The 72,089-nt window shown below is 51.7% G+C and overlaps 1 protein-coding gene across 1 annotated transcript; it reads left to right on the top strand.

The window, feature by feature from the left end:
• Positions 1 to 389: 389 nt before the first annotated feature.
• On the top strand, positions 390 to 33,226 carry LOC144946575 (paired box protein Pax-2a-like). The gene is made up of 10 exons (XM_078875590.1): positions 390 to 396; positions 1,757 to 1,922; positions 3,793 to 3,990; positions 10,735 to 10,820; positions 13,411 to 13,527; positions 21,680 to 21,873; positions 26,882 to 26,996; positions 29,824 to 29,925; positions 32,919 to 33,005; positions 33,150 to 33,226. The coding sequence occupies exons 1-10, from the start codon at positions 390 to 392 to the stop codon at positions 33,224 to 33,226; spliced, it is 1,149 nt and encodes a 382-aa protein (XP_078731716.1).
• The last annotated feature ends 38,863 nt before the right edge of the window (positions 33,227 to 72,089 follow it).

Here is a 72,089-nt window from a genome sequence, read left to right on the forward strand (position 1 = left end):
CGAATAATTATCGTACGCGCCGGAATATAAGACGCACCGAAAAGTAAGACGCACGCAAACCTACACCTGTTTATAAGACGCATCCCGACATCGCCCTCAACTGCAGTACAGGGGCCATATACGGGTGGGGGGCAGCGAATCTTCTAATGCGGTAATGGCGGTAACGTTTTGTTATTTTATATTCAGTAACGTATTGCAAGAAGTCTGTACGTAACAATGCATTTGCTATGTAATCATGTTTCGTGGGGAGAGATGGGGGGGGGGAGGAGCGGTGGCGCAGCGGTTAGCGCACTGCAGCGGGCATCGACCGCGGGCGACAAGTCGGACTCCCGACCACGGCTAACATCAGTGAGTGACCAGCGTGGTGAAGTATGGTCAAACAACTTCCCATGACCGGTACGGCGTCGAGAGGTTTTCATCCAGCAGTGGATTGACAAAGGGCCGTTAATTAATTATTCTTATCATCACTATTTAAAAACAACTGTATTGAAATACGATTTTTTAATATTTGTCATATATTGCGGTAAGTTACGTGAAAATGTGATCTGTTTTTAACATCATAATTTTAACGTGTTTATAACTTATATTAGCATACATATGAATGAGGAGTAGCAGGTAGTGTGTAACTCTATGGGGTAACTCTATGCATCAGCCAGTCGTCTCAGTCAGTCGACCTGTGGCACCTGCTGGGTCTGCCCCGTGACCTCCTGCCAGCGGGCGTTCGACACTTCACGTGGCCTCAAGGTGCACCTAGCCTGGCACAAGCGTCGTGGTGACGTCACCGCCACTTCGTGGCGAATGGCGGTTGTTGTTTTTGTTGGGGAGCAGTAGTGTAGCGGTTAGCGCTACACTGCGTTACCAACCCAGCCACCCGAGTTCGATGCCCTGTTCACGGCCACCACCAGTGACGATTACCTGAACCGGACCTGGGCCTCCCCTAGGTCGACTCAGCCTCAAATGAGTACCTGGTGCCGTGTGTTAAACATTGGCCACCCACTCCTCGCCATTGGGGCAAGCGCTCGCAAAGAAGCACTTGCCCCAATGGCGATTGGGGAAACAAAGGCGGTCGGGCGTGGTGCTGGCCAGCCACCCCCTCGTGTGCCGTGCGTGCCGGCCTTCATAGGTGCTCGCTAGCAGAATTTGCCCCAATAACCTATGATGCCTATACGGTAGATCGGTCTTTGTCTTACTATATCGTAAATGCAGGCTCTGATTGAGACGGAAAAATCAGCGCGTTCCTCAATAACGCCGTTTGTTTACACCTTAAAAGATATACAATAGGCGACGTTTCGGGCAATGGCTCTTCTTCATAGCACAAATTGACTAAAGGGCGGGCATTGTAGCGTCGAGCTGGGACTACTATTGGTCGCTTAAGTGAACCAATCGACTGAAATAATCATCGACTACTTTATTCGTGGTCGATTACTCGGGCAGCTTCCAACGCGGCGTTAGGCCCCACATCCTCCCGAAGGCGGGAAACCCCCTACAAGCCACACCCAGCGCGACGCGGCTGATGCCGATGACGCGACCGAGCCATACTATCACCTCCCGTCCAGCGGCACACGTGGAGGGGGGGGGGAGATGTGAGACTTTTTTCTACAGCAACCTTCGTGTTATCTGATGAGTCGAGTATACTAAACGGCCAAATTCGTGAATACAGAACAACCGCTATATTACCTTTCTGTCGCCTCCGTGTCCACCCCATCCCCTACCCTGCACCTCCCCCCTCACCCCACCCCCACTGGGTGTATCGCAGGGCACGGCGGGGTCAATCAGCTGGGCGGGGTGTTCGTGAACGGGAGACCGCTGCCGGACGTGGTCCGGCAAAGGATCGTGGAGTTGGCGCACAGCGGGGTGCGACCGTGCGACATCTCGCGCCAGCTGCGCGTGTCGCACGGGTGCGTCTCCAAGATCCTCGGCAGGTCGGCGGACGGACGGACGATGGGGGTGGAGGGTGGGAGGGTGGGTGGGCAGAGTGGCAGAGGTGTGGGCAGAGTGGCACAGGTGTGGGCAGAGGCGTTGGCAGAGTGGCAGAGGTGTGAGTAGAGGTGTGGGCACAGTGGCAGAGGTGTGGGCAGAGTGGCACAGGTGTGGGCAGAGGTGTGGACAGAGTGGCAGAGGTGTGGGCAGAGGTGTGTGCCGAGTGCAGGAGAGGCGGGCGGAGAGTTGTTGGCGGAGTGGCTTACAGGTGGGCGGAGTGGTGGGCGGAGTGGTGGAAGAACGGACGTAGTTGTGCGGGGGGGGGGCAGATGAACGGTGCGTGGAGTGGGGGGATGTGAGCAGTGTGTATGTGTACGCTGGACTTCTTTCGCACCGTACGTAGCCAACCGTGAAACTCGGGGGTTAGAGTTTGGTGGAATAGCGGGGCGGGCGGGCGTGCGGACAGATGGACGGGTGGACAAACTTGGCGCGCTGATGAGCGGGCGGAAAGGAAGACGAACGGGCGGGCGGGCGGGCGGGTGGGCGGACAATTGGACGGTGCGAGTGGACAGACGGACGGTCGGACGCGTGGGGAACGCGATGCGAACTGATGGACGGGTGGAAGGAGAGGGGTCGACGAGAATGCGTGTGGGCGGACAAGAGTAAACAGGCCGGCGGGCGGGCGGGCGGACTGGCGGAGAGAGAGATAGAGAGATGGGTGGGGGCAGAAACGAATGTTGGGATGGGCGACGAGAGAATGGGAGGACGGACAAGTCGGGCGGCGGGGGTTGAGCGAGGGCGGTGGCTTGCTGATGAGGATCAGACGAGTCGAAATCGGTCTCGAGTTTGCAGATGAAGCAGGGAGGTCTGGACTTGGACTAGGGGGGGGGGGGCAGCGAGATGACATTCCAGACGCGGAAGCAGCAGCAGAGAAGGAGCGACTTCCCTTTGAGCAGAGGCTGTTTCGATGGAAATGACGACGATGATGATGATGGTGCTGATTCTGATGATGTTACTCCAACTGCTTGCTGTTGTTGCTGCTATTACTGCTGCTTTGTGTTTGTGGAAGTTCTTTCGCACCGTACATATTAACCGTGCTAACACAAAAAGCAGTTCTCCAAACAAGAGTTTCAATCTAAGCTATAGCCACTATCGCTGTTACTGATTCTGCTGCTGCTGTTACTGCTGGTATAACTTATCCTGCTGTTAATGCTACAACTACGGCTGCTGCTCAGGATACAGGTGCTGCTGCTGCAACAGATATTGCTGCTATGGCTTCTGCCACTGCATATGTTACTCCGACTGCATAACCAGTGCCTATTTCAACAAGAAAAGTCTGTAACCCTGGATTTATTTGGATTTACACACCCCATCTCTGCTTTTAATATAAACTAAGTTCAACTATGAACTATTTATAAAATTTACCAGGTCGGCCTTCTAAGCTATATAACTCTTTTTCAGAATCGACCTGGTCACAAATGATAGCTGAACGAAGTGGCTTATCACGTGGACAATTAACGACGCATTTATATGTACGCGATCTAACCCAAAACTCTCTATTATCGGAATGGCTATCAGCCAAATAAATTACACCCGTGATGTTGATTCTAAACGTGGAGGGAAAACCGGAGGACCCGGAGAAAAATTTCAGAGAGAGACACCGCAATCTCCAAATATGCAGCACCGCGTCAGGGTGGGGATCATACCGCCGACTTCCTGTACACCAGGCGAGGTAGTCAACATCTCTCCACCGTAGTAGGAAACCCCCCTGTACAGCTGAACGAGATGGAGCCAACAGCCAACAGCAGCAGCAGTCACTTCAGCTACTGCTGCCGCTACCGATGATGACGCGCCTTGCGCGTGACCCGCCAGGTACTACGAGACGGGCAGCATCAAACCGGGCGTCATTGGCGGCTCCAAGCCCAAGGTGGCGACTCCCAAGGTGGTGGAGAAGATCGCCGAGTACAAGCGGCACAACCCCACGATGTTCGCCTGGGAGATCCGGGACCGCCTGCTCGCCGAGGCGGTGTGCGACCCCGACAGCGTTCCCAGCGTTTCCTCCATCAACAGGTGCTCCGCCCAGAGTCTATCCGCTGCTGGATGGTGGCCTCCCCACAAAGACAAAGATCCCACACCACCACCCCAAGGCCCGTGTAGCATTAAGAGACCGTGGCGGGCAAGTACTGTTAGCGAGTATGTGTGTATGTACAGTATTACGGAGAACTTCTTTCACGCCGTACGTCGCCAACCGGTTCAGATAATCGTCACTGCCGGTGTTGTTGACTGTGAGCGGGAATCGAACTCGGGTATCTGGCGGGTTCGTAGCGCAGTGCCGCTAATCATTGCGCCACCGATCCCGCGTGTTGACCTGTTGATGGCTGTGAGTGACGTGGGTGAGTGGGGTCATGATTGACTCAGCCTCAAGCGAGTAGCTGGTGCGGTGTGTAAACATCGCCACTGGGGGAGACAAAGATGGCCGGGCCTGGTGTTCCATGCTGGCCTCCATTAGGTGCTCGCTAACAGCACTTGCCCCAACAGTCTGTCAAGTCTAAACGGTGGCTCTTTGTCTTTGGTTCATGGTTATAATTAGGTGGCAAGGTAGCGAGGTGGTGTAACCTCGCGTCTTCCAGCATTAAGGGGCCTGGGGTCTATTCCTGACTCGGGTGCCATTCTGCGTGGATTCATACTCTTAGATTTTTTCGGTAAAGTCACGTAGGTAAAAAATTAAAATAAATAATAATCGGAGGTGCAAATCACAAGTGATACAGTAAATTTAGCTGTGACGGTTCCCACCTGATGACGGAGACTTGTGTTGCCTCCGAAACGTCGTGATTTATTATTTTATTTCTATTATTTCTATTGTTTTTTATTATTTATTTTTACTTTTTTACCTACGTGACTTTACCGAAAAAACCTAAGCGTATGAATCCTTGCAGTCACGAAAGCTTCAAATCTAGAATTCTGCGTGGAGTCTGTGTGCTGTATCCCTGCTTTGTGTGTTCTCCTGCTGGAGTCAGCCAAGCATTCAAATTCTGAAAGTTGACCTTCAAATTAATGTATTGTGATTTGCACCTCCGATTAGCACGGTTGGCTACGTATGATGCGAAAGAAGTTCTACATACGTACACACATTCATTGCAAGGTCGCACCCTCCTTCAAAAACAAACTTGGCAATACCCTCCTGAGAATACGAGTTGTGAGACTTACTGAGGCTTTCCTGGGTTAACAAGCGAAGTAACAATAATACAACAATAATCAGCCGTGTTCTATTCACTGCTGGATGAAGGTCTTAACCCATGTCGAACCCAACCACACCGTTTTGACAGTGAGACTCCATAAGTCAGAAGAGGCATAACCTGAGATTTGCCACGGTTTGCAAGCCATGGTCTGAATGAGACGCAAGTTCTCTATTGGATGAGACTCAGATTATCTATTGGATGAGACGCAGTTTCTCTATTGGATAAGACTCAGATTCTCTATTGGATGAGACGCAAGTTCTCTATTGGATGACACGAGGCTTTTCTATTGGATGAGACCAGAGTACGTCCCACGTGACGCGCCAAGCAATTAACGCTGTCAAGTCAAACAAGTGTACACGCACACATACAACACGTGTGCGTGTACACGTGTTGTATCTGTGTACACATTACACGTGGAATACAACTACCGCCATTTGCCACTAAGTGACGGTGACGTCACGACGGCGCCTGTGCCAGTCCAGGTGCACTTTGAGGCCACGTGAAGCGTCGAAGGCTCGCTGATAGGAAGGTCACGGTACAAACCCAGGTGACATGGGTTGGCTCACTGAGATAACCGATAGATGCACCAGCTGGGTCCGTGCTGTGTTTTATCCGCCCGGTGCTCCATTCTTTGTTGTGAGCATCGCTCCTCTTCCCTCCGTTGTTGTTGGAGGAGCGCTTGCCTGCCCAGTAGCAGCGTCCTTCACGAGCCTCCACACACACACCCACACAGCTATCTCAGAATCTTTATGAATTTAAACATGATTTCGGGTAACCGCGCACAATAGACCTGCGTTATCCCGCTATCTCAACCCGAACCTGCGATACGAAAGTGGATTTCCACGTGCCTGACGTGCTCGCCAACCCGGGGCGCGCGCACAAGGCCCCGTCTTGTTCGTCGCGTTTGCCAATCGGCAGATGAGCCCCGTGGTGTCGGTAGCACCGATTTACATGTGAAAGGGTAAATACAGCGAGAGGAAGGAAGATGAACCCCGTAAGGCGAGATGAAGGAGACGGGGCTGTAGCTTAAGACGCCCCCACCCTCCCCGCTCGCCCGCCGATACCGGCCAAAAGACAAAGATCCTCTCGTATAGCCTCACAGACTGTTGGGGCAAGTGCTGTTAGCGAGTAGCACCTATGAATGTTGTGGTTTCACTCTTCAACACACCGGTGGGCTAAAGCAGTGAACTATTTGTCTTTTGTCAACGTGACACTTTTTTACTGATTGGCCGTGTCGGGTGGTGGAGGGTTACGACACATTTATAAATAACGCGAACTAAACCCAAAAACGTTGATTATGAGCACCTATGAAGCCCGGCACGCGGCATACGAGGAGGTGGGTGGTCAGCACCACGCCCGGCCGACTTTGTCTCGATCTGTGAGCATCGCCACTAGGGAGATAAAGACGGCCGGGCGTGATGCTGGTCACCCACCCCCTCGTGTGTCTTGTCGGTCGTCATAGAGTAGGTGCTCGCTAACAGCACTTGCCCCAATAATCTGTTTAGGTCCTAGATTTGAAGCTTTCGTGACTGCAAGGATTCATACTCTCAGATTTTTTTTTTCGGTGAAGTCACGTAGGTAAAAAATAAAATTAAAAGTTAATAAAAGTAATAATGGAAATAAAATTACTTTTATTAACTTTTAATTTTATTTTTTGACCTACGTGACTTTACCGGAAAAAAAACCTGACAGTATGAATCTGTTTAGGCTATACGGGTGGGCTTTGTGAGTTTGTGTTTGTGTCTGTGACCTTGTGCCTGTGTGTGTGTGTGAGTTAGCGTCTGTGTGTGTGTGAGTGAGTTAGTGTCTGTGTGTGTGTGTATGTGTGTGTTAGCGTCTGTGTGTACGTGTCTGTGTGTGTGTGTGAGTTAGCGTCTGTGTGTGTGAGTGAGTTAGTGTCTGTGTGTGTAAGTGTGTGTATGTGTGTGTTAGCGTCTGTGTGTGTGAGTTAGTGGCGGTGTATGTGAGTTTGTGTGTGTGAGTTTGTGTCTGTGTGTGTGAGTTAGTGTCTGTGTGTGTAAGTGTGTGTGTGTCTGTTAGCGTCTGTGTGTACGTGTCTGTGTGTGTGAGTTAGTGGCAGTGTATGTGAGTTTGTGTGTGTGAGTTTGTGTCTGTGTGTGTGTGTGAGTGAGTGTCTGTTTGTGTAAGTGTGTGTATGTGTGCGTTAGCGTCTGTGTGTCTGTGTGTGTGAGTTAGTGGCGGTGTATGTGAGTTTGTGTGTGTGAGTTAGTGTCTGTGTGTGTAAGTGTGTGTGTGTCTGTTAGCGTCTGTGTGTACGTGTCTGTGTATGTGAGTTTGTGTGTGTGAGTTTGTGTCTGTGTGTGTGTGTGAGAGTGAGTGTCTGTGTGTGTAAGTGTGTGTATGTGTGTGTTTGCGTCTGTGTGTGCGTGTCTGTGTTTGTGAGTTAGTGGCGGTGTATGTGAGTTTATGTGTGTGAGTTTGTGTCTGTGTGTGTAAGTGTGTGTGTGTCTTAGCATCTGTGTGTACTTGTCCGTGAGTTAGAGGCGGTGTGTGTGAGTTTGTCTATGTGTCAGTTAGTGTCTCTGTGTGTGAGTTATTGTCTGTGTGTGTACGTGTCTGTGTGTGTGAGATAGTGTGTGTGTGTGTGAATTAGTGACTGTGTGAGTTAGTGTGTGTGTGTGAGTTAGTGTCTGTGTGTGTGAGTGGGTAAGTGTCTGTGTGTGTACGTGTCTGTGTGTGTGAGTTGATGTCTGTGTGTGTGTGAGTAAGTGTGTGTGAGTGAGTAAATATCTGTGTGTGAGTGAGTTAGTGACTGTGTGAGTTAGTGTATGGGTGTGTGAGTGAGTGTATGGGTGTGTGAGTGAGTGTCTATGTGTTTCTATATAAACCAGAACTGAATTTCATTGTAAACGCGGCGTTGAGTCACAATGTGCATCCTGTGTTCGGGCGATGCCAGCGACTTTATTATTCACCAAACTTTGTTTGGTATAACTGCACTCGGACTAAAATCTCTCTTTCTCTGTCTCTCGCTCTCTGTACCTCTCCCCCCATCTCTCTGTGTCTGCGTCTCTGTCTCGGTATGTGTCTCTCTGTGTCTCTGTCTCGGTGTGTGTGTCTCTGTGTGTCTGCGGCCGGGCGTGGTGCTGGCATGCCGTGCCGGCCTTCATAGGTGCTCGCTAACAGTCTGTTAATGCTAAATGGGGGGGATCTTTGTTATCGTGGGGGAGCGCTGGTGTGGTGGTTAGCGCGCTACGCTGCAAACCCGGTGACCTGAGTGCCGATTCCTGCTCACGGCCACCACCAGTGACGAATATCTGAAACGGTGCTGGGCTTTCCCTAGGTCGACTCAGCCTCAAATTAGTACCTCAAATTAGTGTCAACATTACCACTGGGAAGACAAAGGCGGCCGGGCGTGGTACTGGCTACACACACCCTCGTGTACCGTTCTGGCCTTCGTAGGTGCTCGCTAACAGCTCTTTTTGTTTGTGTTTCTCTTACGCGTGTATTATCCGTGCGTGTCTATGTATCTCTTCTCGACGTCTTTGTCTCTCTCCTCTCTCTCTCTGTCCTCTCTCTCTCCGCAGGCAACTCTCTCCCTAGCACTCTCACCAACCCACCCCACCACCACCACCATAACTCCAGCAAATTTGCTTGTAATTTCCCGGCTTGCCGCAAACGCGCGCGCACATAAATCTTTATATCCTTGCCGTATCGATCACGGCCAACGCTTCATTTATGGCTTGCAAGATTGGGGGGGGGGGGTGGTGGTGTGGGAGGGAGGGAGGGGCTGATAGGGGTGGGGGCATGAGGGGGGGGGATCGGGGGGGGCACTGGGTGTGGGGAAGGGAGTGACAGGGCTGGTGGGGTTCGTGACAAGAAGATCCAAACAACAGCGCCTTCACGCACTCACAAACACCCTGTAGCCGAACATCGACTGTCGGAGTCAAGTGCACGTCTATGTGACACATGCTGTTTGCGAGCACCTATTAAAGCCTGCAACTTCGTGGCGCGTTCTTCAACAATAACGCTTGAAATATGCGGGGCCCCGCCGTGGCGAGATGTTAACTACCTCGTTTGGTACACAGGAGGTCGTGGGTTCGATCCCGACCCTGATGCCTGTTGTATGTTTGGAGTTTGCGTCTCTCTCTCTCCCCGTGGTCGCGTGAATTTTTCTCCGGGTCCTTCCGGCGTTCCCTCTACATTGAGAGTCAACGTGTGTTTAGAGTGTCTGGCTGCTGTACATTTCCACGAGATAAACGACTTCGTTGGGCTATCATTTGTCGGCAGTTCACTTCTGAAAAAAGAGCCATATAGCAGCTCAGTGGGCCTTACCTGGCAAAATAAATACAATTTTCATATCGTGCGTGTCCGCCAAGTTATAGAGGCCCGAGCAATGACGGAACAGACTGAGCGTGGCGCTGCGTGGTTTTACTTGTTTGTCAGGGTGGATCAAGTCCCCTCTAGAACCTGATTAGTGCGGCTAAGATGCTCGCAGTGACGGGGATTCATATTGTTCGCGGACATTGCAGGGCCCCCTTCCGCCTGCTCTATCGGGATTATATTTATAGTTTATATTTTTATAAGGAGAACTCTGCTCTATGTCTACGCATGTTTACGCATTTTAATTAAGTTAATCGGCCTATGGGTTTTCCAGACCGATGTTATCCAACAACAATTGTTGAAGAAATACAAGTCTGAACTGCCCATATACTCACACTGCTCATGGACTCAACACTGCCCATAGACTCAACGCTGTCCATAGACTCAACACTACACATAGACTCAACACTGCCTATAGACTCAACACTGCCCATAGACTCACACTGCTCATGGGCTCAACGCTGTCCATAGACTCAACACTGCCCATGGACACATCACTTCTCATAGACTCAACACCGCGCATGGACTCAACACTGCTCAAAGATGCAACACTGCCCGTACACTCAACACTGCCTATAGACTCAACACTGCCTATAGAGTCAACACTGCCCATAGACTCAACACTGCCCATAGATTCAACACTGCCCATAGACTCAACACTCCCCCCCTGTACATGAAGCAGTCCGCCTTCTTAACCTTCTGTTCCTTCCTTAAAGCCTCGCCACCTCTTCTCCGTCGCCCATTCCTTCCTCTCCCCTCCCCTCGCCCCTCCACTCGGTCCCGTCCCTCCCCTGTAGCCCTCTCGTGACCCCTCCCCCCTCCCCTCTGTTAGGGTCACTCATTCATCGGCCCATGCACTGCCCCTGCTAACTAAATCACGACATGTTTGTTACCGTTTTGTTTTGCTATGTTATCGAGCGCCTTTGAGCTGCTAAGGCGCTCTATTAATATGAAACAAGGCAATATCAGGAGTGAAATCAAACCGCATTTTCAGCGAATCTTTAGGTAGACGCAGGTTATCCGCGCGAAGAGCATCGACTCACACAAAGGGAACCCGCGTAAAGCGAGGGGGGCAACCCGCGTTTGCTTTCGCTCGTGATGTTACACACGGACGCGTGGCGAGTTTGCGGTCACCACGGCAATGACAGACGGCGTGGTACCCCCCCCCCCCCCTCCTGTCAATATTCCTTCTCGCCTCTGCCCCCCCCCCCTCCTCACCCCCCCCCACTCCCAGGATAATCCGGACCAAGGTGCAGCAGCCGTTTCATCCCAGCCCTCAAGACAGCCCAGGACAAGGACTACCCAGTGGACACACCATAGGTGTGTGTGTGTGGGTGGCGACCCGGGTTCGATTCCCGCTCACAGCCAACACCAGTGACGATTATTATCTCAGCCGGTCCTGGGCCTCCCCTAGGTCGACTCGGCCTCAAACGAATACATGGTGCAGGGTGTAAACATCGCTACGAGGGAGACAAAGGCGGCCGGGCGTGGTGCTGGCCACTAATCCCCTCGTTGTACGGTTCCGGCCGTCATAGCTCCTCTCTAACAGCACTTGCTACTAGAGTCTGTTAAAACTATACGGGGGATCTTTGTCTTTGTTTAACCAGACTGGATTATAGTGTGAGGAGCGCACAGATCATTGAAAGATCTGAGCACAGTTCCATCTGTGAGATCCCCCTGCAGGCGAAGCTGTGTTTGTCTGGGTCACGTTGCCCGCATGCCCAGCAGCTTCTGTTTGGCCACTTAGAGGGGCCTAAATGGGCACGGTACAGGCTAGAGAAGACATGGAGGTGATGCGGTAAAAGCAGGGGTGGGGAACGTCCGGCCCGCGGGCCGTACAAGGCCCGCGAAATCATTTGGTGTGGCCCTGTCAAGGCAACCGCAGGCGGGACTCGAAATTAAATACATCTAGAAGCAAACCTGGAAAAGCAGTTGCGAGTAGCAACATCATCAATAGCAGCTAACATCACACGCCTCGCCAAAGAGAAGCAGTTCCAGCCCATCACATTAGGGGCGAGTTAATTAAATGTTTGACCAAATATAACGGGCACATTTTTAAGTTGATAATTTTGTATGGCCCGCGAATGATGTTATAAATATCCAAATGGCCCTTGGCAGAAACAAAGTTCCCCACCTATGCGGTAAAGGATGTTCTGGAGCCGAGTGGACTTGCTGATGGCTTGGTACCAGCGGTGTCAAGATTGGCCTCTGTGGAGGAGGTTCGTGAAGGACGCTACTGGGATAAAACTAAACTCAATTATTGTTATTTTACCAGGTAAGGCTCACTGAGTGTTATATAGCTCTTTTTCATAAACGACCTGGCCACAAATGATAGCTCAACGAAGTGGCTTATTACGTGGAAATGTATCGCAGCCAAATACTCTAAACGCGCGTTTGTACATTTTGTGGAGGGGAAAATCGGAGGACCCGGAGAAAAATCCACGTAACCAAGGGGAGAGAGAGACACGCAAACTCCAAATATCCAGGGGCATCAGGGTCGAGATCGAACCCACAACCTCCTGTATACCAGGCGACGTAGTTAATATCTCACCACCATGGGCATTTGGATACATTCGGACACGTGGATTAGAGACCACGTGCATGATTAATGACATCATCCGAATTGAGAATAAAAACAAGGGGGCTTGGGCAGGAGCTGTCACTCAGAAGGGATGATGGACGATGGTCGAGACAGAGTGGTAGCCATGGGATCCGAGAGGACATCCGACGGGGAGATGGAGCGATATAATCAGCTCCTCGCGTGCTGGTGCGGTGTTATACATCGCGGCGGGACCCTCAGGGAGGTTACTGTGCCGATGGTGAGGCCTTCATCCAGCAGGGGATTTTCCATCACTGGCGATGGTGATGACGACGATGGCAGAAGAGATGTCGTGAAACGATAGCGAGCTTCCTGGGGCCCTACAACGACGCTTGGTTTGCGAGAGCCGAGCACCGTTCCCGTGTGGTCACCACGTGGTCTCCATGTGTCCCCCACGTTCTCTCCTTGTGGTCTTTATTTTGTCTCCATCTGGTCTCCATATGGTCCCCGTGTGGTCCGCGCGTGGGCCCCGTGTGGTCACTGTGTGATCTCCATGTGTCCCCCGTGTGGTCTCCGTGTGGTCTTCATTTTGTCTCCGTGTGGTCCCCTTTGTGTGGTCTCTGTGTGGTTCCCGTGTGGTTCCCCGCATGGACCCGGTGTGGCCTCCATGTGGCCTCCATGTGGTCCCCGTGTTGTCCCCGCATGGTCCCCGTCTGGCCTCCGTGTGGTCCCCGTGTGGTCCCCGTGTTGTCTCCACATAGTCCCCGTCTGGCCTCCATGTGGTCTCCGTGTGGTCCCCGTGTTGTCCCCGCATGGTCCCCGTCTGGCCTCCATGTGGTCTCCGTGTGGTCCCCGTGTTGTCCCCGCATGGACCCCGTCTGGCCTCCATGTGGTCTCCGTGTGGTCCCCACATGGTCCCCGTCTGGCCTCCATGTGGTCCCCGTGTTGTCCCCGCATGGTCCCCGTCTGGCCTCCATGTGGTCTCCGTGTGGTCTCCGTGTGGTCCCCGCATGGTCCCCGTCTGGCCTCCATGTGGTCTCCGTGTGGTCCCCGTGTTGTCCCCGCATGGTCCCCGTCTGGCCTCCATGTGGTCTCCGTGTTGTCCCCGCATGGTCCCCGTCTGGCCTCCATGTGGTCTCCGTGTGGTCTCCGTGTGGTCCCCGCATGGTCCCCGTCTGGCCTCCATGTGGTCTCCGTGTGGTCCCCGTGTTGTCCCCGCATGGTCCCCGTCTGGCCTCCATGTGGCCTCCGTGTGGTCCCCGTGTTGTCCCCGCATGGTCCCCGTCTGGCCTCCATGTGGTCTCCGTGTGGTCCCCGCATGGTCCCCGTCTGGCCTCCACGTGGTCTCCGTGTGGTCCCCGTGTATTGCAGTGTCCAGCGGGGCCATGACGCCCGTGGAGAGCTCCCTGGGGCCCAGCTCCTACTCCATCAGCGGGATCCTGGGCATCCCCCGGGCCAACGGGGACGCCAAGAGGAAGCGAGACGAGGGTACGAGCTCACACCTGACGCCTCCCCCCCCCAACCCCCCCCCCGACAAAAACATTCCAACATCGTTGCTCGTCACAATGTCCGATGTTCCGTGCCACGTGCTGCAGAGTGACCGCGACAAACCTACGCGGTAGGGGAATTCCAACATCGCCCCTCCCGCCCTGTTCTTACGTCTCACAACCAGGCGCCCTAACGTTCCCAACTTTTCTGTGATCGTTGTCTGTAAGTTAAAAAAAAAGAATACCATATTGAGTTCGGCAGCTCAGAATCCGATGACAATCACAATCTTTATTTAGATCAGGACGAAGCCGACGAGCTGTGAAGCTTTTTTTCACCGGTTCCATTGGCCCAGAAAGTTGGGCCCTCTCCGCTGCACCTCCTCACGCTGAGCCAGCGGCGAGGAAGCATTCCCATGGCGAGGTCTTGGGTTAGCGTGGCCCTCGCCTAAAAGTCAGCGACCCGAAGCTCCTGACATCACGCGTCTCATCGCAACCACCCTGATGCCCAGCTGTAGTCGAGCCAAGGTGACCCCCAATCAGTGGCAACCATCTCTACGCGACGCAAGGTGGAGGTAGCTATTGCTCTGCAAGTACGGGGAGACGCCGTGGTGCTTAGTGTGTGTGTTGTGTGTGTGTCGTGTGTGTGTGTGTATGTATCTACGAGTGGGGAGCGGTAGTGCGACGGTTAGCGCTACGCTGCGCTACGAACCCGGCGATCCGAGTTCGATTCCCACTCACGGCCAACATCAGTGACGATTAGCCAAACTGGTCCTGGGCCTCCCCTAGGTCGACTCAGCCGCAAAGGAGTACCTGGTGCGGTGTGTAAACATCGCCACTGGGGATACAAAGGCGGTCGGGCGTGGTGCTGGTCACCCACTGCCTCGTGTGCTGTGCCGGCCTTCATTGGTGCTCGCTAACAGCACTTGTCCCAACAGTCTGTTAAGGCTTTTTTGGGGGAATTTTTGTCTTTGTTACATATACAAGTGGTGTATGTGTATACTGTGTTATTCAGAGCCAATTGCCATTACCGCACATGAGATGAGACTAAACTGGAATCAGACGAGGACTGTGTACATTGACTTGGTGCTCAGAATTACCTGAAAGTCAACAGATTCCTGAGCGCAGAGCTGAAATGAGAAAGGCAGTGTTACCAGGTCGAAAATGTAAGTCTGTGTGTTCAACTTCTTTCACACCATTCGTAGCCAACCACGCTAATCGGAGGTGCGGGGGGAGGACAACAAATTAAACATGAAACGCAGTTCTAAAGAAATGAGCTTTCAATCTGGATGATTAAAAAGTGCATAGCTTCAGTGGCTTCCTAATATCGGAAAGGAAGAGCTTTCCAGACGGCCGCAGAAGCACATCTGGCGGTGACCGTCTTTGTGCGATGGCAGCCAAAATCCACTGCGAGGAAAAATGTCCCCCTCTAGTACCCAATTAGTGCGTCTAGCCCTGATCACGTCTGGACCACATTCCATGAGCCACGTTTTAGTCCAAACCTGCAATGGTTTAACCTTTATCCTGCCATGAAATTCCCAAATTGTTTACCAGAAGCTTCCATTGCGCACACGCGTCTCACCCATCCGCAAAACACCCCTCTACTTGATCGCATGCACCAAGACGTGTTCCAAAAGCCCTGAACCTCCTCCACACTTATTCTTGGTTCTTTCGGTAAAGTCACGTAGAAGGGAGATAATAAAGATAAAACATAATACAATAATTCTCACGACGTTTCGGCCATAACGCAAGCAGCCGTCCTCAAGTGAAGAACAAGTCTGTCATTCAGACGCTGTCTTTCCGACAGACCTGTTCTTCACCTGAGGACGGCTGCTTGCGTTGTGGCCGAAACGTCGTGAGAATTATTTTATTATGTTTTAGTTTTATTATTGTATTATTTTCCTTCTACGTGACTTTACCGAAAGAACCAAGAAGATGAATCCCTGCAGTCACGAAAGCTTTACATCGAAATTTAAACTCCTCCACGCTGTCGGGCCCTGTGCCCTGCCGTGAAATCCCGGCCACCCCCCGCAATCCACCTGCACTCGAACATCCAGAAGCGCCGTAGATTCTTCGCAACCCCCGTTTTTAATTTCCTTGGCAGTCGAGTTGAGTGCGAGGTGCCCAGGTGGGGGTAGGAGGGGGGAGGATTGGGGGTAGAGGGTGGGGGTGGGGGGCGAGGGAGTAGAGACCAGGTGAGCAAGCCCCGGGATTCATTGTCGGCCGGCTGAGAGGCAACACAGGTGCGGACTTTGAGCCACTCCAACGGACGTCAACTTTTAAAATTAAAACGATGAACAAAAAATAATGGGGTCCGCTCTGCCCAAATACCTTTCCCACCAGCGAACCCCCTCCACCACCCCCCCCCCCCCAGTCCTTCGCTTCGTGACGCCAGCCCCTCCATGAATCGGTATCGCCACCCGCAGCCGCGCGTCTCCTCCTAGCCCGGTGTCGATTACAGAGAAGGGAATTTAAAATAAGTATAACCAGTAAAAACAAAGTTTTTCACTATAAATCCTTTATATGCGTGGCGGCTAGAGTCCTCTCGTCCTCTGGCTTGAGATGGCTGCCACCTATGGGTCAGATGATTGCATTGCACCATTAAGCAATTGGTAATTAAATATAATATTTTTGTCCTAAAAAGTGTACAATTTTGGAAAAAAAATTTCACGAACATTAATTGTCACGCACAACGAGTCTGTGTGGAAAATGTCAGCTCGATTGGATCACGGGAAGTGGGTTAAAAAACGACCGAAAGATTTGCACGGTCCTAAGCAAGCAAGCGAACTTAATATAAAGGATTTAAAAAAAACATTCATCGGCTTGGCACTGAGTCCTTTGCTTCAACTTACGGGGAAGGCGCACGACGAATGTGCGAGCGTGGCGCTTCGTGGCCTGCAGTCTCGAGTGTGCTGATTACTATTTACTTTAAAATCATGGGACCTCCTTTGCCAGTACCAAAATATGAGAATAGGTTGTTCCCCTTTTTTTCTGGCAACAAAACAGGCGTTAAGTTGTTCAAACACCAAACTGAAACCTTTCACAAGGAATCATGTCTGCATTAACCGCAATACTTGTGGTCAGAATGCAAACAAAAAACATACTCTGATAATATATGCATTGTCTTTGAAACTGATTGGTCCACACCAGAGACAGCTTTCTTTTGAGCCTCGTCACAAAAAGGTGTTAGACCAGAGGACGCGTTCTGACCACAAGCATTGTGGTTAATGCAGACATGATTCCTTGTAAAAGGTTTCAGTTTGGTGTTTTAACATCTTAACGCTTGTTTTGTTGCCAGATAAAAGGGGACAACCCTATTCTCAGATTACTATTTACTTTTAATTTAATTTTACTAAGTAAGGGTCCACTGAGCAATATAGCTCTTTTTTAGAAGCAACCTGGCCACGAATAATAACCTAACGAAATGGCTCGTCACGTGTAAATGTATAGCAGCCAAATACTCTAAACGCATGTTTCTACACGTGGAGGGAAAACCCGGAGGACCCGGAGAAAAATCCACGCGACCACGGGGAGAGAGAGACTTAACTTTTAAACAACTTTTATTGCCGCCAGCAGCAATTGCACTGGAGGCGATTTCAATATGAAATACAGTCACCAGCAACCAAATGAAAATAAACGCTACAAATCGACGCGCTGTGGCGCTAAAAGCACCGCGCACAACACAAAAAAGGAGAGAGAGGGTGAGAGAGATATGAAGAGAGGAAGGGAGTAGAGATGGGGGGGGGGTGGTTTGACCGCAAACACTCTGAATAGACGATCGGAGCGCGCTCCCCCCCCCGCCCACCACCACAATTTGCGAAGTGCCCTGCACGCGAATTCACTGTGGGCCCTCTGAGCCAGAGCAGCTGCGGCAGCAACTCTCCCGCAAGGCGCCTCGCCATCACACGGACGGACGGCGCAGATTCTGGGTGTTGTTGTGGGTAGGGGGGCCGTGTGAGAAGTTACAATGCTACTTCTCTCTCTTGCTCTCAGTGAAAACAAGAAGATGCTCGGTGTATTCGGCACTTTGTTTCGTTCATCATTTCGTTAAAAACATTATTTATTTATTTATTTATTTATTTTTAAACTGGGCTCTATGGAACCCCCCCTCTAGCTCACTCTCTCGCTCGCTCGCTCTTTCTCTCGCTCACTCTCGCTCGTTCGCTCTCTCGCTCGTTCTGTCTGCGTGGGTGGGTGCGGAGAATGAATGAATCGCGATAAAGTATCGATGACCGATGCTACCACATCGATTGGTTCTCGAATTGAATCGAATTTTTGAATTGTGATGGTGGGGGGAAGGTGGGGGAAGGGGGGGGGATAACTGGATGGTTGGGGTGTGGGCACGCCGCTTGTCATTGTAATATCGCACACAAACCCATTACGCGTTGCCATGGGAAATAATATGTAGACACACAGGCAGACCTCGCTTAGCGCTCGAGACGCGTTCCTAACCGATTGAGCACTTAAAGGGGTCATTATCTGGGATGCGTTCCCGGCAGCGTTATTTCTTTCGTGTGAGCAATATGAGGGCTTCATTTAGGCATCAGTAATAGCGCTAATAATAATACAGACGGTAAACATTACTTCATATTAAAAAATATTTTTACAAATATAAAACATTTTCCTAGGAAGCATTATCGACTGCACTCAGGAGTGCATTCTACGATACCCTTGGAAGGCAGCATGAGCAAAACGCTCAATGCGTCCGTCAATAATAACACCGTGTTGCTTTAAAATGAATCAAATATATAATAGGCGACGTTTCGGACAATGACCCTTCTTCATAGCGCATGAATAGAGAGGCCATAGATACATGGTGGGCTGTAAGAGTTGGAGATTGGGCGTTACTTCGTGGGGCCTGATAAGAATTCGGTTTTTAAAACAAACTTTCTGATGGCCCGTTTTTAAATTGCCGTGTGAATAGTTACTCTCTAATTGTGTGCTATAGAAACAGGCCCATTGCCCGAAACGTCGCCTACAATATTACGTGTGTTTTTTCCTTGTAATGCCACACACGCAGTGTCGGTATTGGCGAACGCGTTGGGGAGATTTTGATATTCACAATCAACGTTTTTGGTTTAGATCGCGTTATTTATAAATGTGTCGTAACCCTCCACCACCCGACACGGCCAATCAGCAAAAAAAGTGTCACGTTGACAAAAGACAAATAGTTCACTGCTTTAGCCCACCGATTTTGATATTCGCACCACTGCCAACACAAGCGGCATCACCAATTGCTTTACACGTCTCAGCAGATCCTCTCGCATATGAACATCGGGCAGTTTTGCCAGCATTGCTTCAAGGATGTCTGACTGCTTATGAGACGCTGCATGTTGAAGCTCATGCGGCTGATTGTGTAAACAAAAATGACGTGGAGAGACTAATGTGTGCAGGAGGCGTTCTCTCTTTAGCCATTGCCATCCTACACAATGGCCCTCAACGATTAGTTCGTGACATAGGAACACAACTCTAATTCTAGATTTGAAGCTTTCGTGACTGCAAGGATTCATATTTTTGGGTTTTTTCGGTAAAGTCACGTAGGTAAAAATGTAAAATTAATCAAAGTAAAATAAAAAATAAAATAAAAATCACGACGTTTCGGAGGCAACACAAGCTTCCGTCTTCAGGTGGAACCGTCACAGCACGATTGACTTTACCGAAAAAACCTAAGAATATGAACACAACTCTATTCTGTCTAAATGTAAAGCCATGCCTTTGTCCATAGGCTGTCTCGGCCACGTATTATGACGCAGCATTTGTCGAAGCATCCGCGGTCTCATCAGCAGTCAGGCTTGTTAGTGAAGTGAACAACATCAGCTGGATTGCCAGATGATATTGGCAAGAGCACGCCCATTGCATCCATTGGACCCTTTTCAACGCACACAGCCGTGCCACGCCACGAACTCATTTTCCTTTGCCGCGGAGAATTCTGGGTACAAGCAGAGCTCAGCTCAGCGTCTCCGCGCACAGATAAACAGCTGTCTTAGTCAATCAGCCAATCGGATTAACAGACCAACATTGCCCAGCAGGCAAGGGGTTTACAAAATATATCCTGCGGCCACCTGGCACCCTTCCAACTCATAGGCAACGACGCAGGTTCACCGCCTGCGCACTCAAGACTATAGCCCAACCACTGGCGATACCATTTCTCCTCGCCCGCACTCCACCCCATCACACCGCGGGGGCGCGGCGCTACGGGTTGGATGCGTAGATTGTTACGGCCCTAAAGATGTCACGACGTTAACTATGTAGCGGCGTCACCACCCCCCACCCCACACCCCACCCCTGTGTTTTTTTCTTCCTTTTGCCGCTGGCTACGAGAGCGCGGCGGCTGACTCGAGCACGCGGGCGACGCGCGTCACAGTTAGGGCGCGTGACGCGTCACAGTAGCTGGTGACGTCATCGATCAGCTGGGGAATTCGTCGATTGGGGCGAGCGGCTTGGAGAATCGCAGTTCAGCGCTGGGAGGGAGGGGAGGCAGGGATTGAGGGAGGGGTGGGATCGCGCTCGTGGACAAGAAGGAAAAGCGGGCCTTTTTATTTTTTGATACAAACGTACCGCGTCCCACGATTAATGGGCGCCTCTTTAACGCGACGCCGTTCCTCACTCGTCGAGAGCAACTCCGGTGACTTACGCGACAGCAAAGGTGCAGGCAAAGCGAGACGATGACTTGGAGAAGCGATACAAGAAACAGACGATGCATCCCGACGTCTCGCCCACACACCTGGAGCTCACTCACACACCTGTGTCTCACTCATCTGTGTGACTCACACACACCTCACCCACACACCTCACCCACACACCTGTCCCACACACACCCGTGCCTCACCCACACACCTCACACACTCCTGTGTCTCACCCACACACCTCACCCACAAACCTCACCCACACACCTGTGGCTCACTCACCTGTGTGACTCACACACCTCACCCACACACCACACCCACACACCTCACCCACACACCTCACCCACACACCTCATCCACACACACCCGTGCCTCACCTACACACCTGTATCACTCACCTGTGTGTCACTCACCTCACCCACACACACCTGTGTCTCCCCCACACACCTCACCCACTCACCTCACCCACACACACCTCACCCACACACACCTCACCCACACACACCTCACCTACACACACCTCACCCACACACACCTCACTCACCTCACCCACACACCTCACCCACACACCTCACCCACACACCTCACCCACACACCTCACTCACTCACCTCACCCACACACCTGTCCCACACACACCTGTGTCTCCCCCACACACCTCACCCACGCTCACCTGTGTGTCACTCACTCACCTCACCCACACACCTCACCCACGCTCACCTGTGTGTCACTCACTCACCTCACCCACACACCTCACCCACACTCACCTGTGTGTCACTCACTCACCTCACCCACACACCTCACCCACACTCACCTGTGTGTCACTCACTCGCCTCACCCACACACCTCACCCACACTCACCTGTGTGTCACTCACTCACCTCACCCACACACCTCACCCACACTCACCTGTGTGTCACTCACTCGCCTCACCCACACACCTCACCCACACTCACCTGTGTGTCACTCACTCACCTCACCCACACACCTCACCCACACTCACCTGTGTGTCACTCACTCACCTCACCCACACACCTCACCCACACTCACCTGTGTGTCACTCACTCACCTCACCCACACTCACCTGTGTGTCACTCACTCACCTCACCCACACACCTCACCCACACACCCCTGTGTCTCCCCCACACACCTCACCCACACTCACCTGTGTGTCACTCACTCACCTCACCCACACACCTCACCCACACACCTCACCCACACACCTCACCCACACACCTCACCCACACACCTCACCCACACACACCCGTGCCTCACCCACACACCTCGCCCACTCACCTGTCCCACACACACCCGTGCCTCACCCACACACCTCACCCACACACCTCACCCACACACACCCGTGCCTCACCCACACACCTCACCCACACACCTCACCCACACACCTCACCCACACACCTGTCCCACACACACCTGTGTCTCCCCCACACACCTCACCCACACTCACCTGTGTGTCACTCACTCACCTCACCCACACACCTGTCCCACACACCTGTGTCTCCCCCACACCCACAGTGGACGCGGCGCTGCACGGGGGCGAGGGTCGCTGTGGGGGGGCGCCCCACGCGGGAGGGCGCAAGCAGCTGCGTGTCGACGCCTTCGCCCAGCAGCAGCTGGAGGCGCTGGAGCGCGCCTTCGAGCGCCAGCACCACTACCAGGAGCCCTTCGCCAACTCCGCAGCCTCCGGCGAGGCCGTCAAGGCCGAGCAGGTGCCAGCCGGCACAGATCCTACTATCCGCGATCCTACTATCGGCGATCCTATTATCTGCGATCCTACTATCTGCAATCCTACTCTCTGCAATCCTACTATCTGCAATCTACTATCTGCGATCCTACTATCTGCAATCCTACTATCCGCAGTCCTACTATCCGCAATCCTACTATTTGCAATCCTATTATCCGCAATCCTACTATTTGCAATCCTATTATCCGCAATCCTACTATCTACAATCCTACTATCTGCAATCCTACTATGTACAATCCTACTATCTGCAATCTACTATCTGAAATCCTACTATCCGCAATCCTACTATCTACGATCCGCAATCCTATTATCCGCGATCCTATTTTCTGCGAACCCGAGTTCGATTCCCGCTCATGGCAACCAACACCGGTGACGATTATTTGAACCATTCATGGGCCTGTCCTCTAGGTGAACTCAGCCTCAAATGAGCACCTGGTGCGACGTATAAACATCGCCACTAGGGAGACAAAGGCGGCTGGGCATGGTGATGCTGGACGCCCACACAATCTCGTGTGGCGTGCCGGCCTTCATAGGTGCTACTCGCTGACAACACAGCAGCAGCGGGAGACTCGCGTTGACCAAATGTCACCGACAATTGCCCAAGCTCTGGACTCCTGAATATATGAAGGCATATCCGGCCAATTAATTGATTGTGTGGGAGGAAACCGAGGGGGGGGCGGGGGGAAACTCTATCCCGTACAGATGTAACAGATGGAGTCCACGTTTCTTTCTTTGCTATACCACATTCTCCTGGCAGTGCTGGACTACAGGCCACGTGCCTAGGTACCACGGTTACATACCGTGTCCATTTAATAACAGGTCTCCTACAATACAATGTTACACGATACGATGCTCAAGTAGGTCCTCGTTTAACGAGGTAGATGCGTTCCTGAAAAGTGCGGCGATAAACTAAAAACGCGTTAAGCGAGAACAATTTCCCCAAAAAGAACGGAACGGTAAAGTTTGGCGAGATACGATGTCCTACTGCCACGCACACCATGCAACGCTCTTCCTCCACTTATTAAGAAACGACCGGAGCTATGCACTTCTAATCATCTCGATTGAGGACTCAATTATTTCTAACTTCTTTTCGTGTTTAGTTTGTTTGTCCTTCCCCTGCACCTCCGATTAGCGCGGTCGGCTACGTACGGTGCGAAAGAAGTTCAACAACAACAACTGCCACTAAGTGGCGGTGACGTCACCACGACGCTTGTGCCAGGCTATGTGCACCTTGAGGCCACGAGGCCTCAAGGTTCAACGTACGCACAGAAACACACACACACACACACGCATTTCGTGGTATCGCTCCTGGTTAATGGCTGTCCCCGCAATCGTAGCAGATGTCTGCTGGGGCCGTTGTATTGAAGAGAGGTCGCCACCTGAGACCAACCGGGGTTCCATGGGATGGGGGGGTGGGGTTAAGAGGGGTTGGAGGAGGGGAGGGGGGTTCCTCAAAGGGGGATAAGCGACCGTTTGGCCTCATAAACCCATTAGCGGAACGAGAGAGTATATTGATAACCAGCGGCACGGACTCTCCCGCGGGGCGTCTGTGGGTATGGCAGCTCGCCACCCCAGACCCCCCCTCGCCCTCCTCCTGCCCACACCACCCCAGACCTCCCCTCGCCCTCCTCCTCCTGCCCCCCCCTCTCCTCCTGTCCACACCACCCACCCACCATCGTGCAGCATCCCTCACTCATTCGCAGCCCCCCCCCCCGCCCCCCCAACAGAGCCAGACCACAGAACCCCCAACTCCGAGCGCATCCCAAGTCGGCACACCACCAACAATACCACCAACAACAACAACCACACCAACAACCACAACAACAACCACAACCCTAACACCCCCCCCCCCCCACCAGTTCATCTCTCACTCCCTGCCAGATCCACAACCACCGACTCAGCCACCCAGCCTCACTCGCAGGCTCGCTCTCTCCTAGGCACTCTCTGCCACTCTCATTGTCTCGCTCACTCACTCGCCCTCTCGCTCACTCCCCTTCTCTCTCAGTCACTGCTTTACCGTCTCACGTTCTCACTCTCTCTTTCACTCTCTCACTCTCCTTTACACTCTCACTCAGTCTCACACTCTCACACTCTCTCACTTTCCTTCACTCAGTCTCACTCAGTCTCACTCTGTCTCACTCTCACTCAGTCTCACTCTCACTCTCCTTCACTCAGACTCACTCTCTCACACTCTCCTATACACTCTCACTCAGTCTCACTCTCTCACACTCTCTCACTCTCCTTCACTCAGTCTCACTCAGTCTCACTCTGTCTCACTCTCACTCAGTCTCACTCTCACTCTCCTTCACTCAGACTCACTCTCTCACACTCTCCTATACACTCTCACTCAGTCTCACACTCTCTCACTCTCCTTTACTCTCTCACTCAGTCTCACTCTCACACTCTCTCACTCTCCTTTACTCTCTCACTCAGTCTCACTCTCACACTCTCTCACTCTCCTTTACTCTCTCACTCTCTCTCCTTTACTCTCTCACTCTCTCTCACTCTCCTGTAATTGACTTCATTTTAATTTCCGCGCTCACGCGCGCGGCGATCCATCAGGCCTGTCGCGCCGATAATGAGTGCCAAGCCTCATCACTAATTAGCGTCGAGGATCGTGGGGGGGGGGTGCAGTGGGGAGAGAGGGGGGAGAGAGGGGGGGAGAGAGGTGGGGAGAGAGGTGGGGAGAGAGGGGGAGAGAGGGGGGGAGAGAGGGGGGAGAGAGGGGGAGAGAGGGGGGGAGAGAGGGGGGGAGAGAGGGGGGAGAGAGGGGGGGAGAGAGGGGGAGAGAGGGGGGGAGAGAGGGGGGAGAGAGGGGGAGAGAGGGGGAGAGAGAGGTGGGGAGAGAGGGGGAGAGAGGGGGAGAGAGGTGGGGAGAGAGGTGGGGAGAGAGGGGGAGAGAGGGGGAGAGAGGGGGGGAGAGAGGGGGGGAGAGAGGTGGGGAGAGAGGGGGAGAGAGGGGGGAGAGAGGTGGGGAGAGAGGGGGGGAGAGAAGGGGGGAGAGAGGGGGAGAGAGGTGGGGAGAGAGGGGGAGAGAGGGGGGGAGAGAGGTGGGGAGAGAGGGGGAGAGAGGTGGGGAGAGAAGGGGGGAGAGAGGGGGAGAGAGGGGGGAGGGAGGGAGGGAGGGAAGACGGCCAAGATGTGAATTGAGCAGAGTGAATATTCAACTCAATTGGAAATGAATGTCGGCATTGCTGCTGTCGACGCTGCTGTCACTGCTGTATGTACTGTACGTTAGACTTCTTTCGCACCGTACGTAGCCAACCGTGCCAATCGGATGTGCGGGGGGAAGAACAACACACTAAACACCGCTGCTGTTGCTGATTATGATGATGATGACGTGGCCTAATGGTTCATGTCCAGCGGGCCGCCCTGGTTAATACTGCGGGTGTAGTCACCTTGACAATTACTGCGACGCGCAGTCTGCTTCACTCACAGCGGACGTTCAAGATCCTTTGACGTCACTCGGAAGATAATCAGAATATTTATACTGAAGGAGGAATCCGATGAGCTATAAAGCTCTTGTTCACAGATGTCCAGTATGGGGCGCGGGGTTTAGAACGTTACAGCAACAAATAATACAACACGTGATAGGAGTGCGAAGTATGGGCAAAGGTGAACAACTCACTTTAAAAATAAAGAAACAAATACAAATTCACTAGTTTTATCTTACCAGGTAAAGCCCACTGAGCCATGAGCTTCTTGTTCAGGATCGACTTGGCCATCACAAACGGCAGCTCAACGAAGCGGCCCATCATCATCACCACCACCACGACCACCACCACGTGCTAATCCACAGCAGGCCACTGTGTGCCGACATCAGGGTACACATGTGTGAAGTTAATTACTAAATGAGGATTAATATTCTTAGGTTTTTTTTTATTTCGGTAAAGTCACGTAGGTAAATTAAAATTAATAAAAGTAAAATAAAATAAACACGACGTTTCGGAGGCAACACAAGCTTCCGTCTTCAGGTGGAACCGTCACAGCACGATAGCTGTATCAAGTGAGATAAATTCCAAGAAAACCGAAAGCTTCAAATCTAGAATTAAATGAGGATTATCATCACCCCCATCTACCGGCAGACTACCGGCCCAGGGCTCGCTTGCCGATGGGACTTATCCTGGCCTCCTGGGTCCTCACCTGGTTCAATGAAACAGGCTGCTTCAAAAACATGTTAACACTTGAGAGAATTTGCAACAATGCCACAAGAAGCGAGCCTCCTCCTGGCTCTGGAGACCACCTGGAGAAGATTCCAGGCACGTGTTGACAATGATGGCGAACTAGTGGAGACTCTTTGACTTTCGAAGCTATTAACATACATTTTTTGATAATGTTGCACTGTATTATCCGTTCCACTTACGTTCTACTTTCCATTAAAAACTATAGTCCCATGTAGGTGTCAACATGTTTTTGAAGCACCCTGTATAAGCTGTGTCGGGTGGTGGGGGAGTTTAACGACACATTTATATTTACGCGATCAAACCCAAAAAACCTTTGTTATGGATAATATTGTCCGTTAAAGATCCCCCATATAGCCTTAACTAACTTTTGAGGCAAGTGCTGTTGGGGAGCACCAACACAAAGACAAAGATCCCCCGTATAGTCTTTAACAGACTGTTAGGCCAAGTGCTGTTAGCGAGCACCTATGAAGGCCGGCACGGCACACGAGTGGGTGGGTGACCAGCACCACGCCCGGTCACTTTGTCTCCCTAGTGGCGATATTTAAACACCACATCAGGCACTCATTTAAGGCTGAGTCAACCTCGAGGAAGCCCAGGACCGGTTCACTGGTGTTGGTGGCCATGAGCGGGAATCGAACTCGGGGTCCGTCGGAATCGTAGCGCAGCGCGCTAACTGCTGCACCACCGCTCCCCGCCACCGATGCAACGGCATGCATTTGCGCACACGCCATGACCTCCACGCGTGTTCCCCGCTCACCCCGTGCCCTCTGTGCGTGCGTGTGGGGTCAGGCCGCGGAGTTCTCACCCCTGTCGCTGGCAGGAGGAGGAGGCGGGGGGAGTCTGGAAGACGGGAAAGGACTGAGTGGGGCTCACACGGCTCACCAGGCCTACCCACTCGTGGCAGGTGAGAGACTCGTGGACAGGTGATGGAGGGGCTCAGAGACGAGAGGGGATGGAAGCCTCCTCTCGGTTGAGGGACGCAGCCACGAACAGAGAGACGTGGACAGGAGAGAGAGAGACTTTTGACTTTTAAACAACTTTTATTGCCGCCAGCAGCAAAAGCACTGGAGGCGATTTCAATATGAAATACAGTCACCAGCAAACAAAAGAAAACAAACGTTACAAATCGACGCGCTATGGCGCTGAAAGCACCGCGCACAATACAAAATAAAAGTCACGTGGTTGTGGTGTCATCGCGCACGCCACGGTGACGAGCGAGCGCTTCAGAAGGTGAACACGAGGGTGCCGTCCACGCTGGTGCAGAGGGCTTTTCCGGCTCCCCAGCGTTCGAAGAAGACGTGCACATCACCGACATGTGTGTGGTATGCGTGCTCCAGCCGGAGCCGCGCCTTAAGCAGGCCTCTGAACACTGGAAGCAGCACAGAGCAGCCGTCAGTGTCACCCTCCAGCATCTGTTTTCTCGTTCTGTACACCGCCATCTTCGCTTGCGCGCAGGCGAAGTTGGCGAGGTGAGAGAGAGACGGTTGGCAAGGAGATTAAGTGTAAGAATGATTTGGTGATTGCCCGATGCTGCTGCTGCTACTGCGTTAGCAGCCGTGCACAAGCACAACAACAACACGCAGCGTATTTGTTCAAAACTCTGTGGAATTATTATTATTATCGCGCACTCGTTTTGCCGAGCCAAGCAATAGCCACTTCATTAGCGGCGTGGGAGGCCCTGAGTCAACCCGAGTCGAGGCCACCCGAGTTCACCTGGGTTCACCTGAGGCCACGTGACTTTGTTTGAGTTCACCTGGGTTCACCTGGGTTCACCTGAGTCCACGTGACTTTGCTTGAGTTCACCTGAGTTCACCTGGGTTCACCTGAGGCCACGTGACTTTGAGTTCACCTGAGTTCACCTGGGTTCACCTGAGGCCACGTGACTTTGTTTGAGTTCACCTGGGTTCACCTGAGTCCGCGTGAGTTTGTTTGAGTTCACATGAGTTCACCTGGGTTCACCTGAGTCCACGTGACTTTGCTTGAGTTCACCTGGGTTCACCTGGGTTCACCTGAGGCCACGTGACTTTGCTTGAGTTCACCTGAGTTCACCTGGGTTCACCTGAGTCCACGTGAGTTTGTTTGAGTTCACCTGAGTTCACCTGGGTTCACCTGAGTCCACGTGACTTTTCTTGAGTTCACCTGGGTTCACCTGAGGCCACGTGACTTTGCTTGAGTTCACCTGGGTTCACCTGGGTTCACCTGAGGCCACGTGACATTGCTTGAGTTCACCTGAGTTCACCTGAGGCCACCTGAGACCACCTGACGAGAACGATGGCCCCCAGGTGTGGAGGTGGTCTGCCCCTTGGCCTGAGTCGTGCGTTCTGGCGCGCGAGAGCAAAGTCATTCATATCGACTGGGTATTGATGTACGATCGAGCTGATATTGAGAGCGTATTGATTCACAGTTAAGGTGCATTTGCTGCAAGGTGACGAGGGTTAGCGGGAAGGACGAGGTGTCGGTTGCGAGTCGCACTGAGACACGGAACGTGTTGTATGTGTATGTACGTTGAACTTCTTTCGCACCGTGCGTAGCCAAACCGTGCTAATTGGAAGTGCAGGGGAAGAACAACAAACTAACACACACGAAAAAAACAGTTGTAAAATAAACAAGTTTTCATTCTAGATGTAAAAGTGCACAGCTCCGGTGGCTTCGTAATATCGGAAGGAAGAGCGTTCCAGACGGCCGCAGAAGTGCGTCTCTGAAAGCGCAGCGCGATGTGGTGACCACAGTGTTTGCTCGATGGCTGGAGTTCGCAGGATGATGGTTAATGCCCCTTTGACGAGATCAGAAAGGTATTGTGGTTAATACTGGTAGGAACCTCCTGGTTACACCAGCCCACAGGGAAATATTGTGTCCGTCGTGCAGGGAGGGGCTGGGTGGGGAGGGAGGGGCTGGGTGGAGAGGGGAGAGTGGGGAGGGTGGGGCTGGGTGGGGAGGGTGGGGCTGGGTGGGGGGTGGGAGGGGTGGGGCTGGGTGGGGAGTGGCTGGTCACCCCGTGGTGCCCTTATAAAACTCAACGTTTAACCTACTCACGCCGGCTTGTGCCCGCCCTCACAGTCGGGCATATTTGCGGAATACACCACGCCGCCGTTGACCCTGGCCATTGACCGAGCAACCCAACGTTCCTACCAGCTCCCTCCGCAAGAATGTGTTTTATAGCAAGCATCATGGCAAATGTGTTTACATATCGACAAATACTGTCATCCTCTTTGCTTTTATTTGTTTCCAAGTTATCAATAGGGCGAGTCTCACAACACAACGTTGTGGGAAAGCTTCGTTCATATCGGATCGTCCTCATGAGAGTTATGGATGGGTGGACAGAGTTAATGCATAAACCCTGGAAACCAACACTTGCCCTGACAGTCTGAATCGGATACACAGGATGGTGTGGTTCTATGGACGGTGTGTGTGTGGATGTGCATGGGGAGCGGTAGTGCAATGATTAGCACGCTACGCTACGAACCCGCCGACCTGAGTTCGATTCCCGCTCATGGCCACCAAGACCAGTGCCGATTATTTGAATCGGTCCTGGGCCTCCTGTAGGTTGACTCAGCCTCAAATGAGTACCTGGTGCAGTGGGACAACATCGCCAAGGCGGCCGGGCGTGGTGCTAGCCAACCCACTCTATCGTGTGCCGTTTCAGCCTTCATAGGTGCTACTCGCTAGCAGCACTTGCCCCAACAGTCTGTTAAAGGCTATACGGGGGATCTTTGTCTTTGTGTGTTCAACAGGTAGAGAAATGGGCAACACGACACTGCCCGGGTACCCGCCACACGTACCCCCAGGCGGGCAGGCTGGCTACACGACCTCCTCCCTGGCTGGCATGGTGCCCAGTGAGTACACAACGCTGCCCACTCACCCCCCACCATCAGTGTAGTACTCAACCCACCCACCCACCATCAGTGAGAACTCAACCATACCCACTCACCCACCCACCATCAGTGAGAACTTAACCCTACCCACTCACCCACCCACCATCAGTGAGTGGTGCCCAGTGAGTTTACAACGCTGCCCACTCACCCACCCACCATCAGTGTAGTACTCAACCCACCCACCCACCATCAGTGAGTCGTCAACCCTACCCACTCACCCACCCACCATCAGTGAGAACTCAACCCTACCCACTCACCCACCCACCATCAGTGAGTGGTGCCCAGTGAGTTTACAACGCTGCCCACTCACCCACCCACCATCAGTGTAGTACTCAACCCACCCACCCACCATCAGTGAGTCGTCAACCCTACCCACTCACCCACCCACCATCAGTGAGTGGTGCCCAGTGAGTACACAACGCTGCCCACTCACCCACCCACCTTCAGTGTAGTACTCAACCCACCCACCCACCATCAGTGAGAACTCAACCATACCCACTCACCCACCCACCATCAGTGAGTGGTGCCCAGTGAGTTTACAACGCTGCCCACTCACCCACCCACCATCAGTGTAGTATTCAACCCACCCACCATCAGTGAGTTCTCAACGCTACCCACTCACCCACCCACCATCAGTCAGTCCTCAAAGCTACCCACTCACCCACCATCAGTGTAGTTCTCAACGCTACCCACTCACCCACCCACCATCAGTGTAGTACTCAACGCTACCCACTCACCCACCATCAGTGTAGTACTCAACGCTACCCACTCACCCACCACCAGTGTAGTACTCAACGCTACCCACTCACCCACCCACCATCAGTGTAGTACTCAACGCTACCCACCCACCATCAGTGTAGTACTCAACGCTACCCACTCACCCACCATCAGTGTAGTACTCAACGCTACCCACTCACCCACCACCAGTGTAGTACTCAACGCTACTCACCCACCATCAGTGTAGTACTCAACGCTACCCACTCACCCACCATCAGTGTAGTACTCAACGCTACCCACTCACCCACCCACCATCAGTGTAGTACTCAACGCTACCCACTCACCCACCACCAGTGTAGTACTCAACGCTACCCACTCACCCACCATCAGTGTAGTACTCAACGCTACCCACTCACCCACCATCAGTGTAGTACTCAACGCTACCCACTCACCCACCCACCATCAGTGAGTGTCGCCTTCTCTCAGAGAGAGCTGGGGGGGGGGGCAGCAGGGTGCCGGTTCTCTCTGGGTCATGGTCCAGTTAAACATCTCCGCACCCGGCACACCACACCCAGTATACCTCTCGTGGGCTCTACTGATAGCCACACGCCACCTACTGAGTTCTACCAGTGACCTGGATAAATATATTCGGTCAGAAATCAAACCGCAGGATATGCATAGGTGCAAAAAAAACTCACACAGAACCCCATAAGGCTTCTAAAGAGCTTACATCAACTTTAGCATACTCACATAGCAACACAGACTCGCATAGAAGTTCAAAAACTCATGTAAGAGTGGCATAGACTCAGGGAGCCAGAAGGATTACAAAGCAGCCCATCGACTTACAGAGACCTGCATAGATTCTCACAGAGACCCATAGACTTGCAGAGACTCGCATAGATTCTCACAGAGACCCATCGACTTACAGAGACCTGCACAGATTCTCACAGAGACCCATAGACTTGCAGAGACTCGCATAGATTCTCACAGAGACCCATCGACTTACAGAGACCTGCATAGATTCTCACAGAGACCCATCGACTTACAGAGACCCGCATAGATTCTCACAGAGACCCATCGACTTGCAGAGACTCGCATAGATTCTCACAGAGACCCATCGATGAACACGCAGTCGAGTGTGCTTGGGTCAGCACCCGGCACACCACATCCGACGTGGCTATACACGTCCAGGCTATTTATTATTCTTTACCGTGCTTGTGCACATTGCCATCTCGCTGTCTGTGTGCATCTCCTAGCTTTAAATCTCGCGATGCAGTTTTGTGCTGAGACAGCCTCGACCAGTGGAATGTTTGTCCATAACTTCACTGCGCCGGTCAGAGTTTGTGAATGTGTGGGATGTGCAGAAGAGCGCTAGTGGACATTGCTCCACCGCTTTCTGCTGTACGTTGAACTTCTTTCGCACCGTACGTAGCCAGTCAACCGTGCTAAAAAGTGGGTATAAATAAATCAATAAATGTTCAATCCCAGATTTAGAAGTGCACAGCTCTAGTGGCTTCCTAATATCGTAAGGCAGAGCGTTCCAGACGGCGACGGTGCCTGCTGCGTGTGTCTTTGTTTTGCTCACATGCCTCCCCCTCCATCCAAGCACTGTCCAGGCTCAAGCCTGCTTAGCCTCTGAGATCTGATGAGATCGGACGCATGCGAATGGTTTGGTCGTTAGTTTGGCTAAGTTTACCGCGGGGAAAAATTAAATATTTTTTAAAGTCCCATCGCATTCAATTTGGTTCTGAATTAACACGAGAGTGCGATCATGACTGTTACTCTCATACGCAGAGCGGGTGGGGAAAGTGCTCCCCCCCCCCTCTACTACTGTGTGTGGACCAGAGCATCACTCGAAGCGATCTCAGAGGTGGCTCTGTGGTGTCCGCTTCCGTGGCTCGTTCTACGCCCCCCCTTAGGAAGAGGTTCGCGTCGCCTCTAGAGATATTCGAAAAGATTATTGATCTCGTGATGACGCGCCACAGATAGTTGAGATCACGATGACTTTTGGGGGTGGGGGAAGGGGGACGAGGGGGGGCGGTAGGGTGCCGGGGGAAATTACCAAGCAAATAATTAAAAAAATGACTTAAAAATTTGCAAAAAATGAACAAAAATTACCCCAAAAAAATACAAAAAATTACAAAACAAATGTACCAAAATTTACTTTTAAAATGACCAACATTTTTTACCAAAAATTACCAAATAAATGCTTTTGCGTTTTGATTTCTCCTCTAAAGCGCCCGAGTTCTCCGGGAACCCGTACCCACACGCTCAGTACGCCACCTACAACGACACGTGGAGATTCACCAACTCGGGGCTTCTGGGTGAGTTTTCACAACAAAGACGAAACTGATTCCCCCATGTAGCCTTGACGATGCGTTACCGCTCGCTCAACAGCACTTGGGCCCAGCAGTTTTGTCGAAAGTCTACACGGGGGCATCTTCGTCTCTGTGTCTGGGCGTGCGCAGGTTCCCCCTATTACTACAGCACGGCGACGCGCGGGTCCGCCACCCCGGCCGCCACAGCCGCGTTCGACCGCCACTAGTCGCGGTCAAGGTGCGACACCCGTGACGTGGACGATGCAGAGAGCACGGTCGACGCGGTGGACGCGGTGGACGTCGGTGAACCCCCCCCCCCCCACCATCACCCCCCCCCCCTCCCTCCCAACTCACTCGGCCGCCACCACTCAGCTCGCAAGAGAGCGGAACGACGTCCTTTTGATACCGAGCGCGGCTTCGTGCGAAACACCGCCCGCCACTGGCTTTCAATCCCCAAAAATCAACCAATCGCACGGTCAGCACAGCTGACGTCGGTGCAGTGGTGCAGCCCAGCGATTGCCTTGCCCATGCCAGAGAGAGAGCCCCCCCCCCCCCACACACACACACTCCCCCCCCACCTTCTCTAGATGTCATCTTGGCCTACTCTTCCACGCTGGGCAGACGTCTTGGAGGAAGCGGAAGGAGGGAGTGCCCAGTGCAGTTACCCCGCGGAGCGCACGGTCAGCCCTGACGCTCGCCTCGCAGCTCGGATCGACGGCGCCGGAAGCGTCCATCGTTCGCACGGCTCGGAAAAAATCGTCAAATTTTAATTGTGCTCAATCAGAAACGTGGACCATAACGGGGCCACAATGGGATTGGTAGTGGGGACATAACGAGACCACATTGGGACACCTTGCAGCGAGAGGGAGAAGCGTCGGCATCTCCCGATCTCTCCGATCGCGCTCTCTCCGACGGCGTCACCGCGGGGTTTGTTCTGCGCTCCTGAACAACACGCGGGGAAAAAAGCACGGGGTATTGCTTCGAGAGCCCGGCACGGAACAAACGGTGAGGATCCAACCCCGCGTGGAGCTTTCGAAAGTGGAACGTAGAAAAAAAGAAGCGAAACGGGTGGCGGAATGCGGCCGTAGCCTCATTTTCTCTCACGTTCAAACTCAAGGTCTCCGAAGTGGTTCTGTGATGTCTGCTTCAGTGGGCTTTCTTCTGTGCTCTGAGAGAGTTTCAAAGGGGATTCTTCGTCTCAAAGACACGGCAAAGCGACCGATGGCGCAGTTGGAATACAATTGCAGGGGAGGTGGAGGGGGGGACGGTGGGGGGTGTGTGCAAGAAATTAAACAACACTTTTCACAATTAAATAACTTGACGTCGTCACAATTAGGCATCCATCCACAATCCAAAACCCCGACATGGAGTTTCTCAGCTCGGGAGCCGGAGCCACGATTGTCCACAGCACTGGGCGAGTTCTTTACGAACAACCGAGGAGTTTATTTTTTTTTTGGGGGGGGGGGGGTTCTGCTCGGCTCTCAACGACGGCACGGTGTCCGACGTTTCACCACCCACCTCCTGGGAGCTTCTTCAGCAAGCGAGTCGTCGAAGCCGTCGGACACAAAGTTGCGGCACACAAAACGCAGAAGAAAAAAAAACCCTACGCAGTCTCGTTAATTCTGTTCATTTTGCGAATTTAAAATTTTTTTTGGGTCTTTCACCGGTGACGTTGCATTGCAGCACAACGACGGACGCATCCAGGGCCGATCATCGCGGTTCTTCGCGTGGAATTCACCCCAAAAGCCATTTCATCGTTCGGCTGAGTCAACCAGCGCAGCGAGATGAGAAGGGCTGGACACGCCGGACGTGTGGGTGGAGTGGAGTGGCCGAGTGATCGGGGCAGTTGCTCCGTACAATCCAATCAGAATCGGGAATAAGTGGACCATTCCGGCCTCCCCTCTTGCAAACAATTGAGCGCTCCCATCAGCCTTGCCTTCGAAGAAGAACGGAGATTATCTTACAGGTGAGAGCAGACAGGTGACGTCACTTCATCCTCATCATCAATTATCATCAGCCATGAGCAATGCACTGCTGGGTGAAGACGCGAGTCGATTTCATCGCTCCATCTCCTCTGGGACGCGTTACACTCCTGGGCTGCCGCTCCGTACATTGTTAAGACATAAATCACGGATCGCCATACCAGGATTAGTTACTTCATTCAATAATGGCCAGATCAACGGGAATCCACCCAACCACCCAACCTTGGTCAGATCTCAAAAGCCGAGCAGTGGCTCATCGTGTGGAAATTCTTCGCAGCTACCGGACCCGGAGAAAAATCCACGTGACCACGGGCAGAGAGACACGCAAACTCCAAATATACAGCAGCAGGCGTCAGGGTCGGGATCGCACCCACGACCTCCTGTATACCAGGCGAGGTAGTTAACATTTCCTAGCCACCGTGATGATGATGAGAGAGAGACACGCAAACTCTAAATATACAGCAGCAGGCGTCAGGGTCGGGATCGAACCTACAACCTCCTGTATACCAGGCAAGGTTGTTAACATCTCCTAGCCACCGTGATGATGATGAGAGAGAGAGACGCAAACTCCAAATATACGGCAGCAGGCGTCAGGGTCGGGATCGAACCCACGACCTCCTGTGTCCAGGCGAAGTAGTTGACATCTCGCTACCGTCACGCCCATTAATGGCATTGGCCAAACATCCCAATGGCGCAGTAGGACCCTCATTAAAACAATTATTGAAATTCGATTAGGCTTTTCTTGTGTTTATAAAGGACATTGTTAATAACTATTATTAGAATATAATGATTCCTTTTCTGACCATTTTTTTTTCTTTTTTTCGCGAGAGAATTTTTAATTCGGCCACTAGCCATACAACTTAACGTGTAGAGGTATATTCGACACGCAAACAAAAAACGAAACTAGTTCCTGTTCGCGCCTTAAATTCTTCCAATTCAACTCGGGCGGACGCTGCCACCCACCGTGGTGTAACGGTCATCAGCGCGCTGGACTTGCGATCCAGAGGTTGCCGGTTCGATTCCATCTCCCGGAGCGCGGTAATTGATGGATGGTGCCAGTTTATTAACCACCCCACACGCCCCGGTGCGCCACGGTCCACCCAGCGGTGTCAGTGTGTTCATCGTAGTGGTGGGGTAAAGTGGTGGATTACGTCCGCCTCTTTCAAAATGATGTCCAGCCGACGTGGGAGAGGTGGTCGCCTGCTAGAACTTCTTCCAGTGGTAGGTGCCTCTCTTTCCAGACGGGGCTTGAGAAAGACACCGCACGGTTTCTTCACGTGTGCCCTTTAGAAACTGCTGCAGCAGTCAGATGCGACAAGACGCGATCCTCAAACGTCTCTCCATCACATCACCATCCCCGCTCACCTCTCTGCCATCCCCCACCACCGCTCAAAAAAAACCAGCAAAAAATGACCACCAACAACAACAACAACAAAATACAAACACCAAGATCTCCGTCGCCACCACCACCACCATCGCCGCAGTCGGAATACACCGTCGTGTGTTCCAAACACAAACATCTCCATTATCGCCATCCACCCCCCCCTCCCCCACGAACAACAAAAAATCGGCCAAAAATGTACCAACAACAACAACGAATACAAACACCACGATCGGCACCACCAGCACGGCCGCTGCGCCGGCAATCCGTGACCTTATCTGCGACCGCGGCCACTGATCCGTCCCAAACGAGCCACTCCGCCGTGTTCCCGAAAAAAATCCAATTCGCGGCGCCGCGCGTTTGTAAATTCGGCCTGGTCGACGTGACCTTAGCGCGCTCCGAGGCTCCCGCAGACGCGGCGAGGAAACGCTCATTGGGGCAGTGGGGGATGGGGTGGCTAGAGTGGTTTAGAGTGTGGGGGGGGGGAGAGAGATCCGTAGTGCTTGTCAAACATGACGAAGTGCGTCCATTTGTCAACGACGCCGAGAAATCTCCCAAACTTCACGACGGCGGCGGGCCTCGCGAGTCTGCATCAAGCTCGCGGCGAAACTTCGGATCGACATCGGAGCTACGAACCGGGGGGGCCGCTCTCTCTCGCCCCCCTCTCGCCCCCCTCTCGCCCCCCTCTCGACTGGCTCCCAAAGCAATTCCGTTCATCGTCGTCGTCGCAGTCGCCAGCCGCGGCCGCCAGATCGCGATCAATCAAAATGAGATGCAAAAGTTTGTCAAAAACGGTTTCGGCCGCTGTCACGTTCATTGTTTTTTTATTTTTTCGTCCGCGAGACGGAGAAATGTCATCGGAGGAGCCCGGGCCACGACGTCAACGAGCGAAAGTGGCGAAGAAGTGACGTGCCGATGAGAGGGCTCATGCCGCTGGAGAGGACTTTGACTTTGGCACGCGATGAGAGAAGTCTGCAAAGGGGACGATGTGACCATGCTTGAGACTAATTTAAGCAGATTTTCTTCCGCCCACCACCCCCACCTCAAGTCGCTCTCTCTCTCTCTCTCTGTGTCTCTCCGTTTGCCTGTGGATATTGCTCAAGACGGTCGTCGGCGCAGGAAGTGTTGCTGTGATCGTTTTCATTTTTCATTTGCGTCATTGTTGTGTCGGTTGGGTTGTTTGTTTGTTGTTCGTTTCTGTCACACCGGTGTCATTACTTTCGTCATCCGACCGCATCACGATCCTCGAACGAGAATACGCTAATTATTGAGCGGAGCGGTGGCGCAGCGGTTAGCGGCGCTGCCCAACGAACCCGGCCACAGGAGGAGGTGGAAACTCCCTCTCTCTCGAGGGACTTTCAAAAGGCGCCCTCCAGAATCCGGTGACCCGAGATCGAATCCCTGCCACGGCTGACACATCAGTGGCGAGCGATTTATCTGAACCGATGCTCATGTACGCCCCCCCCCTCCCCCCCCCGCTTTTACCGATTACATACCCGTGTGGTGAAGTATGGTCGAACAGCTCCCCATGGGGGGAGGAGGGGAGGGAGGCCTATATCCAGCAGTGGATAGACCAAGCATTACCGTATTCATACAAGTTGAACTTGCAGAGACTTAACAACGCATTTGGGAGTGGGGGGGGGTTGGTGGTTCGCGCAAAGAAACACAGCCACGTGTTGCCGAGCTGCACCCACCTGCTACGTGAAGGACAACCAAGTGGTTGCGCCCCTATTGTACGCAGTACAGCAAGTAGGCTGCTGACGGTTTCCTCTGTGCACCCACGGTTTTGTGTGTGTGTGTTTGTGTTTCTCCCTCGTACGCGTGGATTTTATTTCAGGACAATCTTGGCTCCATCACGCAAGGAAACTAAAATAATAATAATAATAAAAGACTCTTACACATTTCAATTGGGGGCGAATATCGCGAATCACGGTCGTCGAGAGGAGAAGATCCCTCCTCTCCGATGCCCTCTCTGTTGTTTCCAATCGCCGAGCCGCTCTCTCTCTCTCTCTGTGTGTGTGTTTCATTTTTTTTGTATTTAAATTGTGCGGTCGCGCTACGGGACGGGCTCTGAGCTGGGCACGCAAGATGTTGCAGTCGAGTCTTTAATCAAACTTTGTCTGCTACCAACTCTCCCAACGTTTACGAGTTGTTTATCGAGTTATCGGTGCACGACCAGAGCCTCACGAAGCACGCCTAGCACGGCAGCGGTGGCAGTAGAATTCAGCAGCCCAGTTCGTGTGGAGGGTCCCGCACGCAGTGGAAGAAATGGTCAGCACGCTGGAATTGTAACCAAGAGGTGGGTCACCGGCTCGGCGAGATCTCCACACACAAAGATCCCCCGTATAGTCTTCAACAGGCTGTTGGGGCAAGTGCTGTTAGCGTGCACCTATGAAGGCCGCAATGGTACACGAGGGGGTGGGTGGCCAGCACCACGCCCGGCCGCCTTTGTCTCCCCTGTGACGATGGTTACTACACCGCACCAGGTACTCATTTTGAGGCTGAGTCGACCTAGGGGAGGCCCAGGACCAGTTCAGATAATCGTCACTGGTGTTGACCGTGAGCGGGAATCGAACCCGGGTCGCCAGGTTCATAGCGCAGCGCGCTAACCGCTACACTACCGCTCCCCAAACACAAACACAAATACACACAAACACAAATGTCCCCCGAATGGCCTACAGAGACTGCTGGGGTAAGTGCTTTTTGCGAACACCTAATCACATACATGCAGCACACACGACTAGACATCCATAGACACGCACACAGGTATAGAGAGACAAAGATCGCTCCTATAGACATACAGAATTGTTGGAGCAAATGCTGCTATATAGCAAGCATACAAACATATACAATACATGCCACACACGAGCACATGTATAATAAGACACATCCACAAACACGTATCGTACATAAATACATACATACAGACAAAGATCTCCCGCATAGCCTTGACAGACTTGTGGGTCAAGTGCTGTCAGCGAGCAGCACTTATGAAGGCCGGCACGGCATACGAGGGAGTGGGTGGCAAGCACCACGCCCGACCGCCTTTGTCTCCCCAGTGACAATGTTTACACCTCGCTCCAGGCACTCATTTGAGTCTGAGTCGACCTAGGGGAGGCCCAGGACCGGTTCAGATAATCGTCACTGGCGTTTACCGTGAGCGGCAATCGAACTCGGGTCGCCGGGTTTGTAGCGCAGTGCGCAAACCGCTCCCCACAGTACACACATTCACACATACAATCACACACACATACACACACATACACACACATACATTCACACATACACACATACATACACACACACATACACACACATACACACATACACACACATACACACATTCACACATACAATCACACACACATACACACACATACATACACACACATTCACACATACACACAGATACAATCACACACATACACACACATACATTCACACATACACACATACACACACATACACACACATACACACACATACATTCACACATACACACATACATACACACACACATACACACACATACACACATACACACACATACACACATTCACACATACAATCACACACACATACACCCACATACACACACATACATTCACACATACACACATACATACACACACACATACACACACACACATACACACACATACACACACATACACACATTCACACATACACACACATACACACACATACAATCACACACACATACACACATTCACACACACATACACACACACATGCATGCGTCCACACACACCCAACACGCGCGCGCACACACACACACACAAGCACGCATCCGCGCGGACACGCGCACACTTTGTTAAACACATCCATTCATGCATATCGACTTTTTTTTTTGGCGATGCAGTACTTGCTGATCCACGGACGCCGAGACACAAATGAATTCCATTCATCATCGTGGCGCTAATGCCGCCGTCGGCTCCGTCGCCTTCGTGCACTCGCCCCAGAGGTCACGCGGTCCGGCGTCGTGGAGGGTCAACAGCGCTTCGCTCGCAACACCAAATCGGAGAGAACGAGAGAGAGAGAGGGGAGGAGGAGGAGGAGGACGAGAAAGAATAAATAAATCAATATCGCGGTCACCGTGCGTTATACGGACGACGGCTTTACGAATCGTGAATTACGCCGATGGATCACGGCCACGTGGATTTGGGATTTAACATTCGCGACGAGAATGAGATGGACGGGGCTCGGTCGTTGGGGGGAGTCGGCATTCGTCTGCGAGTGTTGCCGTTTGGTGATCCATTGCGCGCCTCACTGCTCTGTATTCTGTCCTTGCGAATGATGGCGTTATGTTCATGAGCTAAATGCCACTGCCGCGGTCTCCTGGCCAAGACGAGAGGGCTTCAGGAGAGAGAGAGAGAGAGTTCGTGTCGTTGTTTTGCTCCCCTCCTCGTCTGTTGAAGGAGCGCAGATCACGGGGGGTTTGCTATACGGTCCACAGTGTGGGGTCGCATGGACACAGTCGCACTCCTCTGGCTTGTGTCGATAATATTCATGAAGGATGCGCGATGCAGCAACGGCCTCTTGATGTTCTGATGCGGTTGGTGGTTCCAGCAGCGTCTTCTAGAAATGGGGCATCTCAGTTATTGGAGCGTGTGTGCAGAGCTTTCACTGTTGTGCTGAGTTGTCTCCGGGTTCTCCGCGTTATACTGCCACAGGGAGCAAACCGCGCGATATTTTGCAAAGAAATTGTCCGAATAATGCCAATGTAGCAGGGCCCCACTCTTGAAGAAGATGTATTGGTACTCTTAGGTTTTTTCGGTAAAGTCACGTAGGTAAAAAATATATAAATAATTAGATGCCTAATAATTATCATAATAATAAAAAATACCTACGTGACTTTACCGTTAAAAACCTAAGAGTATGAATCATTGCAGTCACGAAAGCGTCAAATCTAGAAAGATGTATTGGGTTTCTGGAGGGTCCTGAATTTCAATATTTGTCAAATTTCATCAACGAGCGCGGGTTGGCTCCGTGTGGCAGGAGACCGGAGTACTGTACCCATAGACACCCCACCATGCACGCACGCACACACACATACATACAAGTGGGGTGACACGGAATACTCCGCACAGATAGATTCAAGAAATACCCAGCGCATACGATCCCTGGGTTTAATTTTCCACGAAGCTCACGTTCCACCCTAAACCGCATCCACTGCACAAACCACGGAAGACGCGGATACCCGATGCCACAAATGGAAAATCAAAAACTCTTCGAGTGGTGGTGGTGCCACTGCGGTCATCCAGAATGGTGGACACCGTCTAACGACGACGCAATTGCCCCCATCCACGAACACGTAGGAGACATCGCGGCGATGGTGACACACCACTACTCCGCTACTGCCGACGCGTTAATCTGTCCATAATCAACGTTTTTTGGGTTTAGATCGCGTTATTTATAAATGTGTCGTAACCCTCCACCACCCGACACGGCCAATCAGTAAAAAAGTGTCACGTTGACAAAGGACAATTAGTTCACTGCTTTAGCCCACCGGTGTGTTGAAGCGTGAAACCACAACATTTACAATTTGAGTACGTTTATCTGGTTTGACCACGCGAATGTGAAATCTTCGTGCGTTGTTCCGCATGAACATCAGCAGCCGTACGAAAGAAAAGATTCAAAGGAACTCCATCCGTTCTGCTGCTGAGCACCTCGCAACCCCGAGCGCACGACGAAGCCTCTCGCATCCAAAGGCGACCCTCCACGAGGGCCTGCTTAGCACCCGAGGCGCGACGAGATTGGGGCGCAGTGCGGAGTGATTTGGTCATTGGCTTCATTTCTTTAACCATTACCTCCTCCCTGCGCCCTGACCCCTGTACCCCCCCCTCCCTCCAACCCCCACCCCCCCCCCCACACTCTCCCGCTCCCTAAGCCATCCCCAAAAAACAGGCGCCGATCGATCGGGAGGCCCGATATACTCTTCCTAGCGCCTGTCCATCGACCCAGTGCTTCGCGAGCTGAATTACATTAATCTTCCGCGGATACAGCGTGTGGATGGGAGGGTGCATTTAGATTAGAGTGTGAGGTTTGACGGGGTGGGGGGTGGGAGAGTAGGGGGGGGGGGTGTAGGGGTTGGTGGGGGAGGCTCTGGTCGTGGCGCAGGAACAAAGCCGGAGGGATGATGTTGGAACTTCCGAACTACGTCGGTTGTTGCGGTTTGCTTTGAGTTCCTGAACAACAAAAGTCAATCCAATGCGGTTCCTGAAGAAGCTCGCAGCGCGTGCGCACGAAACGTCGGGCAATCGCGCCGAGCGGCGGCGTTGGAACACCTTCGTTTTGTTTCGGTCAAGGAGGTCTCACCGAGTGTCAAAGGCTCTTGCTGGGATATTTGACCGATGCGATCCACGCGCTATCTCAGTGCAATTCCAAGCGCGCATCTCTCCACACTTTGCTTGGTGCACTTCTCAGTTTCTGTCCCGTCAAGTTTGTTGACGACCGTGTTCGTTCGTGACCCATATCCCGCAGGAGAAAGTTGATCTTGTTAAACCTCGTGAGGACTGCAGAGACGGCAAGAGGAGGTCTCATTTGCAAGCCTGACCTGGGACATGAGTCTGACAGTATGGGGGGGCGATGACTACTACTGCCATGCATGCAGCCATCCCAATTCAGTAATTTGTGGATAATATTCGAACTTTGCCAAATTTCTGGTCACCGCGGAATGTTGCTTTTCATTCATTAATCAGCTTCCAAAATGACACTCCACTCCAGTGTGCGACTGTGGCCATCCAGGACGGACCGTATGACGATGCAATGCCCGATCCACAAAAACGAAGGCGACACCACAGCGATGCCACTGTTCGGCTGCTCCTGATGCGGTTATCTGGGCTTGACCGCCTGGATGTGAAGATGTGGTTGTTGCTTTGAGTCTCCATCAGCCGTACGAAATAAGAATGAGAAGAATAAGAATAATACGAAATTTCGATTTAAAGCTTTCGTGACTGCAGGGATTCATCTTCTTGGTTCTTTCGGTAAAGTCACGTAGAATGGAAATAATAAAATAATAAAAATAAAACATAATAAAATAACTCTCACGACGTTTCCGCCACAACGCAAGCAGCCGTCCTCAGGTGGAGAACAGGTCTGTCGAGTCATTCAGACTCTGTCTCCTCGACAGACCTGTTCTCCACCCGAGGACGGCTGCTTGCGTTGTGGCCGAAACGTCGTGAGAATTTTTTTATTACGTTTTATTTTTATTATTTTATTATTTCCATTCTACGTGACTTTAGCGAAAGAACCAAGAAGAATAATACGAAGATCACGGATACCGGATGTGACAGTAGAAAATGGAACAAAAGCTTAAAAGTGCGCAGAGACAGGCTGCGAGGTGAACACGTGGCATCGCATCGAGAGACAGAGCGAGGGACACGTGGATTGGAGCACGAAGGCACGTCAGAGACGTCACAGTGGCCGATGAAAAACAAAAAGTGGGATTTGGGCGCATGCGACGCATCGTGATACACGTAAACAAAAAAACTAAACTATTTTATTTTATTTCGATTTAAAGCTTTCGTGACTGCAGGGATTCATCTTCTTGGTTCTTTCGGTAAAGTCATTGGAACCTCATTTGTCAGTAACAAAATATGATAATTGGTTTATTACCCTTTTATCTGGCAACAAAACTGACACGTTTTTACAAGGAGTCATGTTTGCATTAACCACAATACCTGCAGTCGGAATGCAAACAAAAAACATAACTCTGATAATGTATTATCATATTGTTATAATATTTTTTACTGGCAAATGAGGTTCCAATGGTGTAAATGCTTACTCCGAGCTCTCATACTCTGATGGTCTGTTGTCCTTGAGTTGTGCGCCTTTTGGCGTCATCTGGTCCAACACCATGTGAGACTAAGGAAAGCTGTCTCGGATGTGGACCAATCAACTTCAAGGACAGTGCATACATTATCAGAGTTATGTTTTTTGTTTGCATTCCGACCGCAGGTATTGTGGTCTATGCAAACATGACTCCTTGTAAAAAAGGTGTCAGTTTTGTTGCCAGATAAAAGGGTAAAAAAACAATTATCATATTTTATTTTACCAAGTAAGCCCCCACTGAGCTGTGTAGCCCTTTTTCAGAAGCGACCTGACCACAAATAATAGCTCAACGAAGTGGCTTGTCGTGTGGAAATTGAAAGCAGCCACATTCCATGAACGCGTGATGTTGATTCTAAATGTGGAGGGAAAAACCCGATGGACCCGCATAAAAATCCACGCGGACACGTGGAAAGAGACACACCGCAAACTCGAAATATACAAGCGGCAGGAACGGGATCGAACCAACGACCTCTTGCATATCAGGCGAGGTAGTTAACATCTCCTAGCCACCGTGGGGTCAATGGTCAGCTGTCGAGGCTAATGACAGAGCTACAGCCACAGGAGATAGCACGTCCACCAAAGGGACGAGTGGAGCGATTGAATCGGCTTTGCGGCGGTAAAAAAAAAAAACATTGGCTTCATACTCTTAGGTTTTTTCGGTAAAGTCACGTAGGTAAAAAATTAAATTAAAAGTTAATAAAAGTAATAATGGAAATAAAATAAAATAATAAATCACAGCTAAAATTACTGCATCAAGATGCAGTAATTTTAGCTGTGACGGTCCCACCTGATGACGGAGACTTGTGTTGCCTCCGAAACGTCGTGAATTTTTTATTTTATTTTATTTCCATTATTACTTTTATTAACTTTTAATTTTATTTTTTACCTACGTGACTTTATCGAAAAAAACCTAGGAGTATGAATCCTTGCAGTTCACGAAAGCTTCAAATCTATCATTAAAAACTTTGGCTTCGTCACACTTTGGGGTGCTCTGGAAGCCGCTTCACGTACTGATGAATCGGAATCTTTATTTCGACCGGAGGAATCCGATGAGCTATGAAGCTCTTTCTCACGTCCAGTAGACGACTGCTGCGCATGCCACCGGTAAGAGGGCTGGACAGGCTCACCACGAGAAATCAATTTCTATTAGCCACATACTTGAGACTAATTATCCGATTTCGATTCACTTCAAATTAGCCTCAAAGTGCAATTTGCTTATTTTAAGGCTCGAAAAGAAATTGCAATGAAAGCGAGGGGGGGTTCAGGGTGGGGAAGGATGGGGGGTGTAGAGGTGCGTGCGGTCTGTATTGTGGTTGGGAAACGTGATTGTTTGCACGTCTGTGTGTGGGGAGTGGTGGTGCAGCGGTTAGCGCGCTGCGCTACGAAATCGGCAACCCAACACCAGTGACGATTATTTGAACCGGCCCTGGGACTCCCCTAGGTCGACTCAGCTTCAAGTGAGGACGGGGTGTCAACATCGCCACTAGGGAGATAAAGGCGGTCGGGTGGGCGGACATGGCGCTGGCCACCCACCACCTCGTGTGCCGTGTCGCATTCATAGGTGCTCGCTAACAGCACTTGCCCCAGCAGTCTGTTACAGGCTATACGGAGGGGCTTTGTCTTTGTTGCGTAATGTTGTGATTGTGCTATGATCAGGGTGAGTGGATGACGGAGTGGATGATACAGTGGGCGGATGAGTGGATGGGTGGGTGAGCCGGTGTATGGGTGGGTGAGTGAGTGGGTGGATGGGTGGGTGAGCCGATGAATGGGTGGATGGGTGGATGAATGGGTGGGTGAGTGGATGGGTGGGTGAGTGAGTGGATTGGAGGGGGAATGGGTGGATGGGTTGGCGAGTGGGTGGATGGGCGGGTGAGTGGATGTGTGTGTGTGTGTACGGATGGGTGAGTGGGAGGGTGGGTTGGCGAGTGGGTGAGTGAGTGCATGGGTGAGTAGTTACTCGTGTTGGTGGGGGTGGTTCAGGTTGCTTGTCAGGACAAGCGAGCACAAGTTGCCCTCCCCGCACCCTCCCCGCCCTCTCCCCCACCCGTAGGGACCTCCCCCCACCTCCCCGTACCCCCCCCAAATCGCCCTGCCTGTCAGCTGTCATCGCTCCGTCCTCGCAGCTGTCTCGGAGGGAAACCGCGTGCACCTGGACACCCCATGCGTCTCTCGCACACCCAGACAGACACTCACCACACAGAGACAAAGATCTCCCGGAGGGCCTGTATCAGACTGTTGGGGCAAGTGCTGTTAGCGAGCACCTATGATTGCCGGCACCGCACATGAAGGGGTGGGTGATCAGCACCACGCCCGGCCGCCTTTGTTTCCCCGGAGGGGAGGCCCATGACCGGTTCAAATCTTCACGACCGCTACGCTACCGCACCCCACAAACAAACACAGACGACCAGGGAGCCGTACAGATGGACAGAGGACAAAGCACCGATGAGTGAATGGATGGCAGCTACAGGGAAGGACGGCCAGACAGACCGACGCAGACACAATGTCAGGCAGACAGAACACGAGACACACTCGATAGACACACACATACATTAGAGACACACTTGATATACGGGCAGGCGGACATGCAGGGAGAGGCTGGACTAAATCGATAGACTGACAGACCCAGACAGATACGAGAGGGCAGAGTGACACACGGAGAGAGTTGAAGCGACTGAGGCAGACGAACAGAGACGCCCCGAGACAGACGGGCGGACAGAAAGAAAGAGCCACAGAGAGAGAGACATCAGCCCCGTCTTGATTAGCGATCATTAAGCAAACAAGACCCGACGTACACGCAAGGAAATGACTCGTGCACCAACTCACCTATGCGCTCAATAAATAAATCCAACCCATCAGCCGATATTGGCCTCTCTTCCCGATGCCGTGAATCAGCATTGTGCTGAAGCAGGCACACTCCGGGCCGGTTTCAACCTTCACGGTCTCATCAGCAGAGTGGTGCCTGCTAAAACAACAATGCCGCTGGGTTGCCAGGCGTCGCGAGCAAGAGCGCCCCCATCTCCACCGAGAGGGCCATCTTGAACCACGCGACAATAACAACAACAACAACAGAACCTGGTGAGGAGCGTTGTGTGTGACCTCCTGTCTGGTTCTCAGTCATCTCAGTCGGCAAACCCACGGGCACCTGCTGGGTCTGACCCGAGACCTCCTCCCGTCAGCGAGCAGCCTTCGACACTTCACGTGGCCTCAAAGTGCACGTGGCCTGGCACGGGCGCCGTGGTGACGTCACCGTCACTTCGTGGCGAATGGCGGCTGTGTTGGTACTGGTTCTCAATTGATGTAACATCTTGCTCGAGTCCATCGGTCTTGTTCACTTACGAGGCCAATGTTATCCAGCGGCATAAAAAATAAAATGAAATAAATAAAAATGTGGCGGACCAGTTTCAACCTTTGTGAGTGTCATCAGCAGCGTCGTGCCTGCTAAGCAAAAACTCCCACATGGCCAACAGTGCCGACAGGTTTTCTCTCTCACAAACTCCCTCACAAACTCTCTCACAAACTCTCCTCTCACAAACTCCCTCACAAACTCCCTCACAAACTCTCTCACAAACTCTCTCACCAACTCCCTCACCAACTCCCTCACAAACTCTCTCACAAAATCTCTCACAAACTCACAAACTCTCTCTCAAACTCTCTCACAAACTCCCTCACAAACTCCCTCACAAACTCCCTCACAAACTCTCTCACAAACTCTCTCACAAACTCTCTCACAAACTCCCTCACAAACTCCCTCACAAACTCCCTCACAAACTCTCTCACAAACTCTCTCACCAACTCCCTCACCAACTCCCTCACAAACTCTCTCACAAAATCTCTCACAAACTCACAAACTCTCTCTCAAACTCTCTCACAAACTCTCTCACAAACTCTCTCACAAACTCTCTCACAAACTCTCCTCTCACCAACTCCCTCACAAACTCTTTCACAAACTCTCCTCTCACCAACTCCCTCACAAACTCTCTCACAAACTCTCTCACAAACTCTCTCACAAACTCTCTCACAAACTCTCTCACAAACTATCTCTCAAACTCCCTCACAAACTCTCTCACAGAGACACAGAGTCTCTCACAAACTCTCCTCTCACCAACTCCCTCACAAACTCTCTCACAAACTCTCTCACAAACTCACAAACTCCCTCACAAACTCTCTCACAAACTCTCTCACAAACTCTATCACAAACTCTCTCTCAAACTCCCTCACAAACTCTCTCTCAAACTCTCTCACAGAGTCTCTCACAAACTCTCCCACAAACTCTCTCACAAACTCTCCTCTCACAAACTCCCTCACCAACTCCCTCACAAACTCTCTCACAAAATCTCTCACAAACTCACAAACTCTCTCTCAAACTCTCTCACAAACTCTCTCACAAACTCTCCTCTCACCAACTCCCTCACAAACTCTCTCACAAACTCTCTCACAAACTCTCTCACAAACTATCTCTCAAACTCCCTCACAAACTCTCTCACAGAGACACAGAGTCTCTCACAAACTCTCCTCTCACCAACTCCCTCACAAACTCTCTCACAAACTCTCTCACAAACGCACAAACTCTCTCACAAACTCTCTCACAAACTCTATAACAAACTCTCTCTCAAACTCCCTCACAAACTCTCTCACAAACTCTCTCACAAACTCTCTCACAAACTCTCTCACAAACTCTCTCACAAACTCTCTCACAAACTCTCCTCTCACCAACTCCCTCACAAACTCTTTCACAAACTCTCCTCTCACCAACTCCCTCACAAACTCTCTCACAAACTCTCTCACAAACTCTCTCACAAACTCTCTCACAAACTCTCTCACAAACTATCTCTCAAACTCCCTCACAAACTCTCTCACAGAGACACAGAGTCTCTCACAAACTCTCCTCTCACCAACTCCCTCACAAACTCTCTCACAAACTCTCTCACAAACGCACAAACTCTCTCACAAACTCTCTCACAAACTCTATCACAAACTCTCTCACAAACTCTCTCACAAACTCTCTCACAAACTCACAAACTCCCTCACAAACTCTCTCACAAACTCTCTCACAAACTCTATCACAAACTCTCTCTCAAACTCCCTCGCAAACTCTCTCTCAAACTCACTCACAAACTCTCTTTCAAACTCTCTCACAGAGTCTCTCACAAACTCTCCCACAAACTCTCTCACCAACTCTCTCACAAACTCCCTCACAAACTCTATAACAAACTCTCTCTCAAACTCTCTCACAGAGTCTCTCACAAACTCTCTCACAAACTCTCTCTCAAACTCTCTCACAGAGTCTCTCACAAACTCTCTCACCAACTCTCTCACAAACTCTCTCACAAACTCTCTCTCAAACTCTCTCTCAAACTCTCTCACAAACTCTCTCTCAAACTCTCTCACCAACTCTCTCATTGACTTACAACGAGCGTCGCCGTTTCCAAATGGCTCTCAATTTAAAGCATTTGCTGCTGTTCCCATAACACTAATACAGGCAGACCTCAATTAGCGCTTAAGATCCGTTCCTGGAGAAGTGAGGAGCGCTAATCGAATCAGCGCTAAAGGGGGTCATTATACCGTTGTATTCATGGGGATGCGTTCCCGACAGCAGCGTAATTCTCTTCGTTTCAGCAATTTGAGGGGTTCATTGGAGTACCCTTAATAACGCTAATCATAATACAGTAATACAGATGGTAAACATTATTTTGTCAATATAAGTAATAATTTATTAAAATACCATCAGCAGGTATTGTGCATTAATTCTAGATTTGAAGCTTTCGTGACTGCAATGATTCATATTCTCAGGTTTTTTCGGTAAAGTCACGTAGGTAAAACATTAAAAGTAATGAAAGTAAAATAAAACAAAACAAAAATAAAATTCACGACGTTTCTGAGGCAACACAAGTCTCCGTCATCAGGTGGGACCGTCACAGCCAGATTAGCTGCATCACGTGAAGCAATGATTCAAGATGTAATCCCTTATAAGCAAGTTGAAGGGGGGGAGGAGAGGGGGGGGGGAGTTCATCAGAATGTGGTAGCCAATGAATGGAAACGTATCGGGAGGGAGGGGGGTGGGAGGGGGAGGGAGCCAACAAAAAAAAATTTGGCGACGGCTTGGACGCGGCTGCTGCGCACGCCAACACAATGGACAGAGAGGGGGGAGGGGAGGTCTGATACACATGATAGAACAAAGGAACGAAAATGCCCATGTTTATACCAATGCAGGCTGAAAAATGAAGAGAGTACTGTTAAAAATAACTGGGGATGTTAACACTCGGTGAAGTAAATTAAAATAGTGCCTGTCAGATAAGATGGTCCAGTTATTTTTAACAGTACTCTCTTCATTTTTCAGCCTGCATTGGTATAAACATGGGCATTTTCGTTCCTTTGTTCTATCATGTGTATCAGACCTCCCCTCCCCCCTCTCTGTCCATTGTGTTGGCGTGCGCAGCAGCCGCGTCCAAGCCGTCGCCAAATTTTTTTTTGTTGGCTCCCTCCCCCTCCCACCCCCCTCCCTCCCGATACGTTTCCATTCATTGGCTACCACATTCTGATGAACTCCCCCCCCCCTCTCCTCCCCCCCTTCAACTTGCTTATAAGGGATTACATCTTGAATCATTGCTTCACTTGATGCAGCTAATCTGGCTGTGACGGTCCCACCTGATGACGGAGACTTGTGTTGCCTCCGAAACGTCGTGAATTTTATTTTTGTTTTGTTTTATTTTACTTTCATTACTTTTAATGTTTTACCTACGTGACTTTACCGAAAAAACCTGAGAATAGGTATTGTGCACTCTAGTCACGAGTGCATTGCACTGAACTCCTCCTACCAGGCAGTGATGGTGGGGCTGGCGCGCTCCCAATCCGGGCCAATCTCAGAGAAGAGCTTCGGGAAAGAGCTCCTTGCTCTGACGTCAACTCGGAACGCGCCGGCGACGCGCAGGATGTCAGAGTGTTAGACTTTGACTTTTAAACAACTTTTATTGCCGCCAGCAGCAAAAGCACTGGAGGCGATTTCAATATGAAATACACAAAGTCACCAGCAAACAAAAGAAAAGAAACGCTACAAATCGACGCGCTGTGGCGCTGAAAGCACCGTGCACAATACAAAAGAAAAGTCACGTGGTGGTGGTGGTCATCGCGCACGCCACGGTGACGAGCGAGCGCTTCAGAAGGTGAACACCACGAGGGTGCCGTCCACGCTGGTGCAGAGGGGGGCTTGTCCGGCTCCCCAGCGTTCGAAGAAGACGTGCACATCACCGACACGTGTGTGGTACATGGCGTGCTCCAGCCGGAGCCGCGCCTTAAGCAGGCCCCTGAACACTGGAAGCAGCACAGAGCAGCCGTCAGTGTCACCCTCCATCATCTTTTTTCTCGTTCTGTACACCGCCGAAAGGACGACTCAGAGGCGCCAGGACTAGGAGGGACCACAGACGAGCGGGAAAGGCGGCGGCAGCCATGCGGTGAGCAGGCGCCATATCCCCCCCCCACCCTCCACCACCCTTTAACCCTCCAAGCTCTGCGATCCTCTCCATATGAAGGTGTCATCGGAAAACTGAGTCTTTGCTCCATGCGGGAGGAAAACCGGAGTACCTGGAGAAAACCCACGCGTGCATGCGTGGTGACACGAGTCGTGGTCGCTGCCACGATAGCGACGGATTATCACGGTCCGTTCACCCATGTGTACACGTGCCAGCGACCCTTGACCTCAGAGGTGCGTCTGTATGTTGAACTTCTTTCGCGCCGTACGTTGGCCAACCGCGCTAATCGGAGGTGCTAGGAGTGGGCAAGGACAACGAACTAGACACAAGAATCTGCTCTAAAGAAATGAGTTTTCAATCGAGATGATCTAAAAGTGCGTAGCCACCAAGTGGCTTCTTAATATCGGAAGGGAAGAACGTTCCAGACGGCCGCGGAAGCGCATCTGAAAGAGTGTTTTACTCGGAGCCGACATCTTCCCAACCAAGGGCTGCTCCTCTTGCCGCTGTCACCCCCCTTTGCCCCCCATCCCCCTTTCACCCCCTCCCCCTTTGCCCCCCCTCCCCCCCACCTTTGCCCCCATCCCCCGCCCCCGTCACCACCCCCCTCTCGTTTGCGTGGCCGTGGCGTGAGAGCCAATTTAAAACACTGAAGCCAATTTTGCTGGTCATTAGGCTTGGACGCGGAGCTGTGGGGGGTGAAAGGAGGGGTAGGGGTGGTGGGGGGTGGTGGTGGGGGGTGGTGGTGGGGGGTGGTGGTGGGGGTGGTGTTGGTGGTGGGGTGGTGGTGGGGGTAGTGGGGGAGGGGAGTTGGAAGCGGGGGGGGGGGGTGCAGAAGCTTGATGGGGGGGTGGGGTGGTGGGGGTACTAAAGAAGGGGAAGATGAAGAGGTATCGCGCTGTGGGATGTTTTTGGGGATTGGAGAGAGGAGCGCGAGTCCACGGTCATCTTCGTCCTCGTCTGTGTGTGTGTGTACGGTGTGCACGTGTTGTGTGTGGCGTGGCCTGTGATGGGGAGCGGTAGTGTAGCTGCTCGCGTGCTACGCTACGAACCCAGCGACCGCGCTGACCAGCGTGGTCAACTATGGTCAAGCGACGCCCGCGGTCGATACGATATCGAGGCCGGCTTTGATGCTTAGAGGCCTCCCCTAGGTCGACTCCGCCTGTAAAATGATCCATAGATTGAGTGCGTAAATATCAGCACTGGGGAGACGGTCTTCATAGGTCGGTCCGCTAACAGCACTTGGCCCAGCAGCTGCGCAGAGCGGATCTTTGTCTGTACCTCTGTGTGTGTAGCGTAGCGGTTAGCGCGCTGCGCTATGAACCTGACGACCGGGGTTCGATTCCCGCTCACGGCCAACACCTGCGACGATTATCTGAACCAGTCCCGGGCCTCCCCTAGGTCGACTCAGCCTCAAATTAGTATCTGGTGCGATGTGTAAATATCGCCACTGGGGAGACAAAGGCGGCCGGGCGTGGTGTTGGCCACCCACCGCCTCGTGTGCCGTGCCGGCCTTCATGCTCGCTAACGGCACTTGCCCCTACAGTCTGTTAAGGCTACACGGGGGATCTTTGTCTTTGTGTGTGCAGACGGTACTTGTGGACGGTTTAGTAGGGGGGGTAGAAAGTGGCCTTAAACACGCATTGACTACGTCTCGTTATTCCATTCATCGCTCGCTCGCTTGCCCGCTGCGAAATTTACGCGCAAAAAAAATATTCGGAAAACATAGCACGTAAATCTATCCGTATACACATTGACCCGGGTTCGATTGACGACAACAGCATGCGCCTTCTGGGGACGTGACCAGCCGTCCATCCGCCCGGTCAGCCAGCCAGCCAGCCAGCCAAACTTTTTTTTTATGACATGATGTGATCATGTGGAACCGGTGATGAACTTTGAGTCGGAGGAATGCAATTCCTGGAATAATTTCGTGCCACTCAACATCCCATCTCGCATGATTTTGTCATTTTTATAGACCTGTTCGGATGAGGGTGACAGGAATATAGAGTATACAGCACGCTGATGGTGGATTATATAATTTTATGCAGGTGTAACTTGAGCTCTTGTGGTGGTAGTACCTCGTGCCCATACTCCCTACTCCCCAAAGTGATTTCCTGCACAAATGCGCTTTTAGGCTGTCTTCATTCCCTGTTTAAAGCTCTAGGCAGTGGTGGAAATTCCTCATTCCTTTGACTCGTTTTATTGGCCCTGGAGTCAGCCCCCAAGCAGAATTGAGAACCTCCGATCGCGAGCCACCAGGCTGGATTAATAAACCTACTTGGTACTCTCGTGGTAGTGCCTTACGCCGATAAAAACCTGCTCTCAGCCAGCCGATTAGCATTCCATAAAAATATCGAGTTATGAATCAAGCGCCGTGCTGAAGTCATGTGTGTGCCGGCCTTAATAGGTGCTCGCAAACAGCACTCGGTGCAAAGCTCCGCGCGGCTATGAATTGAATATTATTTTCTTGGTTCTTTCGGTAAAGTCACGTAGAAGGGAAGCAATACAATAATAAACATAAAACATAATACAATAATTGTGTTTTATTTTTATTATTTGATTATTTCCCTTCTACGCGACTTTACCGAAAGAACCAAGAAGATGAATCCCTGCAGTCACGAAAGCTTTAAATTGAATATTATTTGTGATCAATTCCCAGCCACAAAATATCCATGGTACCTGGACCTGTTCGAAACAGGACCCTGCGGGGTGGGCTGGTAGGAATAATACTTAGTACCGGTACAGGGATATCGACCGGGTATAGAGGAGTTAAAGAAAAAATCATTGTATTCTAGTGTAACGTTAATTAAAAGTGTTTGTTTTGACAAGAAACGCTGTGAGATTTAAAGACCCCCCAACACCACCCTCAACACCACCCCTCCCACCAGCCCTCACCACCCCCCCACCACCCCCCACCACCACCTTCTGCACTAGGCCTCGCGAAGCCTCCCTTACTAGGCCTCGCGAAGCCTGCCGCACTAGGCCTCGCGAAGCCTGCCGCACTAGGCCTCGCGAAGCCTTCTCTGCAGTAGACTTAGCGAAGCATTCTGCACTAGGCCTCACGAAGCCTCTGCAGTAGGCCTCGCGAAGCCGCGCTTTTCGTGCACAAATAAGGCGATTAAATGTATCTCGTCTCTGTGTTAATAAGCCTGCCGCACTAGGCCTCGCGAAGCCTGCCGCACTAGGCCTCGCGAAGCCTGCTGCACTAGGCCTCGCGAAGCCTTCTCTGCAGTAGACTTAGCGAAGCCTTCTGCACTAGGCCTCGCGAAGCCTCTGCAGTAGGCCTCGCGAAGCCGCGCTTTTCGTGCACAAATAAGGCGATTAAATGTATCTCGTCTCTGTCTTAATAAGCCTCCCGCACTAGGCCTCGCGAAGCCTGCCGCACTAGGCCTCGCGACGCCTACTGCACTAGGCCTCGCGAAGCCTTCTCTGCAGTAGACTTAGCGAAGCCTTCTGCACTAGGCCTCGCGAAGCCTCTGCAGTAGGCCTCGCGAAGCCGCGCTTTTCGTGCACAAATAAGGCGATTAAATGTATCTCGCCTCTGTGTTAATAAGCCTGCCGCACTAGGCCTCGCGAAGCCTGCCGCACTAGGCCTCGCGCCGTGCTTTTCGTGCACAAATAAGCCGATTAAATGTATCTCGTCTCTGTGTTAATAAATGTTTCTTGTCTCTGTGTTTAAAAAACGTGCTGCGTTTCAGTAAAGTATTTTTTTTTAAAAACGTGCTGCTTTTCAGTAAAGTAATTTTGAAGCGAAGTTTAAAGTTTCGCCGTGAGGCGCCGGAAGCGACGGCCATCTTGTTTAGTTCACAGATCGCAGGGGGAGCGGGCGGCCATATTGTCGGACAGACGGACGGACGGACGGACGGACACATTAATCTATTGGTGGTCTGGTCCACTTCGTTCCTACCAGTATAAGCCTTACCCTAGACGGACTTGGAGTGAAATTGTGATAAATATCCTCTACCCCGTGCCCTGTGGGGCTGTAGGTTCACTCCTCTACCCCGTGCCCTATGGGGCTGTAGGTTCATCCCTCTACCCCGTGCCCTGTGGGGCTGTAGGATCACTCCTCTACCCCGTGCCCTGAGGGGCTGTAGAATCACTCCTCTACCCCGTGCCCTGAGGGGCTGTAGGTTCACTCCTCTACCCCGTGCCCTGAGGGGCTGTAGGATCACTCCTCTACCTCGTGCCCTGAGGGGCTGTAGGATCACTCCTCTACCCCGTGCCCTGAGGGGCTGTAGGATCACTCCCCTACCCCGTGCCCTGAGGGGCTGTAGGTTCACTCCTCTACCCCGTGCCCTATGGGGCTGAGCGGGGATCTTTGTCTTCATGAGTGTGGGGAGGGGTGCACAGACGCACAGCAGCGTGATGCTGCACGGATCCAAAAACGCGGGTGCACGTAGCCTGGCACGGGTGGGTTGCGGTGGTGACGAGCGTGGTTCGTGACGATGTTACTGAGTCTATGGGTCTCTAAGCGAGTCTATGGGTCACTACGTGAGTCTATGATGATGATGATGATGGTAGTGATGGCGGAGCGGTGGCTGTGGTTGTAAAGAGCTGCGATTCTGGTAAATGGATCATTATTATGATTACAATTATAACACGTATTTACCTTACTGAGTCTTATGACACTTATTCAAGAGGATCCTGCCAAGTTGTCACAGTCTGGAAGGTGGTGGTGGGGGTGTGATTTAATCCCTCTGTACAGAACTCCAGCGGGGATGATCCAACCCTGAACAAAACATCTTCTCTTCTGGATAACATCGGTCGCGATAGCCGACTCGACTGCCATGCGTTCAACTGGATCGAGTCATTTCGCGGTGCCAATTTTAGTTTTTTTGGCTCGAATTTGGACAAAGTGGACGAATGATGCATCAAGTGAGGTTTTAATTTTAGCTGTGACGGTCCCACCTGATGACGGAGACTTGTGTTGCCTCCGAAACGTCGTGATTTATTATTTTATTTTATTTCTATTATTACTTTTGTAATAACAGCCATAGAGGGTTCACGTGGGGATTGGCTTGCCGGTCCCGCTTTGTAGCCAATAAGGGGTGAGCCAGGGAGCATGGCCTCGGCGTGATCACGGCATGTTAGCAGGGGTGATTGGCCTGACCAATTGGGGCCTCAGCTAATGGGAAGCCGGATCAGAGGCGTGGTCCCGGGATTGACAGGGAACCATCTGGAACGGTCAACGCTGTCTATGGAGGATTGGCTGGGGGGTACCACGTGACGAAGAGATTAAGAGGGAGAGAGAGAGAAGTCGGGAGCAGACTTGGGAACGACAAGAGCAGGAGTCACGCGCGTACGGGGCTCTGGGTGCCACGTGCGCGGTGGGGACTTAGCGGGGAGTCTGCCCGCTTTCCGTTGTCTGTCAGCAACGGGGAGTGTGTGAAGTGTAACTGTGGAAGTTGAAAATAAAAAGGACTGATTCCGGAAGCCGTCTCAAGAAGGTTTATTACACTTTTAGTAACAAAAATTTTTTTTACCTTCGTGACTTTACCGAAAAAACCTAAGAGTATGAATTATTGCAGTCACGAAAGCTTCAAATCTAAAGATCCCCCTCCCCACCCACCCCCGTGTAGACTCAAACATGCGGTTGGGGGCAAGTGCTGTTAGCGAGTAGCAGCACCGATGAAGGTCCACAGACAGCAGCAGCAGGCTGCTGGTAAAGCAGCGACACCTGGGCACTGGGAAATACGTGCGCTTCAGTGCGTAAGCCCGTGCTCTCTGTCCTTTAATCACACTGGTCAACACACTTTTTCTGGCATAAGGTATTCCAACGGTTTTAAGGTAATTTTGGGGTGCTGATTCCAAATCTGGCATCAGTTTCTGTCTATCACATCAGGTTTTTTGAGATATCAAATATTGCATTTTCAATAAAAACTGCAGAAGAAAAATATTAAATAAATGTGGATATCTACATAAAATGATATTATAAACACACTATCCTAAAAATACAGCACCATATTTTAATACTAAAGCAGTCACTGAACAACTTGCAATCATAAGTGACAGAGTTAATTTCGGGTAAAATCAATGAAAATTGGGTATGCCGATAGCAAAAAAAATGAGATGTGATAGAGCAAATCTGAGAGCAGATTTGGAATCAGCACCCTGAAATTAGTCTAAAACAGCTGCAAAAATCCAGGCCAGAAAAAAATGTTTTTTTTTGTTGACCAGTGTCATCATCACGATTCATGGCCAGATAGCCCGGAGCGATCCACTGTCATTTGTTTCCACTGTCCCCCGTCTCGTGCCAAACCGCTCAAGTCGTGTTCATCACATCATCGTTATTCACAGCAGTCATTTCTTTTTTTTGTTCGTACCAACATCGCACGGACATGGGGCTTGTGGGAATCAATCCCCGTTCGCTTATCGTGAAACGCCACTCGCAATGTCATCATGAAGCACGCGCGTGTGCATGTTGCACTTCTTTCGCACCGTACGTAGCCAGCCGTGCTCATCGGAGGAATCGGTGTGTATCGTGGCAGTATCGGGACAGGGCATCCTCCCTCCGGCACTCACCCCACCCTCACCCCTCCCTCACCGGGCCCCAGACTCCCGTGCGTGCTGATGAATCGTCCTGTCGCGCACAATTCATTAGGGGACCAATTAAGGGGGGCCAGCAGGGTTGAGGGCCCATGAGGCCCAAAAATAAATTTAAACAACAACACTAAAAGTGGACCACGTGCTTCTGAAAAAACAGGGGCAATGTATGAAATGCGTTGCTCATTGTATAGCGGGGTGGCCCAAACCGTGCGTTGGTTTTGATGGTGGTGGTTTTGATGGTGGTGGTTTTGATGGTGGTGGTTTTCATGGTGGTGGTTTTCATGGTGGTGGTTTTCATGGTGGTGGTTTTCATGGTGGTGGTTTTCATGGTGGTGGTTTTCATGGTGGTGGTTTTCATGGTGGTGGTTTTCATGGTGGTGGTTTTCATGGTGGTGGTTTTGATGGTGGTGGTTTTGATGGTGGTGGTTTTCATGGTGGTGGTTTTCATGGTGGTGGTTTTCATGGTGGTGGTTTTCATGGTGGTGGTTTTCATGGTGGTGGCTTTCATGGTGGTAGTTTTCATTGTGGTAGTTTTCATGGTGGTGGTTTTCATGGTGGTGATTTTCATGGTGGTAGTTTTCATGGTGGTGGTTTTCATGGTGGTGGTTTTCATGGTGGTGGTTTTGATGGTGGTGGTTTTGATGGTGGTGGTTTTCATGGTGGTGGTTTTCATGGTGGTGGTTTTCATGGTGGTGGTTTTCATGGTAGTGGTTTTCATGGTGGTGGTTTTCATGGTGGTGGTTTTCATGGTGGTGGTTTTCATGGTGGTGGTTTTCATGGTGGTGCTTTTCATGGCGTTGGTTTTCATGGCGGTGGTTTTGATGGTGGTGGTTTTGATGGTGGTGGTTTTCATGGTGGTGGTTTTCATGGTAGTGGTTTTCATGGTGGTGGTTTTCATGGTGGTGGTTTTCATGGTGGTGGTTTTCATGGTGGTGGTTTTCATGGTGGTGGTTTTCATGGTGGTGGTTTTCATGGTGGTGGTTTTCATGGTGGTGGTTTTCATGGTGGTAGTTTTCATGGTGGTGGTTTTCATGGTGGTGGTTTTCATGGTGGTGGTTTTCATGGTGGTGGTTTTCATGGTGGTGGTTTTCATGGTGGTGGTTTTCATGGTGGTGGTTTTCATGGTGGTGGTTTTCATGGTGGTGGTTTTCATGATGGTGGTTTTCATGGTGGTGGTTTTCATGGTGGTGGTTTTCATGGTGGTGGTTTTCATGGTGGTGGTTTTCATGGTGGTAGTTTTCATTGTGGTAGTTTTCATGATGAGAGACGCAAACTCCAAATATGCAGCAGTCATCGTCAGGGTCGGGATCGAACCCACGACCTCCTGCATACCAGCCGAGGTAGTTAACATCTCCTAGCCACCGTGATGATGATGAGAGACAAAGACTCCAAATATGCAGCAGTCATCGTCAGGGTCGGGATCGAACCCACGACCTCCTGCATACCAGGCGAGGTAGTGAACATCTCCTAGCCACCGTGATGATGCTGAGAGAGAGAGAGAGACACGCAAACTCCAAATATACAGCAGCAGGCGTAAGGGTCGTGATCGAACCCACGACCTCCTGCATACCAGGCGAGGGAGTTAACATCTCCTAGCCACCGTGATGAGAGAGAGACACGCCCACTCCTAATAGATAACAGGCGTCAGGGTCGGCATTGAACCCTCGACCTCCTGCGTACCAGGCGAGGTAGTTAACATCTCCTAGCCACCGCGGCGCCATCAACTCACTCGGCCCGATTGAGAACCCGCGGTTTGATCGTCGGCGGCCGCCTGGCTCAGTAGTTTGTGTTGCGCACTGCGGGTCACGTGGCCACGTGACCACGTGGCCCAACACCTGCCGTGCCGGAGCCGTTAGCACGTGGAGGAAGTGGTTTGAATGCAGGACGCGGGATTCTAGAGGCGCCGTGACGCTGCGAACTTCCCTTTGTGTCCCGCTGCCCTGGTGGAATCGATGGTCAGCACGCTCGACTTGCAATCCAGAGGTCGCCGATTCGAAGCGATCTACCGGCGCGGCAGTTGAAATAATGGCGGACGGTGGTGGGGGTCGGGGGGGGGCGTGCGGGGCAAGTTTAAACGGGTTCACCACAATTGGGTGAATCGGCAAATCACGTGTTGTGGTGTAAAGTGTGGGTACTCGCAAATCTGGTCGTGACAAGTGGCCAACATGGAAGAGTAGGCCAACTGCTGTCTCGATCGTGGGCTAGAGCTCCCAGCAGTAGCGTTTGGCGCGGAATTGCAGGGCTGCGCCCTTGACACATTTAACGCACCAAGGCACGAATTTAATTTCTAGCAACTTCCATTATTTCCATTCTACGTGACTTTACCGAAATAACCAAGAAGATGAATCCCTGCAGTCACGAAAGCTTTAAATCGAAATTTAACTTCCATAAGCTCAGTTCAATGTCGACTTTTACCCTACCACGAAAGTGAGGTCGCCACAGAGCTTGAACCACAATTCCTCGCTAATCTAATCGAGGAGTATAAATCATCACGCGAACTCTTCCGGTCATTTTCGCTGCAGCAGCGGCGTTTGGCTGGGCCATCAAACAAAGACGGTGGCAACCGCGTCGCACCTTCTCAGAAGCGCTTCTACGGCCGTCTGGAACGCTCTTCGTTCCGATATTAAGAAGCCACTGAAGCTGTGCCCTTTCAAATGATCGAGATTGACAAACTCATTTCTTTAGCGCTGCTTTTTGTATGTAGTTTGTTGTCCTTCCCCCGCACCTCCGATTAGCGCGGTTGGCTACGTACGGCGCGAAAGAAGTTCAACATACAGACACACCTCTGAGGTCAAGGGTCGCTGGCACGTGTTCATGGGTGAACGGACCGTGATAATCCGTCGCTATCATGGAAGCGACCACGACTCGTATCGCCACGCATGGCGCTGCTCGTTGTCATTGCTCCTCTCTGTAGCGGCACCGCCACGAAACCTAAACGATTGACCGTAGAGTGAAACCCCCCGTAGTCTACGCTTCTTCAACGGAGGAGGGATAGCAACACCACGCACGAATTCTCCTCTGGCTTTCTGGCGGTGTCGCGGCCTGGTGGCAGCGCGCTCGCCGCTCGTCATCGCAGGGGGCCTCGCGGTTGGACTCCAGCGGTCCGCCCTGATTAATACTGAGGCGCGTATTGACCGTGGTAGTAATACTAATCGTGATGCTACTGCTACGCACCGTCTCCTTCAAAGTGGACGTTAAAGAGCTCGTGACGTCAGTCGCAAGAGTTAGGAGGGCCACAGCGTGTCGGTGTTGTGTTACCAACTTAAGTCAAATTTGAAAAAAAATAACAACCGCAAATTACTCTACTGGGATTGTGCACAGAACCCACATCGCCCCCCCCCTACCGCTCCTCTCCCTGCTGTGAAAGCTTGGCAGGACCCTCCTGAATGAAGAGTCAAAGAGACTCACGAGTGAGCGAAGCGTTCCGGGCTAAATGTTTCCGTGGTGTATTTGAGGCAGGGAGTGGTGGCGCAGCAGTTCGCGTTACTGCGCCGGAACCACGTGCGTCGCGCGGGTGTTAATAGGTGCTCGCTAACAGCTATTACCTCTCACAGCCTCTACAGTATAGCCGGCTACATGCGGGGACGAGGGGGTGGGAGGGAGGTCTTTGTCTTTGTTGTATCCTCTGGGCGTAAATTTTCGTGGAATATTTCATCCGAGAGGATTTTTTTTCTTCCTCCGGAGCTCAGCCCCGGACAGCTCCGGCTGAAATTAAACTCCCTGGGCTCTGCTCATAACTGGCACAGAGTGTATCTATCTCTCTGTGTCGTCGGGGATGGATGGAGGAGGGAGGGAGGGCTGCAATAATTAAGTTTTCCTGCCCGTGGCATGTCAGGGTCTGGGTTAGAGAGTTGTTGGAAGGTGGGAGGGGGGGGGCGCTTGGGAGGAGGGGTGGGTGGGACATGGGACAATTACCTCCTCCCTCCCCCACAAACACTAATTCGTATCTCGCTCTCTCCACCAGCAGCGCCGCCGCTCGTAACGCATACCTAATTACGTGGCAGTAATGGAAAGTGTGTCGCGAGACTCGACTTCATTGTTCGACTCTAATTGTTCATCCGCCACCCACGTGCGCGCCCCGTTGCCCTCTCGACGAAGGCGACGACGAGGGCGACGGCAGAAGATAAGAAAATGTGCTGGGGCTTGTTTTTTTATATATGGGAATTAAGAATAGACATCACCCCCCCCACCCCCAACCCAGCCCAACTCACCCACTCCCTTCTTGTTCAATCGCAGCGTTCCAATTAATCTAAGAGAGACGACCGCTCGACTCGTTCGTTCGGCACGAAATGGGATGGAATTGATTTTTGTTTCGTTGGTGGGAGCCCGAGGACGTTGCCCCACAACTGCCGTACCGGGTCGGAGGTTCTTAGCCCATGAGCCAAGGTCGGTCTGTGGGTACCACCAAATGCTACTACCTATTAGTGTCCACGCACGGGTGTTGTCCACCCACTGGCCACAGGATGAGCGTCCATCATCCTACACTGTGTTGCGGTGGCGAGATGTTTACTACCTCGCCAGGTGTACAAGGAGTCCCGACCCTGACGCCTGCATATTTGGAGTTTGCGTGTCTCTCTCTCTCTCTCTCCGTGGTTGCGTGGATTATTCTCCGAGTCCTTAGGTTTTTCATTCCACATTTATAAAACATGCCTTTAGAGGATTTGGCCGCAACAAATGCCCACGTCGTGTGGAGGCCCAGGACGAAAGCAAAGTGAGCGAAAAAAATCCAGGAAGATCAGTTCGGAACAGGTCAACGTTGGTTACTCTTGGATAATTCACTGGTCAACACATTTTTTCTGGCATAAGGTATTCCAACGGTTTTAAGGTAATTTTGGGGTGCTGATTCCAAATCTGACATCAGTTTTTGTCTATCACATCAGGTTTTTGAGATATCAAATATTGCATTTTCAATAAAAACTGCAGAAGAAAAATATTAAATAAATGTGGATATCTACATAAAATGATATTATAAACACACTATCCTAAAAATACAGCACCATATTTTAACACTAAAGCAGTCACTGACTCGCAACAACTTGCTATCATAAGTGACAGAGTTAATTTCGGGTAAAATCTATGAAAATGGGGGTATGCCGATAGCATAAAAATGAGATGTGATAGAGCAAATCTGAGAGCAGATTTGGAATCAGCACCCTGAAATTAGTCTAAAACAGCTGCAAAAGTCCAGGCCAGAATTGTTTTTTTGTTGACCAGTATAATGTACGTGGTCCCGTCATATGAACATGGAATGTAACCGTTGGCCTTACCTCTACGGAACTTCTCAGGGAGGTGAGAAGGGGGCGTGCTCTCTGAACGTGCACTCGCAAACACTCCACGCGGACACACAACACGCGCGTTCCGCGGGTAACGTCCGCGGGTAACGTCACCGGGGGAAACGTCCACGGGTAACGTCCGCGATCCTGTGACACGTGGTAATCGAGGGCACAATAATCGAGTCATTTTGATTCGTGCAAAAAAAGATCCCTTTGGGTGAATTGTTGATGGAACAATTTGAGACAGAACAAACGAGACGGAAGGAGAGATGGACGGAACAGACAATACGAACGAGACAATTAACGAGGCGACCACAAGTGAGAAACAGACCAACGTGAGACAGATGATGCTAATTATACAATGGCATACAAAAGCCAACAAACACCTTATCCAAATAAATAGATTCATCAATTGAACGGAATCGTGATTTTGAATCGTTAACATTATGGGAATCCCTCCTCCCCCCATCCCTCCTCCCCCCATCCCTCCTCCCCCCATCCCTCCTCCCCCCATCCCTCCTCCCCCCATCCCTCCTCCCCCCATCCCTCCTCCCCCCATCCCTCCTCCCCCCATCTCTCCTCCCCCTCCCCCCGTCCCTCCCCCCCATCCCATCCCCCCCATCCCATCCCCCCCATCTCATCCCCCCCCCATCCCCCCACCCAATCCTGCGCAGCAACTTGCACCCCCCATCATCGTCATCAAGTCAACCTCCACCACCCCCACGACCCCCGCCCACCGCCACTACCTTCTCACTTCTACAAAGACAAAGATCCCCCGTGTAGCCTTAACAGACTGTAGGGGCAAGTGCGAGTAGCACCTATAAAGGCCGGAACCGGCACACGAGGGGGGGGGGGGTGGCCAGCACCACTCCCGGCCGCCTTTGTCTCCCCAATGGCGGCAGGACCGGTTCAGTTAATCGTCACCGGTGTTGGTGGCTGTGAGCGGGAATTGAACTCGGGGTGGGGGGGGGGGCGACCGGGTTTGTAGCGCAGCGTCGCGCTAATCGCGGCGCCACCGCTCCCCATTTCTAAACCACCACCCTCACTCGCCACACAACCGCCCCCACCGCCCACTTCCACCATCCCCTCCCCTAGCGCTACACTCGCTCGCCAGGTTCATAATTAATTATCATTAGAGCTGTAATCTTGGGAGTCGCGGCCAGCGCTCCTGGTGTTAATGAGTGCGGCGTGTGTCGCGGCAATTACCAACAAGCCGTGTGGTGGTGGTGGTGGCGGAGCAGTCTGGCTCGAGGTTGGGGGTAGTGGGGGGGGTGTGGGGGGGGGGGTAGTGTGGGGGGGTAGGGGGGGGGTAGTGTGGGGGGGTAGTGGGGGGGGTAGTGTGGGGGGGTAGTGAGGGGGGGGGTAGTGTGGGGGGGTAGTGTGGGGGGGTAGTGTGGGGGGGTAGTGTGGGGGGGTAGTAGGGGGGTAGTGGGGGGGGGGTAGTGGGGGGGGCGATGGTGGGTGGGGGGGGGGGCGATGGTGGGTGGGGGGGGGGCGATGGTGGGTGGGGGGGGGGGCGATGGTGGGTGGGGGGGTGGCGATGGTGGGTGGGGGGGGGGCGATGGTGGGTGGGGGGGGGCGATGGTGGGTGGGGGGGGCGATGGTGGGTGGGGGGGGCGAAGTGAAAGTAAACTACCTCCCCTGCTATCCAGAAGGGTGTGGGTTCGATCCCGACCCTGACGCCTGCTACTCCACATTTGGGGTTTGCGTGTCTCTCTCTCTCCCCGTGGTCAGCTGGAGTTTTCTCCGGGTCCTCCGGATTTTCCCCTCCACATTTAGAACCACGCGTCGAGTCTTTAGCGGCAACAACCTTCCACGTGATTCGCCGCTTCGGCGAGCTGCCATTTGTGGCCAGGTCGCTTTTGAAAAACCGTCACGTGGCTCAGTGTGGCCTTGACCTGGTAAAACTAAAAACATTTAGTTAAAATTTGGAATTAAAGCTTTCGTGACTGCAGGGATTCATATTCTTGGTTCTTTCGGTAAAGTCACGTAGAAGGGAAATAATAAAATAATACAAATATAAAACAATAAACATTCTCACGACGTTGCGACTGCAACACAATCAATCATCATCAGGTGTGAAATCCACAGCAATAATTTTTTTATTGTTTTATATTTATATTATTTTATTATTTCCCTTCTACGTGACTTTACCGAAAGAACCAAGAATATACATTTAGATTTCGATTTAAAGCTTTCGTGACTGCAGGGATTCATCTTCTTGGTTCTTTCGGGAAAGTCACGTAGAAGGGAAGTAATAAAATAATAAATAATACAACATTATATTATGTTTTATTATTTTATTACTTCCCTTCTACGTGACTTTACCGAAAGAACCAAGAAGATGAATATACATTTAGTTGAGTTTATCTCACGTCCCGGTTTGACCGGGAGAGCCACGCTGCTTTTAGGAAAGATTTTTAAAATGTCCCGGTTCTCCCGATGGTGAAGCAAAGTAACGACTCGAATTTTTACGTCGAAGTCGCCGAGCCAGATGATTGTGCCAGGGGTAGCGGAGTGGTGCCTCGGTGTGATGATGATGACGATGGTGATGCCCTCCCCCTTCGTGAATCGGGAATTGAGTATTGGAACACAATACAAGTATAACCCGTAAAAACAAAGTTTTTCACTATAAATCCTTTATATGCGTGGCGGCTAGAGTCCTCTCGTCCTCTGGCTTGAGATGGCTGCCACCTATGGGTCAGATGATTGTTTGGCAGCATTAAACAATTGGTAATTAAATATTTTTTAAAAATTTCCCTAAACAATGTAAACATTTTTTTTAAAAATTTCACGAAAATGCATTGTCACGCACAACGAGTCTGTGTGCAAAATGTCAGCTCGATTGGATCACGGGAAGTGGGGTAAAAAACGACCGAAAGATTTGCACGGTCCTAAGCAAGCAAGCGAACTTAATATAAAGGATTTAAAAAGGCGTTGAGAATGCAGGAGGTGTTTAAGATGTCCAAACATCAAATAGACAGCTCTTACAAGGCATTGTGTCTGCATTGACCACACTGACGTGTGGTAATACACGTGTAGTGACGAACTCGGAGACGATAAGACTTGGAGGCACTGCTTTATTAACCAGCACCATCGGGCTCAACACTTTTATAAGAAGTGCGTCTGTGATCGGCGACGTTACTCAGCCAGGAGAGTTGGTAGGCTGCCTGACTGGTGGCGCCCCGAGATGGTGAATACGACGACAAGAAGGATGAAGACGACGACGAGAAGGATGGTGAAGAACGACGACAAGAACGGTGACAAAGACTTCAGCAGCACGACGGGGGTCCCACTCCAAACGACAGCCCCGAGGTCCCCTACAGGGGCCCCTCTTATACTGTCACGTGGCCTGGCTCCGCCCTAGGCCACGCCCCCTTTCTAGAACCTACCAGCGGGTTCCTGGTGTGCCCCCTCTGTGACCTTTCCCCGAGATCCCCTTCTGGTGTATCACGTGGCCTGCTGCTGTCAGGGCTGCTGTAAGCCGCAGATCCCCTTCCCTGCCAGCAGCCAGCGCTATGCTGCTACACGACTATTCTATGTCACTACACATGCATGCAAGCAAACATGCTTTAATAATGTCTGAATTGTTCTTGAAAGTGATTGGCCTACAACAGAAACAGCCTCCTGGCCTTGTCTCACGCGTGCTAAAGAGCAAATAACGTCAAAAGGCCAGCAGCTATTTTCGTATCGGTCTCACCACATTAAATAAATATAAAAGTATGATAATTGGTTTTTTACCCTTTTATCTGGCAACAAAACTGACACCTTTTTTACAAGGAGCCATGTTTGCATTGACCACAATACCTGCAGTCGGAATGCAAACAAAAACATAACGTATAATGTACTGTCATTGAAATTGATTGGTCCACACCCGAGACAGCTTTCCCTAGAGCCTAGTCTCACATGATGTTGGACCAGACGACGCCAAAAGGCGCAAATATAAAAGTAGTTATCACTTATACTAATATCACCGTATCTAGTGCACGGTAGTTGTTCGCTCTCATACAAACAGAGCGACTCGGAGGCGCGAGGAGACCCCACAGACGATCGAGAAGGCACCGGCCACACGATAAGCCGGCGCTCAGAATTGCCTGAGCTCTGCGATCCTCTATATATTAACGTGCTGTTTTGTGTTTTTTTAATTTGTTCCGCACCGTACGTAGCCAACCACGCTCATTTGAGGTACGGGGGAAGGACAACAAACTAAACACAAAAATCAGTTGCACATGACGACCAATTTCTCTTGTAGCCCCGCCCACCACCCCCACGTTCCATTCCCTGGTTACCACATTCAGATAAGCCCCTCCCCCCCTTAACTTGTATTTAAGGGCTGGTCTTTTGGAATATTGCCTCACTTGATGCAGTCATTTTAGTTGTGACGGTCCCACCTGATGACGGAGACTTGTGTTGCCTCCGAAACGTCGTGATTTATTATTTTATTTCTATTATTACTTCTATTAATTTTACTTTAATTTTTTACCTACGTGACTTTACCGAAAAAAAACCTAAGAGTATGAATCCTTGCAGTCACGAAAGCTTCAAATCTAGAAGAAAGGAATGAGTTTTGAATCTAAATGTAAAAGTGCCAGAGCTCCAGTGGCTGCCCAATATCGGTAGGAAGAGCGTTCCAGACGGCCGCAGAAGCGCATCTGAAAGCGCAGCGCGATGCGGCGACCGACTTTGCTTGTTCGATCAATCGGCGAGCGTGTGCACTTCGGAGGAAGCCGGAGCACCCTGGAGAACCCCCAGGCGTGCGAGGGGACGGCTCTCTCACCCATCCAGGTGAAACTGGCGGAGTCCACACCCTTTGCTGCAATGCCCTCTACGTGGCGAGCAAAGGGGACGTCCATAAATGACGTCACGCACCGAGGGGGGGGGTCAGACATTTGTGACGATGTGTGACGAGGGGGGGGTTGAGAAATGTGACGTCACATTAAAATGCGCAACTTTAAATAAATATAGACAACACGTTGTACTTAATTAAATAGACTTTTAAATAAATGTTTTCTCCTACAACATCAGAGTGCAGCGCCACATTAACTACGCACTACAATGACAATAGTTTAAAGCGATTTGAAGCATGTTTTATATTTTTTGGGGAGGGGGGGCAGAGCTTTGTGACGTCATATTTTAGGGGGGGGCGGCCTGACTTTGTGACGAAGGGGGTTAAAAATCGTCCAAAATCGCGTGACGTCATTTATGGACGGCCCCAAACCTCTTCGATACCCACGGGAGTTGGGGGGGGACTTTGACAACATTTTGTGCCGTGATCCCCCCCCCCTCCCGCTGCTGCTGCTGCCTTCGCAGGGCTGGGCTACAGGCCACGCACGTGCAGCGTAGCCACATCCGGGAGTGGCTAACATCAGCAGCATTAAATTTCGATTTAAAGCTTTCGTGACTGCAGGGATTCATCTTCTTGGTTCTTTCGGTAAAGTCACGTAGAATGGAAATAATAAAAGAAAATAATAAAAATTAAACATAATAAAAAAAATATTTTTTTCTTTTTTTTCTTATTTCCCTTCTACGTGACTTTACCGAAAAGAACCAAAAACATCAGCAGCATTGCTTCAACACGTGCAAGTCGTCTGGACCGGTCTCGACGCTCACGGTCTCATCAGTAGTCACGTCGGACTTTGCTCGAATCGATGCTCGTGATGTTCCCGCTGCAGACAAGCCAGACACACCTGGGGAGTGGGCAGAGCTAAAGCTTGCAGATGTATCTGGCAAGAGTCAACGGGATGTCCTAAGGCTCGTGTAGGGTGGTGTGGGTGGGGGTGAGGGTCTGAGGCTTCATCCAGCAGTCTATTGAGCATGGCTTGTGATGCTGCCTCGGCTCGGGGAAGCTTGGGGGAGGGGGTGCGGTGTTGGGTGTCGTGGCGGAGATGACTGTGCGGGTTTGGCCGGGGCAAGCCGCGCATTGCAGCCGAGACTCGCTCCAGAGAGCCGAGACAAAAAGCGAGGCTCCAGTGACGGCGGCGGCGCGATTACTACAGAGAAATCATGCGTGTGTGTGTGTGTGTGGGCAAGTGTGTGTGTGTGTGGGCAAGTGTGTGTGTGTGGGCAAGTGTGTGTGTGTGTGGGCAAGTGTGTGTGTGTGTGGGCAAGTGTGTGTGTGGGCAAGTGTGTGTGTGGGCAAGTGTGTGTGTGTGTGGGCAAGTGTGTGTGTGTGTGGGCAAGTGTGTGTGTGTGTGGGCAAGTGTGTGTGTGTGTGTGGGCAAGTGTGTGTGTGTGGGCAAGTGTGTGTGTGTGTGGGCAAGTGTGTGTGTGTGTGGGCAAGTGTGTGTGTGTGTGTGGGCAAGTGTGTGTGTGTGGGCAAGTGTGTGTGTGTGGGCAAGTGTGTGTGTGTGGGCAAGTGTGTGTGTGTGGGCAAACGTTTGTGTGGGCAAATGTGTGTGTGGACAAGGTGTGCATGTGTGTGTGTGTGGAAGTGGCCTGGTCTCAGTTAGCTGATGAAAGTTGCAAGCGAGAATTTCATCATCGCTTGCAGCTGGGGTTGGCATCGTCCCCCACTCCACCTGATGTCGAGGGTAAATGGGCGAGGTTTAAGACTGTGACTCATGCAGCCGCAATGGCTGCTTTGGGTACGCGGTCCAGACCTCCCCAGAAACCCTGGCTGACGGAGGAGGTGTTCAGGTTAATTGAGAAAAAGCGACAGGCCCACTCTCATCGCCTACAGCATCCCACGTCAGAGAATGAGGAGGTTTACCGCAGCCTTCGCTCGGAGGTTCGGAGAGCCGTAAGGCGCTGTAAGGATGGGTGGTGGTCGCGGGTTGCTGAGGAGATGGAGTCTGCCTCAGTGGCCCGCGATCACAAATCACTATTTAACTCCATCAAAAAAGTAACCTGCAGCGCCACACCTATTACCATCATTAGAGGAAAAAACGGTGATCCAATCTCCGACCCCCAGGAACAGGTTTGCAGATTTGCTGAGCATTTCTGTGAGGTCCTGGGGGAGGGAAAATCTCTCAGCCAGGAAAACATCATGGCACAAAGTGGGGATAACCCTGCTGAGGCTGCGGTGCCTCAAATATTGGAAGAGGTCACCCCCTGTGAGTGGCTGGCTGAGGTGCCAGCTGTTGAGGAAGTACTGAGGGCGATCCGGAGTCTGAGACCAGGGAAGGCACCGGGCAGAGATGATCTCCCAAGCGAAATGCTGAGGGAGGGTGGCGTTTGTGCACAGACTGCCCTATATGACATCATAACAACAGTCTGGACCACTGGACGGGTTCCGCAGGACTGGAAGGATGCCCTGGTGGTCCCCCTCTTTAAGAAGGGGGACCGTACCGACTGTAACAACTACAGGGGCATCTCACTCCTCAGTGTGCCGGGTAAGGTCCTGGCAAGGATTATTCAACATCGCCTTGCTAGGCACGCTGAGGAGAGGCTTGCGGAGCCCCAATGCGGTTTCAGGAAAGGGCGGTCCTGCACAGACGCCATATTTTCTGTCCGTCTGCTACAGCAGAGGTGTAGGGAATTCCAAAAAGACCTACATCTCTGCTTTATTGACCTGGTCAAGGCCTATGATACCATCAGTAGGACTGGGCTCTGGGTTGTTCTTCGTGCTTTCGGAGTCCCTGACCCTGTGCTCACGATCATTAAGGACCTTCATGATGGTGAGCGGGCCCGGGTAAAACTACGTGGCCGGGAGTCGGAGCCTTTCCCTGTACACCTTGGGGTGCGACAGGGATGTCCTTTGGCTCCCACATTATTTAACATCTATTTCGACTGCGTAGTTCGTGAAGCCTTCAATAGCTGTACCGGGGGAATTTCCATTTGGTACAGATATAATGGGAGGCTGATCGACGCCCGGGTGCGATCAAGGGATGGCTCCCTATTGGTCAACCACGTTATGTATGCCGATGATTTGGTAATAGCTGCTCATTCAGAAGAGGAGTTGGAGACGCTGCTGCTGAGACTGGAGCGTGCCACTAAGAGGTGGGGCCTTACCATCAGCCCCACCAAAACTAAGCACCTGCCTGGGTATTTTGTACCATCGGACACTCCACCCCCACAACTCCCAATTGGTGATGGGGCAGTTGTGGAGAGAGTGGAGAGTTTTCCATACCTGGGCAGTGTGCTTATGACCGGCTCCAGTTTATCAGCAGAGGTCTCACTCCGAATCAGTCGAGCGGCAATATCTTTTCATCGGTTGCGTAACGCTGTGTGGAAGTTACCTGGTCTGTCGCTCCGCACGAAGCTTCAGGTCTTCTCGGCCACGGTCATTCCCTCCCTTCTCTACGCTTGCGAAACGTGGACCCCCCTAGTGGAGCATCTTCGCCGGTTGGAAACATTTAGGCTGGCCTGCCTACGATCCATCCTGGGTTTAACCAGGCTGGATTGTGTGAGGAGCTCACAAGTCCTTGAAAGATCTGGGCAAAGTCCCATCAGTGAGCTCCTCCGGCAGGCAAGGCTGCGTTGGCTGGGTCATGTAGCCCGCATGCCCAGCCACCGCATGCCTAAACAGCTTTTGTTCGGCCGGATCGAGGGGGCTAGACGGGCGCGGCACGGGCTAGAGAAGAGATGGAGTGATGTGGTACAGGAGGACGTGGAGCCGAGTGGACTTGCCGATGACTGGTACCAGCGGTGTC

The sequence above is a fragment of the Lampetra fluviatilis genome, chromosome 41, assembly GCF_964198595.1.
Source record: "Lampetra fluviatilis chromosome 41, kcLamFluv1.1, whole genome shotgun sequence".
Taxonomy (NCBI): domain Eukaryota; kingdom Metazoa; phylum Chordata; class Hyperoartia; order Petromyzontiformes; family Petromyzontidae; genus Lampetra; species Lampetra fluviatilis.

What these genes read in the sequence shown, in the direction of transcription:
- LOC144946575 (XM_078875590.1), top strand. An exon ending in GGCCTACCCACTCGTGGCAG is followed by an intron (nt 26,997 to 29,823) that starts GTGAGAGACTCG and finishes TGTGTTCAACAG; the next exon opens with GTAGAGAAATGGGCAACACG. An exon ending in CACCAACTCGGGGCTTCTGG is followed by an intron (nt 33,006 to 33,149) that starts GTGAGTTTTCAC and finishes GGGCGTGCGCAG; the next exon opens with GTTCCCCCTATTACTACAGC.